General features: G+C 38.7%; 3 protein-coding genes across 6 annotated transcripts; 1 reads left to right on the top strand and 2 right to left on the bottom strand.

Moving 5' to 3' along the window:
- Window positions 1-8,046: 8,046 nt before the first annotated feature.
- On the top strand, window positions 8,047-10,437 carry LOC131022629 (clathrin light chain 2-like). Its single transcript, XM_057952136.1, has 3 exons — window positions 8,047-8,531; window positions 9,820-9,973; window positions 10,064-10,437. Exons 1-3 carry the CDS (start codon window positions 8,053-8,055, stop codon window positions 10,376-10,378), a joined length of 948 nt encoding a protein of 315 aa, XP_057808119.1. The 5' UTR covers window positions 8,047-8,052; the 3' UTR covers window positions 10,379-10,437.
- Window positions 10,438-10,441: 4 nt separating this feature from the next.
- LOC131022628 (cold-responsive protein kinase 1) lies at window positions 10,442-13,232 on the bottom strand. 3 transcript variants are annotated; one of them, XM_057952133.1, is made up of 6 exons: window positions 12,819-13,232; window positions 12,316-12,428; window positions 11,807-12,017; window positions 11,490-11,727; window positions 11,191-11,341; window positions 10,442-11,104 (listed from the first exon to the last, which is right to left on the bottom strand). In XM_057952133.1, the coding sequence occupies exons 1-6, from the start codon at window positions 12,883-12,885 to the stop codon at window positions 10,754-10,756; spliced, it is 1,131 nt and encodes a 376-aa protein (XP_057808116.1). In that variant the 5' UTR covers window positions 12,886-13,232; the 3' UTR covers window positions 10,442-10,753. The 3 variants fall into 3 exon arrangements, with proteins under 3 accessions (XP_057808116.1, XP_057808117.1, XP_057808118.1); XM_057952134.1 differs by lacking the exon at window positions 12,316-12,428 and having other exon boundaries at window positions 12,819-13,190; XM_057952135.1 differs by lacking the exon at window positions 12,819-13,232 and having other exon boundaries at window positions 11,807-12,030.
- Window positions 13,233-20,801: 7,569 nt separating this feature from the next.
- On the bottom strand, window positions 20,802-23,839 carry LOC131022631 (endochitinase A-like). Of its 2 annotated transcripts, none has more exons than XM_057952137.1 (6): window positions 23,553-23,839; window positions 22,930-23,086; window positions 22,635-22,752; window positions 22,459-22,543; window positions 21,415-22,356; window positions 20,802-21,287 (listed from the first exon to the last, which is right to left on the bottom strand). In XM_057952137.1, the coding sequence occupies exons 1-6, from the start codon at window positions 23,556-23,558 to the stop codon at window positions 21,096-21,098; spliced, it is 1,500 nt and encodes a 499-aa protein (XP_057808120.1). In that variant the 5' UTR covers window positions 23,559-23,839; the 3' UTR covers window positions 20,802-21,095. The 2 variants fall into 2 exon arrangements, with proteins under 2 accessions (XP_057808120.1, XP_057808121.1); XM_057952138.1 differs by having other exon boundaries at window positions 21,415-22,353; window positions 23,553-23,832.
- Window positions 23,840-72,089: the final 48,250 nt, after the last annotated feature.

Raw genomic sequence — 72,089 nt, forward strand, 5'->3', positions numbered from 1 at the left:
TTTGTGTACCAACTTTTTGAATGTCGATGTTGGTAATGCCTTGGTGAATAAGTCCGCCAGATTATCACTTGAGCGAATTTGTTGAACGTCGATATCGCCATCCTTTTTGAAGGTCGTGTGTGTAGAAGAGCTTGGGATAAATATGCTTTGTCCTGTCGCCTTTGATGTATCCTTCCTTGAGTTGTGCGATGCAAGCAGCATTGTCTTCATATAAAATAGTTGGTTTGGCCTTTGATGAAACTAACCCACACGACTCTTGGATATGACTCGTCACATTTCTCAACCATACACATTCTCGACTTGTTTCGTGGATTGCAATGATTTCAGAATGATTTGAGGATGTTGCAGTCAAGGTTTGCTTCACAGATTTCTTTGATATAGCAATTCCACCACATGTGAAAACGTATCTAGTTTGTGACTTAGCTTCATGTGGATCGGATAAAAATCCTGCATCCGAGTACCCCACTAGAGTATTATCAGAATTTTCTTGATAATATAATCCAAGGTCAATGGTACCTTTTAGATAACGTAGAATGTGCTTAACACCATTCCAATGTCTCAAGGTAGGTACAGAGCTAAATCTTGCTAGAAGATTAACAGAAAAAGCTATATCCGGTCTAGTATTATTAGCCAGATAAGTCAACGCTCCAATTGCACTTAGATATGGTACTTCAGGACCAAGTATCGTTTCACCCTCTTCGATTGGTCGAAATGGATCTTTCTTAGTATCAAGAGATCTAACGACCATTGGTGATGCATTATCCATATAGAAGCGTTTTAACACTTTTTCTGTATATGTGGATTGATGGATAAACGTTCATCCACGGATACGTTCCATTTGCAAACCAAGACAAAACTTTGTCTTTCCCAAATCTTTCATCTCAAATTCTTTCTTCAAATATTCAGCAGTTTTATTGAGCTCTTCAGGAGTCCCAATTAAATTTAAATCATCAACATAAACTGCTATGATTGCAAATCCACTTTCGATTTTCTTAATGAAAACACAAGGGCATATATCTTTATTCTTGTATCCTCTTGCAAAAGATGCTCGCTCAGTCTATTGTACCACATACGACTAGACTGTTTCAACCCATACAACGATTTTTGCAGTTTAATTGAATACATGCTTTTGGGTTTTGACTGCAATCCTTCAAGCATTTTTTTAAATCCTTCAGGAATTTTCATATATATGTCATTATCTAATGACCCATATAGATAGGCAGTTACTACATCCATAAGGCGCATATCAAGCCTTTGTGACACAGCCAGACTATCTGAAAGTAATAGAGTATATTTCGTCATAATCAATTCTTGGTTTTTGTGAGAAACCTTGTGCTATGAGTTTTGCTCTATATCTCATAACTTCATTTTTCTCGATTCTCTTTCTAATAAAGATCCACCTGTATTCAACATGGATTTTAGATTCCGGAGTTAGGGCTATATATTCAAATACTTTCCGGTTATCACAGGAATTTAATTCCCTTTCTATAGCTTCTTTTCACTTTGGCCAATCAAGTATCTATTTGTATTCTGTAACAGATTTTAGCTGAGGATCCTCATTTAAAACATGAAGAGCTATATGAAAGACAAATATATCATCAACAATGATATTTTCTCTCTCTAGTATCTGATGTTAATAATTTATTGAGATGTCATGATTTTCAGATACTTGTAATTCTTTAGGAATTATATCACTTTCATTGGTTGATTAGTCATTTTCGTCATTGTTTGGTTTCCATCTTGCCTCTTTCTTTTTCTAAGCATAGAATTTTTGGAACCAACTGGTCGACCATGTTTTTGACGAATTTTAGACTCATTTGCTGCCAAAGCTATATGTCCTTCAGGGACATCAATTTTAGTTGGAGTATTTGCAGCATGTATGTGAGATTATGTCACTTTTCTTGTATCTACAAAAGCATCGGGAATTTGATTTGCAATCTTTTGCAAATGAATGATCTTTTTAATTTCTTGTTCACATTGATTTGTTCTAGAATCAAAATGTGATGAGTTTTTCTCATTCCAAGAGATTTCTTTGTGCTTTTCTGGATGTAGATTTATTCCTCCTAATGTTGGAAATGTCATTTCATCAAAATGACAATCTGCAAAACGTGCAGTAAATAAATCACTTGTTAAAGGTTCTAGATACCTTATAATCGATGGTGAATCAAATCCAACATATATCCCAAGTCTTCGTTGGGGACCCATTTTTGTTCGTTGTGGGGGTGCAATTGGGACTTGAACCACGCAACCAAAAGTTCGTAAGTGAGAAACATCAGGTTCTCGGCCAAAGATAATTTGCATTGGGGAGTATTCATGATTGGCTGATGGCCTTAGTCGAACTAATGTTGCAGCATGTAATATGGCATGACCCCAAGCAGTAGTTGGGAGTTTTGATTTCATAAGTAATGGTCTAGCAATAATTTGAAGACGTTTAATAAACGATTCTGCTAAACAATTTTAAGTATGGACATGAGCTACTGGATGTTCAATCTCAATTCCAATAGCCATACAATAGTTATCAAATGCTTCAGATGTAAACTCACCAGCATTATCAAGACGAATTCTTTTAATTGAATTGTCTGGGAATTGAGCTCTTAATTTTATGTTTTGAGCAAGTAGTCTAGCAAATGCTGCATTTCTAGTAGAAATCAAGCATACATGTGACCATCTAGAAGAAGCATCAATCAATACCATGAAGTATCGAAAAGGTCCACAAGGTGGATGTATAGGTCCACAAATGTCTCCTTGAATTCTTTCTAAGAAAGATGGAGATTCAGAATTAACCTTCGTATATGAAGGTCTAATGACTAACTTGCCTTGCGCACAAACATCACATGAGAATTCATTTGTAGAAAGAATCTTTTGATTCTTTGTGTTGTGCCCATATGAATTATTGATTATTCGGCGTATCATAGTTGCTCCAAGATGTCCAAACCTATCATGCCAAAGCTTAAAGCTTTTTGTATCATTGAGCTTTACGTTCATGACATGGTTTGTCTCAATTGCTTTTATGAATGTGTAATACATTCCAGAAGGTAGTGTTGCTAATTTTTCTTTTGTCAGCTTATAGCCTGAAACAAAAGAATTTATGTAAAGATATTCATTGCTACCTTCTGCAATTGTCTCGATGTGGTATCCATTATTGCGGATATCCTTGAAACTTAGTAAGTTCCTTTTGGACTTACTAGAGTACAGGGCATTTTCAATATCTAATTTAGTATCATTTGACAAAATGATACAAGCTCTTCTGAAGCCTTCAATGATGTTTGATGCACCTGATATTGTGTTAACATTATCCTCAGCTAATGTCAACTTAAGGAAATACTTCTTCTTTTGAAGAATAATTTGTGTATTGACACTATCACCAAGACAAATATCATAAGATTCCATATGATGTTAGTGTATAGATGTTCATACCTTGTTAAAAACCTCTCCGCAAAAACCTTATAGGAAAAATTCGGTAGAGGAAAAGAGTACAAGACGTATATATTTACGCATATATTACACTAGTTGCCTCGTTAAAAACCCTAACTAAGAAAACCTCGTAGGAAAAAACTTAGTAAGGGAAAAAGAGTACAACCATTTGGCCTTTACGGCATTTGACCTTCACGGTCTAATTTTCGAGAGCATGTAATATATATTTCTCTTCAAGAGCATGTAATATTCTTCAGGAATATTACTTGTGCTACTTTAATAGCATCAATTTAAGATCTTGAATGTAATATTATTCAGGAACACTACTTGTGCTCAAGGTCCAATTTTCGAGAGCATGTAATATGAATTGCTCTTCAAAAGCATGTAATATTTTTTTTAGGAATATTACTTGTGTTACTTTAATAGCACCAAGATCTTGAATGTAATATTCTTCAAGAATACTACTTGTGCTATTTAAATAGCATCAATTAATTTTCAAGATCATTTTGAAAAAATAGATTGTATATATAATATATTTCAGAATATAACATGTCAAATATTCGAAATAAGAACATAAAAATCACTAAATTTGACATGAAAAATTAGTAATTCATATGTAAAAATAATTTAAGATCTCCATTGGTTATATAATATTCAATTCAATTGAAAATGAAGTCAATTAAAGTAGACGTATTTTATGAGTCACGTGTAATATAAATTGACATAAAATTACAAAAGCAATAGAATATATATTCAAGCAAATAATTTAATATATGTATTCACGTGTATAAGAATTGCAAATAAAAAACAATGTCAACTACATCATTTTTATTAGCCCATTACTAATTGACATAAATTAACATAAAATAAACCAAAGTATTAACGTGATGAAAAGCCAAAGCATTTATATAATTTAATTCATCTCAGAGGTCAACAATGATATATTATATCTCAAAAGCATTTAATATATGCAGCCTCAACAATATATGAGATTAATGTAATAAAAAACATTCGATCAATTAAAAGTTTTATTATCACTATAAGTAATATAAAAACTTTCAAATTGAAAATAAAATTAGGATCAGAATCAAACTGTGATATAATTAGATGCTTGTCAATTATGTCGGTTCTATTGATTAGGGTTCATTCATGGTAAAAAAAAATGGACAAAATAAATATCAGCACTCAATTAGATATTAATTACTTCAATTCACAACAAGCCATTCCAATCACAACATGACTGTAATAGCTATAGACATATACGATTCATGGAATGTAAGATTCTAAAAACCATACGAATTACAATTGGGTGCATGAAATCAATTAATCAAATAAAGCATATTCTCTCAAACTAGGTTTCTCGGTTATCAAGCCATTAAAATCCTAAAACTTCTTCAATAAAAAACATACATAATATGAGAATTTCGTGAAATCAAATAGAGATTTTCGTGAAATCAAATAGACATGAAGTTATTTAATTAACTACACTCTTATATGATTCACATAAAATTGACACATATTGATGACACAAAAATAAAATAGAATTACCTTTCTACAATCGAAGGGAGATGAGAGAACTAGAACTGGAGATGAGAGAACTAGAACTATCGTGTTGATAACGTGTTATAAACTAGAGAGAAATGAGATAATAGAGAAGAGAATATGTATTGAGCGTATTCAATATGAGAGCCAAAGGCCTCTATTTATACAAGTAGGAAGTTAGGATTTTAGGGAGATTTCTTGGTCAACACGTACATAAGATATATCTAGAAGATATATTTACAACAAGTGGTATATTATTCAACACATAATAATACCTTTTACTTATCTCTCATTATACCAAAGAATTGAGAATATGTTGCGTGAAAACTGCCCTTCTGATTTTGCTTATTTTGAGAATATAACTGCAACAACGAATTATGTGCTGAATAATATTATCTAGATACTAGTGCAGAACAAAAGGAGGGATTTGCTCTGAAAAAATATTAACTGAAAAGGCATGTTCAAACACATTTTGCCATAGTAAAAAACAAAGAAAAAAGAAATTTTTGAATAAAATTAAAATTGAATATAAATTGATCGGCAGAGGCAAAAATAACTCAACTGCATGCCTTGTTCTTCTGTTGCTGTGTCATCTCTACAGGAATCAAATGCACCAAAACCCCATTTTTTTATGGCTACTGATTTTAAGTTTTCAATCTTTAATCGCTTTCTCTCATGTAATCACAGAGAGGGGGAAAGGATTAAGTTAAACCATCCATCGCAGATGAAAAGGGCAAAAATGAAAGAGAATAAGTGAAATGCTATATGAATTTGTCGACAGCAAGATGTATGTATATTGTTAGGTAGTGTTGTACCAGCCAGATAAAATAGATAAAACAATGTTGTTTAAGTCACTGATTTAATTAATAGCTCTAATTTTTTCCTAATTTTTTGATTTGTTTCTTGTTTTACTCTCATTTGCGTGCAAACACTAAGAAGTCAATGTCTAATACTTTTCTTGTGGAGCCGTTGGAATTGCAGTAGAAAATCTTTGTCTTTTGAATGTGAATCTTGCTTTTTGTCTGGGAGAGAGGTGCAATTTATGGGAAAAATCATGCTCAATTGAAAGTTTATGTATTTTACACTAATTAATATTTGAAAGTCATGGGAAAAATGAGAATTCGTCCAAAGTTTGTGAATTTAGGCGTTATTTGTCATTTTTTTAGGGTTAAGTACTAGATTCCCCCCTATCGATGGCGTCCCTATTGCGTTTAGCCCCCTAACGTCAGGGGGGAGAGCTGCCCGCTACCTGAACGTGGCTTTTTGGCACCAATTTCCCCCCCCCCCCCCGCGTTTCAACGGACGTTAACGTCGACGTTAGAATTTTTTTTTCTTTTTTGATCCGGTGATTGAAGGATCGCCCCTCTCTTGCCCGCCACCGTCGCCGCGGAGACTTTCGCTGATCCCATCTCCGCCGTCAATTGAAATAATCTTCCTATCGCGTTAAGAATTGAAATTGTTGCTACTCTTCCTCGAGTACGTCGGGAAACACTGCCGCTGCCTCCCGTCGCCGCCGCGCATGGGTGCTAGATTATTAAGGTACACGGAGCAAGAGCCTTCAACAAGAAAGCCTGCTTCTCTGCCTTCGATTACATGCGAGTCATACACGCCGTCCGCAGCGGCGGCGGAGATTCAACCGGAGAAGGATACGGCGGAGGAGGAGAAATCGGAATCCCTAGAATTAAAAAAAAATGATTTTTTCTAACGGCGTTAACGTCCGTTAAAACGCGGGGAGGGGGGAATTAGTGCCAAAAAGCCACGTTCAGGTAGCGGGCAACTCTCCCCCCTGACGCTAGGGGGCTAAACGTGATAGGGACGCCATCGATAGGGGGAATATGGTACTTAAACATTTTCTTTATTCATTCTTCTTCCCCCATTTACCTACAACTTTACATTTTTTCTTTCAACGCGTTTTTGCCTGGCACCAGGCGAGGCGCCCAACATGCACCAGTGTGCGGCTCTCTCGACCCTTCGACTCGGTCCGACTCTCCATGACCAGTGTTGCGGATGCTCTTATAGCAAAATTTATATAATGTTCAACTACATCATTTAAAAATATTTATGTTTTAGTCACACAGACAATTCTGACTTTTGCCTTAATATTCATTCATAAAAAATATTTATTGTATGTAAAATTAGAAGAAGAAAAAAAAAATGAAAGAGGCATGATTTTAAGTTCATATACAAAATTAAATATGCGTGCAAATTCATACTCCCTCCATTCCTGAAATAAGTTCATATTTTTTCTTTTTGCGTCCCCAAATAAGTTCATTTTTCTTTCTTTCCATTTTTGAACAACTACCCCACCACTAATAATACTTTATTTATTCTTACTTTTCACTTTTTCATCACTCTCAATACTAATTATAACACTTTTTCACCTTTTCACCACTCACAATACTAATTATAACATATTTTTCTCCACTATCAATACACTTTACCATTTTTTCTTAAAATTCGTGCCGTCCCTAAAGAGAAACTTATTTTGGGGATGGAGGGAGTATATTTGCTATTACCATTTACCCCTTATAAAAAAAATAAAATCACAAATGAAAAACCTTTGACCAAAGAAGAAATAATAATGATAATAATGCTGGCTAAATGAGTCAATGTTGCTATCGAATATGGCCACTAATCTATTTTCAATAATTGTACAACATAGCTGTTTGATCAATTTATATTTTTCCATTAATCTCTTTATTTTTAAATTTGACTCGAATTAAACTCATGAAGCTCTTTTTATATAAAAAATTAAATACAATCTATAATTAGAAACTACGCATATATCTTAGGTCAACACTTGTAATTTTTAAATTTATTTATTTATTACTATTAATAACTTTTTATTATTTACGCATTATTATTATCTACGGATTATTATTATCTTTTTAAATTTATTTAGTATTATTTATTACTACGCATTATTATTATCTTTTTTGCGCAATGAGTGCTGACAAAAAAATCCTAGTTGTCACTTAAAAAATTACTAAGGCACTAATCTGACACGTCACCCGTGCATGGAATCCAACTTCCAGTTGGCACACGGCGCACAATACAAAACTCCCTATGCATCGAGTGCTAACGCGCGCATCTGACATGGCAAAGCACTATTGGCTACTCGCGAGCGCACAAGCGGAGCAGCGGCATGTACTACCTTTTCACCTGAGCCTGGTCGCATGCAATCGCCGCTCGATGCATACATGTATTGAATATCTCACTTTCTTTCAACGAAAACGAAGAGACGACCAATCCCAGTCGTCGGCGACATCGCTAGATAGAGAGATGTCATCAGAGTTTATTATCAGTGAAGACTCGGCGCGGCTCGGCTACGGCTCCCGGCTATCATCGCAGCGCTTTGACTCGTCGCGTTTCGACTCGTTTATTGACTACACTAATGAAGACCACCACGAAGGAGGCTTGGAGGAATACTTGGACACGTCGCCTCATGGCGGCGGCTATGTGGCGGCGCCGCCTCCAGCGGAGGTGGTGGTGTCTGAAGCCGGCGAGTTTGCCGCTAAAGGACCAACTCTGCCGCCTCCGGCGGAGAAGGGTTTCGCTCTCGGGGAGTGGAGAAGGTTAGTAAATCGATACACGCCTTAAAACGTATTCCATTCCTCCCCTATATTAATGCATGAAAATTTTTTATACGAGTTTTAATAAAAAGTTATTGATAGTATTCGTAAGAAAGAAAGAGTATCAAATTGAATTGTTAAGTATATTAAGAATATGTTCACTTTGGTTTTGTTTTATCATTAAGAAGATGCAAAAAGAAAAGATGGAAATATTTCATCATATTTTAGTGTTCGCACTCTTTTTATCTCATACTCCATCCGCTTTCCATATTTATGCATAATTTCTTTTTTGGTACGTCCCTCAAATTTATCCATATTTTATTTTTGGACACTAACATACAAATAATTTTTACAATTTTACCCTTTTAACTTATACTTTATTCTTAATATAATCAATAATCCCTCAATGTGGGACTGTTTCTCTATTATCAATACTTCAACCAACTTTTTATTAAAACTCGTGCCGTGGTTACCCATGCATATTTATATGGATGGAGGGAGTATTCTTTTCGATGGAAATTATAATATTATGAAGAGATATATATGAAAGAGAGAGAAGTAGAAATATAGACCAATGATATTTTATACTCCATATTTTGAGAGTAAAATTAAGAAATCATAAAAATATATAATATAAAAAAATATTATCACATCTGTAACTTGTGATAATATTATCAAAAAATATAATGAAAATGTGAAAAAATGGGGTATCCTGAAAATTTTCTTTCATGAGGAAAATTTTCTAATTAAGAAAACGTGTGAAAAGAGTTAATAAATGGAAAAAATATATGTATTTCACATTTTTCATCAAAAAGAAATAACCGTAATAGTAAATAAGTAGAGTAAAATTGTCAAAATTATGTGTAGAATATTGTTTAAAAATAAAAAACGCATATATTTGGCGGATATACTAAAAATACAATCAATGCATAATACTAGGTCTTACAATTCTTGAACTTTAATTTGTTATTTTGTTTGGATGCCATTATATTCTTCCAAATTACATCAACTTATCAACAGTAATTCAACAACATTATCATGTTTCACAACTCAAGTCAGCGTAGACAAAATTCCGTATTCATGTTAGTTTGAATTTTGAGGAATTTCGGTCCTTCGATATAATTCAAACAAAATTTTAAGTCCATGCACTATATGATTAATTTTAAAATTTATGCGCAACTTCATAATTATAAACTTCGTGTGTTTATAAGCCAATAACCCTAAAAAATACCAAACCTCACGCGCGCGCGTTTGTGGTACTGGTGCTTTTGATCTGCAAAATTGTTTTCAGACAAAACGCGATTCGGCTAGAGGAGAAGGAGAGGAAGGAGAAGGAGACGTTGAAGGCAATAATCGAGGAAGCCGATGAATACAAAGCAGAGTTCTACAGGAAATGGAAGATCAAGCGTGAGAATAGCAAAGCTCTCAGCAGGGAAAGGGAAAAGGTTCAAAATTTATACAGTTTTGCAGCTTAATTAGCTCAAGTTATGTCATGAGATAGGCTAATTAGTGTAACTTCAACTGTGGGGTTGCAGAAGTTTCTAGAAGGCAGAGAGAAGTTCCATGCAGAGGCAGACAAGAGTTTCTGGAAGGCCATTGCTGAGCTTATACCAAGAGAAGTTCCATTGATGGAAAACAAGGAAAAGAAACCTCCTACCATTGTTGTCATTCAAGGCCCCAAGGCAGGAAGGCCAACCGATCTCTCTCGTATGCGCCACCTCCTCGTGAAGCTCAAGCACGAGCCACCTGTGCACATGATCAAGCGGCCGCCTCAGCAACCTGAAAAAACCACCCCCGTTGCTCTTCCGAGCACGTCCCCGGAGCAAGGTGTGTTTGCTTTTGTAGAGTGAAGTTTGTTATGTAAATATCATATGTTGCAAGAAATAAAATGAACACAGATTTACTCACAGATCTAAAAGAATGAGTATCATTAGATAAAGATGATATATAATGAGAATAGGTATTTTCCTGAGAAATGAGAATAACGAATACGTCAATATATATATAGTGTTGAATAATTAAGCTGCTTGTAATGTATGAATAGTGTTTGAATAATTATTTGTGCACTATAAGCAACTTATTCAACTATATATACTGACTTATTCATATCAATTCTCATTCTCACGAAAGATAGCATTCTCACTTGATCATTTCTCTATCTATATATATATATATATATATATATACTAATACTAGAATTAATGTGAATTCATAAAACTATAGAGTCATCTAGGGATCACGTGTGTAGTATTATCATCTAAATGAGCTGAGCTCTTAAACTGAGAAACCGACTCCTTGCCTTTATCCGAGTGAGATGAGATAGCAAAGCTATCGCCTTCTGATTTACCCGAGCCATGAGGCCTAAACAGCCCGGGCTCCGTTAGTAGCTTCTCGTTGAGCACTACGTCCGTGGACAGCATCTTCACCACTTGTTTCATGTCTGGTCTCTGCTGAGAAGCTGCCTGGGTGCAGAACAACGCGACTTTCATGAAACGCGTTATTTGATCCTCTGCATAGTCGGCCAAATCCGGATCAACGACGTCTAGGAGCCTGCCTTCTTGGAACAGCTTCCAAGTCTGCACCATCGTTACAAATCAAAGATTGTTAGGACAGACAGTGAACACAAGCATGTCATCACCGCATACACGAAACACATCCCTACCCATTCGAGTAGCACGTAGAATTCCTCTCCGAAAGCAGCCTTACTACTACTCCTTCCACTTGCAATCTCGAGCACGAGCACCCCAAAGCTATACACGTCTGCCTTCTTCGTGAGCTGCCCCAGCAACGCATATTCTGGGGCGAGATATCCCCTGCATTAGACGATGAGAAACAAAGAAGAGTCGAAGGGTTATGTTAGGAAATAACACACATAGATATGGCTGGTGTTCAGTTCCTTCAGACTCCATACTCAGATTATTCAGACAAAAGATTTTAAGGTTGAGACTAATGTGCACTTACACTGTCCCTGCTACTCGAGTGCTAACGTGGGTGACATTATCAGGAAACAGCTTGGCCAGCCCAAAATCTCCGATTTTAGGGCAAAAATCCTCGTCAAGAAGCACATTGCTGGCCTTTATATCGCGGTGAACTATGCCCGGCTCCGCATCCTCGTGGAGGAACGCGAGCCCCTCAGCCGTGCCCAAACATATTGCAGCCCTCCTTGACCAGTCCAGCCCGACCCGTTTACTGGAAGAGCCTGAAACACAACGGCATCACACAATCTTTGTCGAGGCCTAGCCGTGTCGAGCCAATACTAGTTCTGTGGTTATTATTACCTAGCAAGGCGCTGTGGAGGCTGTTGTTCTCCATGTACTCGTAGACGAGTATTCTGTGGTCGCCCTCGACGCAGCAGCCGATCAGCTGTACGAGGTTAGGGTGTTGGATCTTCGATATCGTGCCGAGTTCTGTCAAGAACTCCTTTATCCCCTGCTTGGATCCAGCAGAGAGTGCCTTGATTGCAACTTGAGTTCCATCTCTCAAAACACCCTGCAAAATCATACTAGTAACTACAAATTATGCCTTCAAATACACAAACTTTCAATTATTTACATTTCCACACAGTTTTCAATTTTCAACGAATTAATGCCAACGTGACAAGTTGAAATGACACATAGTGGCGTAGACATTCAACTACATTGGCTAGTAAAGCCGTGTCGACATTTTAAGCACCCACCTCGGTATTAATTTAGGGGGAGTTGACGACTGTGTTAAAAGAAATGGATGAAATTTGGTGTAATTGTAAATGTAAGTGCAGTTTTTATGGTATCTGAAATGTAAAGCTCACTTTATAGACTACTCCGAAACCACCTCTGCCGATTCTGTTGGAAGGGTGAAACAGCCTCGTCGCTGAACGCAGAGTATGATACGAGAATAGCCTCACGTTGTTTGTAGGGATTTCTGACACAAAATTAATATAAGCATTCAAACAAAAGCTGCGTCGAATTGCAAATGTCAACGTTGACTTTCATGATTCAAATTTTTACATCAATTCTGGGCAGGAGCAAAACCTCAAATTTCAATAAATTTAATTGCCCTTTTTTCCCTCCATTTCCTACATTTTTTTATTCATCTAGATATTACTGCATAACAAAAGGTGAGATTCTTCTTTTGGAGGCATTCACCAGTTTTACTCTGAAAAAATATTATTAATATCCTCAACTGAAATTGAGAAGGCGTGTTCAAACACATTTTGCTATAGTAACAAACAAACACACAAAAAAAGGAAAAAATTGAATAACAAAAAATTAAATATAAATTGATCGCAGATGCAAAAGTAACTCTACATACCTTGTTCTTCTGTTGGTGTGTCATCTCTGCAGGAATCAAATGCACCAAAACAATCAGAAAGGCCCATTTTTCTTTATGGCTACTGAAATTCCAACCTTCAATCGCGTAATCACAGAGAGCGGAAAAGATTAAGCTAAAGCATCGCAGACGAAAAGGGTAAAAATTAAAGAGAAGAGGTGAGATGCTATCGTTAGGTGGTGTTATACCAAACAGAAAGAATTAAATAAACAAAATAGTGTTATCACGATTGCGTGTGGTTTAGGTGGATCATTAATAGCAGTATCTCCCACTGAGGCGGAGTTTGACAATGAAGAGAGAGAGAGAGGGAAAAGCGAAATGAAGGTGGTGTTCCCGCGGCAATTGTACTCTCAGGAGCCGTGAACGTAAATATGTGCAGTTTCATTTATACTAAAAGTTCACGCTGACGACACTGCCCCACGCATGATGCTAGAAGAGATCCTCTGTCCCACTATTTAGCGTTTATCACATGTACTACTTTTAATTTCTTATAATTTTTAATTATATTTTTTTTAATTTTAATTTATTATGCTTTAATATAATAAAAAGATAATTAACAAGGGTTCACTCATCCAATTAGAATTTATAATTATTTGAATTAATAATTGATTATTTAGGTCCATTAATTTAAAATTAGGGTATATAATTTTTTTAAATTTAAATTTTTAGTGATAAATATTAATTAGAGTTAATAATATAATAATATTTTTTATTTTTATAAAAAATAATTATAAATTAAATAAATTAAGAGTGATACACGGTGGTACACACTAAATAGTGGAATATAGGATCCCATCCGCATGCCCACAGCCACCAATGTTGTTCAATAATAAAGTGGGACAATCAAGATTGGTCTTAGTGAGATAAAGAAGCGTTTCTCAATTCATAAATATTTTATTTTCAATAATAAAGTTGGAGGTTCGGAAGTAAAATGAGAAGTTATTACTATAAAAATATACTGTCTCGCTCCTAAGAAATAGTCATAAATTGAGATGATACAAGTTTTAATAAAAGTTAGGGCTGTATACGAATTGAGCCGAGCCGAATACCTTTAGGCTCGGGGCTCGGTTCGCAAAAATTTGGCTGGGCTCGAATTCAAGCTTTAAAATGAGCTCGACTATATAATATCAAGCTCGAGTTTGGTTCGAATTCGGTTCGTTATTCGTTTATTTCGAGTTCGAGCTTGGCTCGATTTTGGAGCTCGATTTCATTCTCGGAGCAGAGACACACACACATAGCATAATTTTTGAATCAAACACAAATAAGATTGGGGACTGACGCGATATGGTGTTGTGTGAGTCGGGGTCGAGGGTGAATGAAGGAGGAAGGCCAACGGTGTCTTCATTGCTATTGTTCGGCTTAGGTAGGGACTGACGCGCGCGACCGAGGTGGAGCTGTTGTGAGCAACGGCGGTGGCTTCTTCAAATTGACCGCTCGGCCGAGAGAGAGGAAGGCGGCTGTGTTGTTGTTGTCACAACGGCGGCGCTGCTTTTGTTGTTGCCGAGAGAGATGGAAGCGGCGGCTCCTTTGGTTATGACGAGATTTTGAAATTTTAGGGCTGGTAGTGGTCGACTGGAATTGGAAAGCCTGGAATGCTTACTGCTTAGATAATTAGATTAGAGTTAGATTTTCAAATAATGGTAATTTTGAGATTTATTAGTAGAAAATTTGAAGCTCGAGTTTATTAATTTTGAAATTCTTTTCAAACCGATGAAGAGCTTGTGACCTGGTTGATCACTATTTTATTAACAATGAAAACTACAGCTAATACATCGCAATTATAGTAATAAATAGTAACCGATTGTCGTATCCTCAGGGATTGATAAACGAAATAACTCTAAGTAATCACAATTCAGATTTTCACAATATCCAAACAACAAAATAAAGATTGATGAATTGAAATTTAAAATAACATAAAACAAATAATAACGAGGATAAATCAAATAATAAACAACTCTGACCCTAGGGATGTACTATCGTTAATTAAACACATGCATTCAATCTATTGATTCAATTACCAATTTAATCCAGCTCTGATAAAAGATCACAGTATTATTCACAAGCTTCTCTAACGAACACCTACGAACGTAGATTAATAAATCCCTTATCACATTCAAGACTCAAAGGAATAAATTAACTCCCAACAGCACACAAAGAATAGTTTCCTATAGCTTCACCTGTCGCATTCAAGACTCAAGGCAAACACTATATCATGCATTATTCGATCCAAGTTCTAAAAACTAGAAAACAATGAAAAATAAAAGTTACTCCTTACGTCCCATTATTCATGGCATGTATTATTGACTGATTGTTATAACTAAAAGAAAAAACCACTTATTCCAAATAATTAAAAGTTCCAATAGTCAAGTCCTATTGAAATTAACCTAACCTAATTAATCTGAATTAGAGACGCCGTATTCAAGATATATAAGTAGAAGTGGAATTTCAAAGTCTCATGGTATGCCACTCATAAATTTTGTTTAACAAAAAAATTTACTACCACATAATTTTATGCCTCGTTCCTATCTGAAACAGTATAAATACCCATTATACAAACAACAGAACATTATTATGTCAACTAAGACGTGAAGAAAATGACAATGGTTGACTCTTTGTGAAAATGAAATCCAAATGCACCGAATCTTGTACATGGATACATAATAAATCCTATTATTTTTATAATCGTGGAAATTAAATAAACATGAATTGTTGAGGATTCATGAAATTTAGAGTTATTATTATTATTATTATTATTATTATTATTATTATTATTATTATTATTATTATTATTATTATTATTATTATTATTACTATGTGAGTTTCAATATGCCGCTACTTTTTACATTTAGGGCATGCTTGTTTGGCACGGATTCTGTCCTGGGAAAGTAATCTGATGCCAAAATATTAAATTCCTATGTTTGGTTATATTTTTGTCAGACAGGGAAAGTAATCAAAATCCTGAAAACAAAGAAAGTAATGCAACTTTCCAGGATTCTTATTCCTATCTTTTCTTAGGTATTCTTTTTCCTCATTCCCAGGATTCTCAATATTATTTGTATTATTTTATAAAATTCAAATTATTATTATTATTATTATTATTATTATTATTATTATTATTATTATTTCATTCATGAATTATTTTAAGAAAATCATAATTTAATTCTTAGAATTATGAATCATATTTATTATTATTATTATTATTATTATTATTATTATTATTATTATTATTATTATTATTAGTTCATAATTTATTTTAAGCAAATTATAATTTAATTCTTAGAACTATGAATCATACTTTATCATGAAAATCTTAATTTAATTTTTTAAAACTATAAATCATACTTTATGTTGTACATTATTATTATTATTATTATTATTATTATTATTATTATTATTATTATTATTATTATTATTATTATTATTATTATTATTATTATTATTATTATTATTATGTAAGAAAAAAATTGAATTTAATTTTAGAATTATAAATCATATAATTAACCTTAATAATGTACTTTGTTGTTACTATAAAATTAATTAGAGAAATTTATTATGGAGATTAAATTATAATTTAATTCTTATATATATTGATTAATTATATTTATTTAATGATACAAATTCAGAATCTTAACAATTAGTTTTGGTATTTCCGAACACTGGATAATGAATCTATTAGGATTCATTTTCCACGGAATCATTTTCCTGGGAATAACAATCCAAATTCACATTACTTTCCTGACAAACAAACATGCCCTTAGGGCATATTTGTTTGTCAGGAAAGTAATGTGAATTGAGATTGTTATTTTTAGGAAAATAATTCCATGGAAAATGAATTCTAATAGATTCATTATCCAGTGTTTGGAAATACCAAAACTAATTGTTAAGATTATGGATTTGTATCATTAAATAAATACAATAAATCAATATATATATATATAAGAATTAAATTATAATTTAATCTTCATAATAAATTTCTCTAATTAATTTTATAGTAACAACAAAGTACATTATTAAGGTTAATTATATGATTTATAATTCTAAAATTAAATTCAATTTTTTTTCTTACATAATAATAATAATAATAATAATAATAATAATAATAATAAAGTATGATTTATAGTTTTTAAAAATTAAATTAAGATTTTCATAATAAAGTATGATTCATAGTTCTAAGAATTAAATTATGATTTGCTTAAAATAAATTATGAACTAATTAATCAATAATAATAATAATAATAATAATAATAATAATAATAATAATAATAATAATAATAATAATAATAATAAGTATGATTCATAATTCTAAGATTAAATTCATAATGCTAAGAATAAGTATGGAGATTAAATTATAATTTAATTCTTATATATATATATATATAAATAATAATAGAGGGGGGGCAGTGGGGGCACTGGGCCCCACTGAAAATTTTAAAAACATTAGGGGTATTTTAGTAATTTTATATTTAATATTAAATAAATACAAAATATTAGTATTATTTTTAGTAATAATTCCAATTTCTCTCTACTCAATCGTATATGAGATATGTTATCGAATGATTGTCTAATATCTTACATCAGAAATGATGAATTTGTAAATATGTACTAATGAAACGATTATGTAGCGATTTCAAAACATGAAAATTAAATAGAAGAGAAATTTTATGATGGTAGAATATTTATTTTTATTTTTGTAATATTATGGTGCAACTAATGTAGCATTATGATTTTATTGAAATTGCTAATATTCGGAGTCTTTTATAATATTATGATTATTATTTTCTTCGTCTCAGCTAAGTTGATCAACTTATTTTCGACAGAAAATTTAAGAACTTAGTATTTTAAGTGTCTTTGGTAATAAAGTGAAATAAGTGATTAATTTTATTTTTTTGCTTATATATATTTATTCCATATAAGAAAATTGATCATCTTAATTGAGACGGTAAAAAAAAATATTTACGAAGTTAGTTGGAACCAAGAGAGTATTTGGCCCCCCCTGACTGAAAAGTCTGGCTACGTCACTGGTTGTGCATATAACATATAGAGTTGGATCTAAATTGTATTATTATTTTCTAATAAATAATCTGAGCATTCCGTCAAAATAGATACTAGGAAATGGTTTGAATAGAAATAAATAGGACCTTCTATGCCATGTTAATTAGTTATGACCAAGACTGTTTGCAGTTTCAAGTTTCAACGTTTATTCATTCAGCTTATGTTTACTACTTCAACTTTGAAAAATTTATGTTCATAAATCATAAAGCTGTTAATAAAGGGTGTTTATGACCAAGACTGTTTGCAGTGAAATTCTTTTATGTGATTTGAAAAAAAAAATGCAAAATTTCTTAAAAGTTATCTACTCCCTATATAACCCCCTTATGCTGGAGAGGTTAAAAACATGAAAGCAAAAATGTTTTGGCAAAGAAATTCAACGAAGCAAGTTAAAATATTGAACTTTTGAGAGAGCTGGCTAATTAAAAAAGTATATTATTATTATCTCATCACAAAACTGTAGTATTATTGACTTGGTGGCAAACAAAGACAAGGACGAAAGAACAAAATCAACGAATCTAGATTTACACAAATAAACATCATGTCTAGAGGAAATGCCACCATATGGACAAAAGGATTAATTAATTAATTGAAATGTAATCTACCACAAATAAACAAAACTCTGAGAACATTTCAAACAAACCTTGCACATTTTGAAATTAAATAATGCCTCCTTTTTTAATTTTCAAAGAGGAGGCGTCAATTTATTGAATAGAATCTTCTTTCAATATTTCCCTATTTAACTTAGACACAGTCAACAAAGAATAAAGCCATGTCACCCACCTTATGATTTAACTTTCGCTTGTGATAAAAAAAGGGGATAAATTTAGAGGCATTTGCAAAAATGCCCTTTTCTTATAAACACTTGTAAAAATGCCCTTTTTCATAAGTGAAAAAGGGCATTTTTACAAGTGTTTATAAGAAAAGGGCATTTTTGCCTATTAACACATAAATTTACCTCCATAATTTAACTCAAGTCAAATAATGAAAGAGTGCACTCAAACCACAAAAATGAAGATTCATACTACATGGGCTCCTTTCCCATGCATGATAACGCCCTAATACATTAATTGTTTCAAAAATCAAAATCTTTTATAAATTAATGACCTGCTGTTTACTAAGAGCATTCGCATCGTGTAATATCCACATCGCTTACACGATGCGGCCTACTCGTGTAGAGCCGCCATCATGTAAGCCAATGCAACCTCTCCTTACACGAGGGCTACACGTTCTAACGTGTTGCCCGATAGCCTATTCAATTCAGGCGCGTGTTTAACACGAGCCATTAAAAAAAAATCGAATTTTGAATTTTGAAGGCAGCTTTGACTGCCTCGGTTTGCGTGTCTTTTTTTTACTGTTCGATTTTTTTTTTTCTTTTTTTTTCTTCTCTTTATATCATTTTTTTTCCCTTCTTCTTCTTCCTCACTTTCTTCACTCAACAATTCTTCTCTTTCACTCTTCCAATCTACATCTTTCAATATTTCCTTCTTTTCTCTTCCGACAATGGCGGAATCCGACCACGATTCTTCGTCTGATTCATCCGACGGTGTAGCTCACGCGATCATGGAGGAAATAGAGTTACAGAAACAATTGCTTGCTCACATCTACACCCAACCGGCACTGGAGCCGGGACGTATTAAACGTCCCCGGTCTTACGTCCACCGTGATCGTGAGAATGCCCATCTACGTCTTATGCAAGACTACTTCAACGACAATCCGACGTACGAACCTACATTTTTCCGACGGCGTTTTCGAATGCAGAAGGAGCTGTTCTTGCGCATCGTCGAGGCTGTTCAAGGTGAAGATACTTACTTCCAGATGAACACTGATGCAATAGGTCGGGACTCTGTCTCCCATTTGTAGAAATGCACGCCGGCTATCCGTCAATTAGCCGCCAGCGTCAGTGCGGATACTTTTGATGAGTATCTCAAAGTTGCCGACTCGACCGGGCGTCTATGCCTCAAGAAGTTCTGCAAGGCTGTCATCCGGGCTTTCAGAGCCCATTATCTGCGTTGTCCAACGCCGGAGGACATCACACGCCTTACTCAGATGCACGAGGCGCGACACGGATTTCTCGGGATGCTCGGGAGTCTTGATTGTATGCATTGGGAGTGGAAGAATTGCCCTAAGGCGTGGCACGGGGCATATACACGCGGTGATCAAGGGGAGCCAACCTTGATCTTGGAGGCCGTTGCATCCCACGATATGTGGATTTGGCATGCCTTCTTCGGTGTCGCTGGTTCATACAACGACATCAACGTTCTCAACCAGTCGTCTCTTTTCGCCGACGCAGTAATCCGCGTAATTGGTACCTGGAGCACCTTAGGGACATCATGTTGTGTTGCATCATTCTTCACAACATGATTGTGGAGCACGAAGGTGAAGGAGCAACCAATTGGAGTGATGGCGACACGGGACATGGGGCGTCTAGCAGTGACTCGACGGAGAGTGGTCGAGCAACCCCAGTTTTCTTCGAGGAATATGTGCAAAGAGATACTATTCTCCGAGATAGGCAGTTGCACGCCACGCTCCAATATGATTTGATGGAGCATGTTTGGGCACGTTTCGGACCTCTAGGGCCGGAATAGTTATTTTTAGGATTTGTTTTTATTTAATTAAGTTTTATGTAATTTTTAGGATTTCAAAATTAATGCAATTTAAATTTGAATTAAATTGTGTGATTTAAATTTATGCAATTAAACTTAAATTAAAAATGGAAAAATCAAAACTAAAAAAATCATGTAGGCTATCATGTAACCCCAATGCAGCATCTTTATACAATGTGGCCCCCCCTCATCAAGTAAGCTATCATGTAGGCTATCATGTAACCCCAATGTGGATGCTCTAATAATATCTTTTTGATTCTGTAGCACACCCTTCTTTTACTATATTTACCAAATATGATATTGATATTAGTAAATTAATAGATATCTCAATCAAAGATATCACACATTATTCCATACCACGTAGCAAACGAGCCATATATGCATTTGGCTGCAACATAATCAGGAGATATTCTTTTCATTCTACATAATTACAGACAGTTTTAATTAATAATGAACAAAGTAGTTTTTAACATTAGTATTGCTAAGGATCATCACGAAAACATGTCCGAATGCAATATTATCACACCATAACAACCACCTTCTTCACATCTCGCTCTCTCAACATGCATTTTTTTGGTTGATGATGAAAATCCAGCCTCTCCTATCAAGAAAAATAGGAGCTAACGCCATTGCTCGACTTGGAACTGTCGCTGCACGATGTGACCGGAGACTCCGAGACCCCAAAAGAGCTGCTTTGAGAAGAACTGGATTGATTGCCATTGGAAAAATAGGACAGAACAGCAGAAGTTGCAACTGGTCTTAAGCTGCCAGCAGAGTTAACGCTTCGTCTGATGTCCTGCACGAGAGGAAAACTAGTAGTTGTAAGCAAATGCAAGAATCATAAACCTAGTATGCATCAAACTAACAAGAAATGATTCAGAAAAATAGAAAAACAGTTGCATTTTGGTGAAAGAATGCCTTACCATGTGCCTTATAGCCATGTCTAGTGATTTCTTAGAGAGTGATCTCCCAAAACCCGAGTTCTCATGGGAAGATCTCTTAGGATTCTCGACAGAGATGAGTTCATCTTGTTTAGGCGGAGCTAGTTTCCTCGAGTTCACCACTCTTTCCACCATTTTCGTCCCCATCAAAACAGGATTAACATCATCACCGCCACCTCCACCAGCGCGGCTGCTGTATCCTCGACTTCTTGATAGTGTCGTGCTCCCATTTTTATAAGCATTGCCAACTGTAGCCCGTGTTTTGGTAGGGGAGCATGACTTTTGCCTCGGTTTCCCTTTGGAAGGAGACGAGATGGCACTAGGCCTCCCTCTTGATGCAGATGCAGGCCTTTTAGGCATGGATGTTTTCACACTTTGTGGGGCATCATGAGACACGGAGAGCATCTCCGAGGGATTTGATAGCCTAGACGAGGAACCACAGCCTCCACGTGTTGGTACCACCGGGTTCTTTGTGGCTACTATGGAGCTTTTTTTCCCCCTTGAAGAGGCTCCATCCGAAGGAGACTTGCTAGATGTGGTTGATGGTGTTGCTGGCTTGCGCGTGGGTGCAGCAGAGCATGATCTAGCAGCTGTAGTGGAAGCACGAGACGTGGATGCAGGCCTCGAGCTAGCTGCAGGCGTGGTAGCTCTAGAGGTTGGAGTAGAAGACCTCGGTGCAGCTCTTGAAGGAGTCGAGGTTCTCACTTGAGAAGCCACAGGTTTAGCAGAAGCTGCTGCTGCTGCTGCTGCAGGTTTTGAAGCAGCACGAGATGTGGGTGTGGAGGCACGAGGCTTCAATTTTGCAGGCAATGCTGGCCGTCTATTAGGCGTTGCTGCTCGAGATGATGGCTTTCTGCCACCAGATGATAGAGGCCTTCTATTTGCAGAAGCTGAAGAGCCTAAATTGTTTGATTTTGGTAGCTGCTGCAGAAAACAGTGAACAAATTTGAGCCTAAAATTGAAAAAACCTTCACAAATATCCAAGATTTTACAAGCTGTTCCAACAAATTGAAATGCACAACTTGCCTCAGAATTCAGAGAAATGCATTCACCACTAGATGCATCAGCCTGATTTGCTGCTAAGTCCTGAGCATCTTGCTGCGCGAGAAGCCTGAGACACGATCTTACATCAGACGATAACAACTCAAGACGAGATCAACCACGACACTATCTATATATGTGGTGGACATGGGAAACTATACCATTCATGGTCATTCTTGCCAGTCTCTAAATTGAGCAAGCTGTCATCAGCCAAACTCTGAAATGCCTCTTCTCCCAATCCATTTAACAACAAGAAGCTATCGGGCATTGGCTCCGCGCCTAAAATGAGACGAAACCACGGACCATGAATGCAAACTCAAGCACCATAAGACACACAAATCTAGTCACAGTTTAGAGTGAAAATGCCAAGAAAATGTCTGAGAAGATCAAACATAGGCATAATAGGAAACAAAAGCAAAAATCTCAAATAAAACATAGGTAGGAAAGAAAGAGTACTTGTTGAGCCATCAAACTCCTCAAAATTGTCAATATGAGCAAGGACAATTCTCTCCTTCTCACCATTCTTCATTCCCAAAAAAATAGCTAGATCTTCATCAACTTCCCTCACCACCATCCCTAGATCTCTGTTATGTGGCCTAAATTGTACGGATGTCTGAATTCACCAAAGAAATATGTAAAAATTTGCAGGAGAAACATCCCCAAAAATCTAACATTTAGTGGCCTAATTCACAACTTCATATATACAAATGCAGACAGATAAAATCCTTAATTTTTTCCTTAGAAAACATATGCATCTGCACTAATCAAGAACCGTCTGAAACAAAAATCCAAATCACCCACAAGCTAAAATCTCTTAGCATATAAATAAATAAATCAATAATAAGAAATTGAAATTTTTGAAAAAAATGGAGATTTCCAGCTGACTATTTCGAGAAATACAACAACAACTGAACCAATCAAAGCTAAACTAAAGAAAGATTCAATCTTTATCATTGGCAGCCACCTCAGATGCTCCAAATGACACACACACTAACACCACAGAGATAAAGACAGAGAAATATATGGAAAAAACAAACATGGGCATGTACAAAAATGGACATACATGGTGAAGAACTTACTGCCATTGTTGCTTGCTGATGTAAAATCAGACAGGTGTGTTGAGCTGCAGAGAGAGAGAAACTGAAGGAGAAGATTGTTATTGAAGTTGCAGGTGTGTGGTGTCACTTTTTAAATTAGTACAAGAATTAATGTTCTGTTTTTTTTTTTTTTTTGAGGAGTTGTTGTCTGAGAGGAAACAGAAATGCAGAAATGGTTGTTCATAAATCGGAGGGGTCGTTTGCTTGATACCTTTGACAGCTTAATATTTTAAGAAACACAACTCAAACGAGGATTTGAAATCGTATGATCTGTAAACTGTTCATTTATTTGTTTTTAAATATAGTAGTAATAGTGATTACTGATTGGTTTAAGAGAGAGAAAGTACCAAGACACAATATTTTTATTTTTCAAATATTTAATGAGGGCCTTTTTGCTTTTGCAGTTTTACAGCATTCAAAATCATTGCTATTTTGATTAGGGGGTGGTGGTGGGTTCAACTTTAACACCAAGATACATCTTTTATTTTTATCCATGAGCTTTATATATACTCCCCGCGAAGGTGGTGCATTTCTTCTGAACATGAGATTTAAAGGGCTACTGTATAGGAATTTAAATGTATTTTTAATTTTATCCTTAATTGAGTATGTAATAATTAGTGATTTTAAATTAAATTTAAATCAAAATTTTAATTTTTTATACTTATATATATTTTTTTCTATTTTATTTATGAAATTAATCTTTTTATACTTTTTCAATTTTTTAATTAGTTTATATTTGTAATTAATGACTTAAAAAAATATATTGAAAATCAATTAAAAAAATACCCCCCCGAATCGTCTTTCTCCCCTTCTTCCCCCCACCCCTTCCCAATCCCTAGCGTCGCCCCCACCGTCAGCTACGCTGCCGCCGCGCCGGTGGCACCACCCTCAGCATCATCGTTTCTCATCGGCTCACTGATCGTGGCAAGAAAGACGAGCTGCCGCCGCCGCTGAAGGATAGGCTCTAGCCCCCAATCTCCATTTGCAAACTCCGCCACCGTTGAAGCCCCCTCAATGACGCCGTCCACCCCGAATCAAAGCCTTGGAAGTTGCCTCATTCCGCCTACCCCATGGCCAAACCCTAGATCTCTCAAATCGAGTGTCATGGACGTCGCAGAAACCACAACGAGTGCCATGGCCAAACCCTAGATCTCTCAAATCGACGCAGAAACCAGGCCCTAAATCGAAACACTAGCACGACGGGGGAAGGCGCCGTCAACTCGCGGCTCCAGCACGGCGGGGGAAGGCGCCTGGGGGTAAGGGCGGTGACTGCCACGGTGGCGGGCTGCTTTCGTTCTTTCATCCCAATGGAAGAGAGAGTGTTCTAGGAGAGACAGGGAAGATAGAAGAGAGAGATAGAGTGTGTGTTTAATTAACTTAATTAAGAAAAAATAAGGGTGCATTTAGTTTTGTTAATTAAGTTATTAAATTTCCTAATTTTTGCTAAAAAATGAAATGCACCATTTTCGTTGGGACAACTCAAAAAGAAATACGCACCACTTTCGTTGGGACGGAGGGAGTACTGAATTAAAATTAGATAAGTATTTTCTTAATTGTTAGATAGATATGTGTTTTTTGTTTTGGATTAATTAGAATAGAGTCCTTGACGAAAGCAGGTCTATTTGATGTTTTTTTAGAATGGTTATATTTTATAGGGTTAATTATGCCAAAACTTATGAATTATACTTCAATTTTCAAACTTTTCATGAACTTTTTTTTTTTTGTTTATCAACAATTCCTTGAATTTAAGAGGCTGAACAATTTTTCCATGCTTTTTAAAAATCCCAAAATTCATAGCTGACATGGCATTTTTAAGAGACCTGAAATATGACATGGCATTGCCGGACGAGAACCAAAACGACGTTGTTAAGTTTGGGGGGATAAAATGACGTCGTTTTGAGCCCAAACCTCTCTCTCTCTCTCTCTCAGTTGGGGATCGAGCCCACCGAAAAAACCTCTCCCTCTTTCTCTCTCTCCGAGCCCAACCATGCCTTCCAAATTCCCAGCCTCCAAGACATCAAGGTGGCAGAGCTATTCCTTGGTGAAGGGCTCGAGGATTTGGGAGGAAACCCTAATTTCTCAATCCATGGAAAAAACCCCACTGTTCGATCTGGGAGGCGATGAATCTGTGGGGGTGGTTGGTGGCGGCGGATCTGATGATGGTGGTGGGGGGAGGGCGGTGGAGAGAGAGGGGTCTTGATACGGTGGAACTTGCGGGGTGGTTGGGAAAGAGGAAGGCGGCGAATCTGGTGATGATGGTGGGTAAAACGACGACGGTGAAGCTCTTGGGAGGCAGCGGCTGTGGAGGGTCTGCGGGGGTGGTTGGGGGAAGAGGAAGGCAGCGGATCTGGTGATTGTGGTGGGTAAAACGAGGACGGCAAAGCTCCTTGGAGGCGGCAAATAGAGAGGTGTGGTGGTGGGGAAGAGAGGCGGCAGTGGACGATGTAGCGGAGGTCGGCGGCGCGAGGACAGCGACGGTGGAGGAGCAGCTATATGTGGTGGCGGCTATAATAGCTGGAGGGAGCCATGGCTGCCGGTGATCCTCTGGTGAGGAAGAGAATGATTTTTTGTTTTTTTTTTCAAGAGTCAAATTTTCAGTCCAAGTAGGTGCCATGTCAGGTCGGTATTACCACGTAGGCGGTAGGTCAGCTCGGAGCTTCACCGGAGAAAAAGTATGGAAAAATTGTTCAACCCCTTAAATTTAGAGAATTGCTGATTTAAAAAAAAAGTTCATGAAAAGTTTGAAAATTAGAGTATAGTTTATGAGTTTTGGCGTAATTAACCCCTATTTTATACTGACTTATTTGTAGGGGTGAACATCGAGTCCAACTCGAACCGATCGGTTAGGACTGAATATCCGGAAAAAAAAGAACGAATTGAATCGAACTGAAAATTAATTGATAATCGAACTTGGATCGGATCGAAATCGATCATTGCATTCAATTCGATTTAGGTCTGATCCGCTAGAATTTTCTGATTGTAATTTTCCCTATTTTACACCAAATTCTTCAATTGATGTCCGTTAATTAATAACCTCATTCAATCCCTAACATCAATCATTCTCTAACCATTTTTTCTTTTTTCGTAAACGGTATATAAGATGCATGCTATTTCCTTTGTGTATTTGCACAAGTGGAATTCAGATCTAAAAAATTTGCACGAATTATTCGCATTTAATGAAGTAATTTCAATCAGCACATGAGTGTCAGAATCTGATGAACTGCATATATATAATATACTACTCCCTCCATCCCAATTCAATACGTCATGTTTCCTTTTTTGGGCGTCCTAATTCATGATAGCATAGCACTCATGTTTCCATAGTTTTTAACGTTCATATGATCTTAATTTTATAGAAAATTGAGTGTTGGATGATTGTTTTGTGCTTATATTGCTTTATCTTGTGAAACATGATTCTTGCTCGAACTTTGAAGGAATTTAAAGGATTATTGAGTTCGAATTTGGAAAAATGGTCTGAAATAGAAGTTGTAGTTCGTCTCAAGATGAGTTCGTGAACATAAACGGATCTAAAATCAGAGTTTGAATAAGAAAGATATGACTGAAATAAGAAAGTCGCGTGTAGTAGTGACGACCACCCGACGGTGAGCGCTGGGTGAATAAGGTTTTTTGCACCAACGCCGGTGACCCAGCCGGCGACCGCCGAAAATTCGGCGATGGCGGCGACCGCCGGGAAGGTCGCCGGAAAGTGCCTGTTTTTAGCCTAGAACGCGGCGGCCGCCGCGGGACCGGAATTTTGATATTTTGTGCGTTTTCTGTGTTATTTTCGAGTTCAAACTCTGTATTTTACCCTGACACTATATATAGGTCTTCTTTTTACCTATGGAGGGTTCCCAACTTTATTTCTGAGTTCTTTAGCTTTTATTTTTCGTTGTTTTCTAGTTTTTAGAGCTTGGATCGGATTTTTGCAAGGATTGAAGATTCAAGATTGTTCATCAGTTTTATTCAGAGTTTTATTTAATTTAATTTTTACAATTGCTGTTTTTTTTTGTGCTTTTGATTTATTTTGCTATGTCTGCCTAGTTCCTTTATCTGAACCTAGGGTTTGTATATAGTTGATTGAATATGTATTTTTGATTTATTGATATCAATTTGCCCTCAAGCTTGTGATTCATGATTCCTGGTGCTTATTATCTTGTGAATTATCTGATCAATAGTTTACATGTCTAGCTGTTCAGTTTGAGTCTTGAATGCGATAATTGTTTAGCCGATTCAGGAATGCATGATATAGTGTTAGCCTTGAGTCTTGAATGCGACAGGTGAAACTATAGGAAACCATTCTTTGTGTGCCATTTGGAGTTAATTTATTCATTGGAGTCTTGAATGCGAAAAGGGGTTAATTAATGTACGTTCATAGGTATTCGTTAGAGAAGCTTATGAATAGTGTTGTGATCTTTCATCAGGGCTAGATTAAATTGGTAATTGAATCAATAGGTTGAATACATGTGTTTGATTAACAACAGTACATTCCCTAGGGTCAGAGCCTTTTATATATTTGAGTTATCTATTTGATTTTTATTTGATTTTGTTTGCAATTTTGTTTGGTTAAATCTTCTTCATATATCGATTGCCCGAATATTATTAGAGTTTACTTATGATTACTTAGAGTGATTCGTTATAATAGTCCATGTGGATACGATACTCTGCTTGCTGTTTTCGTGCTACAACTACACTGTTTAGTTGCAGTTTTTGTTGGTATAAAAATAGTGATCAATTCAATAGGCCACTTCTTCAAATAGAAAGTCAATACATACAAAATATTCTCACATAACTCATTATTTACACCAAATGTCATTGTACCTCACACATAATTACATTTTTCTTATTTCTCTCTCCTAGTTTTTCGACAATTATATCCTCAATAAAAGTTACTTTCTCTCTCCTATTTTATTATAAATTATTCGTTTCTTAACATCTGTGCCCAAGCCTAGTGGTCTATTGAATTGGGACGAAAGGAGTATGTATTTGTACCTATTTTGAACAAATAAATTATGGGGCAGCACGACGTGCTGCTGGACGCCAATGGGCAGTGGTGATAGGAGTGCTTGCGTCGCGTGCGGCTCCGAAGAAGAAGGCCGAAAGTAAGAAGGTCGAAGGGGCGTTCGATGCAGCGACGCCGACCGATGGACCGAGAGAGGCGGTTCGGCGCAGTGCTGGGGCGGCGACTTTGAACAAAGGAGGGATTTTAGACTTAGGTTATTTTAGAGAATAAAAGTTACTCCCTCCGTCCTACTATAAGTGGCTTGTATTCTATTTTGGGACGTCTCACTATAAATGGCTTGTTTCCACAAATGAAAAAATTTAACCCTTAAAAAAATTTAGGCGTTACCACTTTTAACCAATTTACATTTTCTCCTTAATTCTCGTGCCAAAACGTTTTGAGCCACTATAAATGGGACAGAGAGAGTACTTAATTATTATAAAAGTACAAAACAAATACTATATATTTTACAGGTACGGGTTGGTTTGGGTTCAATGGGTTCGAGTAGATTTAGACCCATACTGATCCGTGAAAAAATCAGTCCCTGTATGCCTTATGGGTTGGTTTGGTCTGGACCGAACCCATCGGTCTTGGTCGGTGTAACGGGTCCAATCTGAGTTTGCTCACCCTTACTTATTTGAAATGTAAGATTATTTATTAGGGTAAATATTCGATTTTGTCTCATCGTATTAGCATTTTAACAAAAATGTCTCAACCTAAAAATAAGTGCATACAAGTACCCATCGTTTCAGGGTTTAGTCATTTTTGTCCCAAAAAAAAATTCCGGCACCGGAATGCTGACGTGGAATGCCGAAATTCCACATCACAATTCTTACGTGGCAAACTTTGTTGATGTGACATTTATTTTTTATTTAATTTTTTTGTTTTGTCCCGTCGTATTATAATTTTAACAAAAATGTCCCAACGTATTATAGTTTTAACAAAAATCTCTGTTAGGTCCGGAGGGTCTCGAATAGGTGTATGGGAGGGGGGGAATACACCTATGTCTATTTTTCTTTCCTCAAGCTGAGGGATCTCAAGATAGAGATCAAAGCGAAACTTTACACGCAAACTATGACACATGTTAACTGAAAGGAGTTTTGACCAAACAGGGTTGACGACTGATACTGAAAACTCTTCATTAAGGAGTTATCAGTTAAGTTAGTGGAACAACACAAGTAAGAATGTAAAACTGAAAGCTGTAAATAATACAGAGACTTTTACGTGGTTCGGAAAAACCCTTTCCTACATCCACGGTCGGTTGATCAGACCAACAATCCACTCCGCAAGTGCTTAACAGGTGCACTGCAAACCAAACCGTGTGCTTGCCGGGTGCACACAACCGTACCACTGAAGAAATCACTTCTTCAGTATCCACACTTCACTCGTGTCGGATTTCTCTCGCTTAGCACAACCCGCGCTAAGACTTCTCAGAGTCAGAGTACCTTCCTGAACTCCGAATCACTCAAACACTCTACTCTTTCTTCTTGAAAGGAGGTTTGAACGGTTGCCAACTGTACTTCAAAGAACAAGTTCTTTGGAGCAAGTTTGACCTTGGCTTCTGGGTAAACAGAGGTTTGCCTAAGGTCTAAGAGAATGTATGTAATCAGCAGTGACTGATTTTGGCTTGGAATTCTCTTCTTCGATTCAAGCTTTGGGGAGGTTAAGCTTTAGGCTGAGTAGCGATTTTGGTAGAGCTTCAGCTTATGTAGTTGAATCGGTGAAGATTGAAGTTGATCCTCGAGCGCTATTTATTGGAGAGGTCTTGAATAGATTCGTTGGCGGAGAACGTCTTCAAGATTTCTTCCGTTGGAGAGCATTTCGAATTTGGGCTGCGGCTTCAATCTTCGAGGTTCCTTGTTTGGTGGAAACGGCTCTCTTGAAGGACATGAGATGTGACGTCTCTGATAAAGTAGCCACCAAATAGGAATGACCTCTGCAGAGATAAGGAGATCCTGAGATCTCTGCATTTAATGCGGCTGTACTTTTGTGAGTACGTGGCTTCCTTTGAACGTTGGAAGTTCAGTCTGAGGAAGATGGTTTAACTGATACTTGACTTTAGTATCAGTTTGCTGAGTCCACGGAGCACGCATTAAGTAATCAGTTCCGAACTGATTATTCAACTGATACTTCAGTTGGTATCTTCAGTCTTCAGTCTTCAGTCCTTCGTCCTTCAGTCTTCAGTCTTCATAACTGCAAGCTAAACTAGAAACGAACTCTAACACTTGAGTTCAAAACTGTTCTAGTCTATTACAATTAAGATATATAGATTTTGGTATCATCAAAACAAGGATTAGGATATTCCATTAGGTTCCCAACAATTTCCCCCTTTTTAATGATGCCAAAACCATACAACAGTTCTAGACAAACAAAAAGACTGAACTCACAGCACAAGTTCTAAAACTGGGGTGAATACAATTCCCCCTTAACAATAGGACCTAATAACTTGTACTTAGAGTTAAGAACGAAATAGTTCTAAAACATAACAAAGAAAATAGACATAAAAACATAATCAGAGTCTGGACAAAGAGTCATTGTCTTCAGATTGAGATCAAAAAGAAGTTCTTTTCATTAAAGAAAGACTGATAAGCCATCAGTCGAGATACAATTAGAAGCGGAAAAGAACAACATAGCTGAAGAAAAGACAACCAAAAGACTCAAGGTCTCTGACCATACAAATTGAAGACTACATTCCTGATTTCATCTGCGGCGGCTGGATGGGTGTCTGGATTCACATTCCAGATCTTGTAGATGGCTTTGATCTCCGCCTTGATTTTGTCTCTGTTGACTCCATTCTTAATCCTTGGTGGAGCCACCATCTTCTTCATGGGGTCAGGAATGCCGGTTCTGAGTTTTCTTTGAGCCTCTTGCATTCTCAAGACCAACGCTCGTTTAGGCTGCTGCACCAGGAAGTATTTCCAGGCTTCATTCCGGAAATCTCTGTCTCCTTTAATGTTGGCGAAGACCATCCACTTGGTGTAGCATTCCTTCAATCTTTCCCACCAGTCGTTCAAGTCAGACAGTATCCATTTGTCCTAATGCTCAAACTTATCCATGTACGATACCATTATACCTTCGCTGATGTAGTGCTGGAGCTTTTGTCCTTCCAGAAGACTGCGTAAGAAATCAAGTTTCTTGTCTTCAACCAGATGAAGAGCCTTCTTGGCCTTCGGCTCTGATTCCTTTGAGGAGCTTTCTTCTCTGGGCCTCTTCCTGTTGAATTCCTCTGAGGTAGAGGGAGGAGCTTGAACAGAGGACTTGGCAAACTTTGAGATAAGGACTTCAGCCTCGGCAAAGTCCTTTTTCAAGGATGCAGGAAGGTCAAAACTCAACTCTCGTTCGCGCTTCTTCATATCCTCTTTCCCCTTTTTGGCATCATTAGGAGGGAGTCGGCTTTTGAGTTCTTGAAGTTCGTCAAACATCTTCTGAAGAAGGGCAGAGTCAGGGAACTCTCGGGGACGTTGAAGTTGTTGTTCAACTGCTGCAAGGCGACCCAGAACAGGGCGCATCTCTTCTTCCACAAGCATCTTGGCGTCAGCTGAAAGCATGAAATCCTTCAGAAATTCAAGCCGCAGTTTGTCGAATTGAGTATGGAACTCCTGAAGTTGCAGCTTTCTCTTGATCTCTGTTTCAAGCAAAAAGGTATGTAAGTCATTATGATCCTTCTTGATTTTGGGAAGGCCTTTGGTCGGATCAATCATCTCCTTCTTGAAATTGATAAGATCAATTTCATCATTCTTCAAGTCAATCTTAAGCTGATTGATCAAAACGGCATGATGAATCATGTCATCAGTTGCCTGTTTTTGAACTTCTATGAGCTTCTTCACAAACTTGGCTCCGTAGATATTCTGGCGATCGACTTCATGCTGGAGTGACTCGATTTCATGTTGCTGGTTGGATATGTGCTCGAGCAGGACATCAACTGGATCTGCTGTACCTTCAGGAATCAGAAACTGAGTCTTGAGTGGTCTTCTGCTGTTCCAGACAGTGAGGAGCTCATCAGTTTCTTCATCAGAATCAAATAGAACAGGTCCAGTTGGTCGAGGAAGTTCGACGTGTTCTATTGGCGTTTTCGAGTCGACAGGAGGAGCCTTCGCTTGCTGATCGGCAAAGGGAGCTCTTGAGGTGGATGCCTCGGCGTTGCTCGGAGGAGCAGAGTATTGAGCTTCTTCTTCAGCAGGCAGTTGCGTACTCATCCGCTCTTGATTGATGTTGAGGCCTTCGAAAGAAGATGGTTGAGAAGTCTCTGTGATGTCCTCTACTTGTCCTTCAGGGGACGATGGATCAGCATTGCCAGCTGATTTCATTTCTGCTGCAGGCGATGAGCAGAGAGGTGCATCTACGTCAATGACTCCAGCTTGGTTATCTTCAACTGAGGTTGGCAGAATGGTTGAAGGCTCAGAATTCAACTGACTGATTGAATCATTCATCAGTTGTTCTGAAGAAGCTAAGTCAGCCGCAGATTCTGCTTGAGGAGCAGTCTCACATGCAGATGCTTCTTGGGGATTCTGGCGATGTGGCGATGTACTGAGTAGATCAGTTGCAGGTTCAGATAAAGTAGGTTCTCCAGACACTTTAGAAGTGCCAGCATCGTCATTGAATGGAGTTAGATGTCTGGAATGGCTGAAGGAATCCAGATAATCCATGGCGAATCTATCAAATCCATAGATTACATCCCAAACTCTTGTGATTTGAAAAAGGCTGATCAAAGACGCCTCTTCCATTTCAAACGAGTCTTCGGCTGCTGTGTTTTGAAGACTGTTGACCTGTGGGCAAGACGCCGTCTTCAGGAAAGTGTAAGTGAGAAGTCTATGAAGGTTTTGATAGACTTCTAAAGATGTATCGAAATCACCAAAGAGACGTCGGAGATGATTTGTTGCATCTCGTTGACCTTCGAACTACAGTTCAACGACTGCGTGGGTTTTCTCTGACAAACCAGTAGGATCCGATTCAGGGATCATCTCCAATACAGCTTTGCCTTTGGATTTAGGAGAGATAGGCTTTCTGGAGGCAAAAGTTGGATTTGGTTTGGAGATTTTCTTGGATGTCTTTTGGGGGAGGGTGGAACGAGATCGACGGGGCACATTTGTGTGGACAAAGGGATTTAGAGAAGGTGATCCAGGGACATCTGATTCAGATGACTGAGGGGAGGAGATAAGGATTACCTTTGATTTAAGAGAGGGTTTGGGTCCTTCTTTTGCAACTTTGAAAAGTCGCAGACTGTCCGTGAATTTAATCATCTCCGGCCAGTACAAACTGCGGTGATGTCGCGTTTCATAGATGATGATCTGGGACGCCCTGTTCCCTTGTCGAACCATAGTTGCTGGTCTTGTGTTGTGCGCTTCGTTGTAGAGAAGTTTCAGATAAGCTTCTTCCCAATTGATGTCTTCATCCTTCAGAAGGGCTGCCATTACATTCTTCTGCGGTTGTGAAGCTTTGTCAGGGGTTCCTGTTGCCCCTATCCAGCATTTCTGGATGATCTTGCCTAGCATCGTGAATTCAGGTTGGAGGTGAGAAAGAGTGACAGTGCTTTCCGTTGATTCAGTCTTCTCCTTCAAAGCGGATTTAAGAATCTTGTTGGCTTCTTCATCAGTAAAGCTTGAAAATGGAATTCCACTGTTCGGTAGCTCGAACAGTTTTCTGACGATTTCAGAGACGTTGAGAGTCTCCTTCTGTTCTGTGGTGAAGTCTGGTGTGTTGAACACTTTGATTTCGGAGATAAGTTCTCCGAAACTGTTGAACTTGAGATTCTCATAGAATTCTCTGACTGCGTCGTCGAGAAGATATTTAGCTTCAATGGTGACGAACTTTGTCCATTGGTGTTGATTGAGAATTTTAGAGACTTTGGCGTATTCTGGCTTCTTTCTGAATGAATCCTTGTCCACGGATTGTTCATATCTTATCTCTTTATTGATTGGGACTTCCTCCTTGTTGTCGTTCTTCTTTGTGTTGGTTCTCGCCATTTCTGATGCGTGATCTGAAAAGAATAGAAGTTTGCACAGAGCAATCTCACAGTAGGATGCTGTGAATTCAGGAGTTAGAAGAATGCAACAGATATGGTGAAAGTGATGAAGTAGAGAATGAAGAACGTGAGTAGTGGAGACGTGAGTAGTGGAGACAGTGTACAGAATGTGATGCAGTGTGATCGTGGATAATGGACTGATACTAGGGCAACTGAAAAGACATGGGCGGTTTGAATTCTGCGCGCTAAGTTGTTTTTAATGAAATTTGACGTCCGTAATTAATGTCCGTCAGAGGAATACCTTAAAATAAGATATTTAAACAGATAAGGAATATTTGATACAATCTCTTGCCGAAAATAGGCGGCGTACAGTGCATGCAATGATTTGAAAAGATAAGTCCAAAAAGAGGTATTCAGAATTTTAAAATTCCAAAAGCTAAAGCATAGTCGCCAGTCAATCATTATGACATCCAAATCCTATTTTCTTTATCAGTCAAGGTAAAAGCCAATTAATGCAAGTTCCCAACAATCAGTTAGGAAAACAGTCAATAACTGATAACACTCAAACAGAGTTCCCCCTAAATTTGATAATCCAATATCAATAAATCAGTAAGGCTCAGGGAACAGAATTGAATAAAAACCAGAGTAATGCATATAAGAAACCATCAACAGTTGTAAGAAGCAGGGAAATACAAGGCAGTTTGAGATTGACAAAACTATCTAGGAACACCATTTACAGATTTGAATTTTAAATCAGATGACATTCCTTGACCTTCCTTTGTCTTTAGTTGATGCAGAGCTTCTTGCTTTGTCTCTTCGGAGGACTTTCAGTTGGTCCTTCAACTTGCGTCTCTTTTCCCTTCCTGTCTTCTTCTTGTTTGTCTTTGTGAAGAGACTCAGGAGCAGTGCTGGACTTGGTCTGGATTTCCAGTTGCTGTTGAAGATGCACGACTGTGGATTCAAGAAAAACCATTTTGACTTTGAGCTCATAAGTTGCTTCTTCTTGAATGATCAGTCTCTCGTAAAACATTTGTATTTCTTCATCAGTGAGAGGTTTTGCTGATCTTTGATCTTCACCAACAGAGTCTTCATTTCTTATGTTGGAAGGAGCAGTCTGACGCGGTGGAGACTCATGATGGTCTTCAGTACCCTCAGCATCATCTTCTTTGAGAAGACCTTTGGAAATCAGGTACTGTTTGAAGTTGGGTGCCCAGTCATGGATTGCATCCCAGAGATTAGTGACTTTGAATTTCTCAAAGACACTGCTTTCTAGAGTATCCATTTCCTCATTTGTGAGAACTTTGTCAATCTCCTGAAATTGAGACTTGGGCATCGTCTTGACAAAGATGAAGAAGAAGTAATTGACGAGGTCCTGGAACTCTTCAGGATTCTGGGTTGCCATGAGTGCGGGAAATGTGATTGTGACACAATGTTGAGCCAGCAGTGTCACGTAGTTTCTGAGAAGAGCGATTGGAGTTACAGAGGATGAGGATGCAGCATTGATATCAGCAGTCTCTGCAAGCTTCAGTTTCTTGTTGAACCCTTCAAGACAATATTGAAAGAATCCTTTGAGAGGAGGTAAAGCAGGCTCTTCTGTATCAGCTCTTCCGTAACCAGCTGCTTGTGTCTCCTTTGGCTGTCGTTCTCCTTCATGTTGTGGAGGAACAGTGGAAGGCCGTTGTTGAGACGTTTCAGTGCTCGGAATCTGCACTTCCTCTGTAGTTTTTTGTGCAGCTTCTTCAGGATCCTCATTGTGAGACTTTTGAGGAATGTCGAGCAAGATCTTGACTGGAGATGAGGTACTGTCAAGACTCCTTTTGATTGAGCCTCGAGTCTTGTAGTGTGCCTCAGCAGTGGAGAAAAGAGTTTCACTCATCAGACAAGTGGTCCCTTTGGTTGAGCTCTTCTGTCCTTCAAAAAGGTGGATGGTGGAAGACACTTGTGTTTTTCCAGAAACATCGAAATCCTTCTAAGCTGTGAAGGATCAGTGAATACACTCTTGTTCCTTGACGAAGATGCTTGGAGGAATGGGATTCCTTCTTTTCTTCAGCAAGAATTTTAAAGATAGGCCTTCTCCCAGTTGAATGGGCCTTTCTGAAGCAGGGCAATCAACACCAGTTTGTGTGGTCTCGAGAGATGACCAGGAGATCCAAGAATCCCAAACCAGCATCTCTTGATCATTTTGGCGATTGGTCTGAGATGAGGATGTAATCTTGACATGCTCAAGACATTTGTGATGTTGCAGTCGGCAGGTGCATCACTCATCAGTGTATCTCTCATGAGATTTGTGGCTTCATCATCAGTAAAGAATGGTGTTGGTCCATTAGTTGGGAGATTGAACAAATCTCTTGCCACACGTGAGATGTTGATTGAGATCTTCGTGGATTCTGAGAAGTTTTCATCAGTGAAGACAGTGATTTTTGTTGTGAGATCACCAGTTGACTCATTAGTCTTGATATTGTCGTAGAATTCTCTGATGGTCATTTGTCGAGAAGGAACTCTGGTGAGCATTGAAGGAACTTCGTCCATCCATGGCGTTTCAAGATTTCATCAATCTTGTCGAACTCAGCGAGATTTTGAAATGTCTCAGAGGTTACAATGGATTCGTAACACACTGCTTGTTGAGATGTGGATTTCGCCATGTGGATTTTTGAAAGAAGAAGATTTCTGCAAAAATCTGTAACTTGGTTCTTACAGAGATTGAACTATGGATTTTCACTGTTAACCTTGAAGAGAACACACTCGAAGATTTTTGCACAAGAGATTTCTCTGAGATTGAGTAAATCTTTTTCAGAATATGAAATGATTTTTGAAGAGAATGTGAAAGATCGTGCACAAGGCGGTTTAAAAAAAACTTTTGAAATCCGTGCAAATGGAGACGTGGCACGTGGATCAATCCGCTTGTTAGTAAAAAGAGTGGGATCGTGTGAACGTGTGTCACCCATATTTGAACGAAATTTCTACGTGTCATTTAAAAAAAAAGGAAAATAATTCTAATGACACATCAGCCTAAAAGCAAATTTCAGTCGAAGTAAATAAGGAAATTCAGTCATGTAGACAAATCAATTTGTTGAGAGAAGCTTACACAATGACTAGCACTAGATTAGTCGTTGACCGTTGTGGAAGTTCCCCCTGGAATGTATGACTGGTTCTCCATCAGTTACGAGTCTGCCGGTTATTTCTGTACGTTCTTTTCTCATTTCATCATCCTTCTGAAACGAAGTGTTTCTTCATGAATCACTTCTTCAAATACTTCTGACGTCCATTTGAATTCTGTCTCTGTTTCCTCAAGACGTGGTAGAAGTTCTTGTTTATGAGACTGAAGCAGTTTCAGTCTGTTGATCAGTTTGCGCTCTTGAACATCTCTTTTATCAGCTTCGTCTTCATCTGAAATGTAGTAGCGCATGATGATCCTTCGAGCATCTCGCACATGATCGATCTCTCTGATGATCTGTCTGTGCTCCCTAAGGAGATTTTCAAATCTCGTTCTTAGGTGTTGATACTCTTGTAGAGTTTGATCGTATCTGCTCATTCCTTCTGACTATGAGTGGATTGGATCCTAATTTTCTTCTGGAAAGATGAATCTGTCGTCGTGGTCAGAATCCAATGTCCCAATCTCAAGTTCGTTGACTCCTCGAAAGTATGTATGGACATAATCGCTGGAGGAGTCTCTCTTGATCCTGTTCATTGGAAGAAAAAGGAAAAGCACGCAGGAAACAAGAAAAGAACACGGAGCAGGCAATCTCAAGAAGAATCTTGAGAGAAGATTTCGATCAAAGACAAGTTACCCTCAATAGGATCTAGTTCAGTTAGAACCTAATCAGAATCAGAGTGTTCTTGCGAACAACCTGCTCTGATACCAATTGTTAGGTCCGGAGGGTCTCGAATAGGTGTATGGGGGGGATACACCTATGGGCTATTTTTCTTTCCTCAAACTGAGGGATCTCAAGATAGAGATCAAAGTGAAACTTTACACGCAAACTATGACACATGTTAACTGAAAGGAGTTTTGACCAAACAGGGTTGACGACTGATACTGAAAACTCTTCATTAAGGAGTTATCAGTTAAGTTAGTGGAACTTAACTGATGCACGTAAGGGCTTCAATCGAGTTTGCTAAAACAGAGATGATAACACTCTTCCTGACTATCAGAAGATAGATCAGTCAAACTGATATCATACGCAGCGGAAATAAACTTAGTTTCGTAATAGCCTCGGTTGAGCACGTTGTTAGTCTTAGGTTTCTCTTTGCAGTTATTCAGTATTCAGTTTATCAATTGAAACAACACAAGTAAGAATGTAAACCTGAAAGCTGTAAATAACACAGAGACTTTTACGTGGTTCGGAAAAACCCTTTCCTACATCCACGGTCGGTTGATCAGACCAACAATCCACTCCGCAAGTGCTTAACAGGTGCACTGCAAACCAAACCGTGTGTTTGTCGGGTGCACACAAACGTACCACTGAAGAAACCACTTCTTCAGTACCCACACTTCACTCGTGTCGGATTTCTCTCGCTTAGCACAACCCGCGCTAAGACTTCTCAGAGTCAGAGTACCTTCCTGAACTCCGAATCACTCAAACACTCTACTCTTTCTTCTTGAAAGGAGGTTTGAACGGTTGCCAACTGTACTTCAAAGAACAAGTTCTTTGGAGCAAGTTTGACCTTGGCTTCTGGGTAAACAGAGGTTTGCCTAAGGTCTAAGAGAATGTATGTAATCAGCAGTGACTGATTTTGGCTTTGAAATTCTCTTCTTCGATTCAAGCTTTGGGGAGGTTAAGCTTTAGGCTGAGTAGCGATTTTGGCAGAGCTTCAGCTTATGTTGTTGAATCGGTGAAGATTGAAGTTGATCCTCGAGCGCTATTTATTGGAGAGGTCTTGAATAGATCCGTTGGCGGAAAACGTCTTCAAGATTTCTTCCGTTGGAGAGCATTTCGAATTTGGGCTGAGGCTTCAATCTTCGAGGTTCCTTGTTTGGTGGAAACGGCTCTCTTGAAGGACAGGAGATGTGACGTCTCTGATAAAGTAGCCACCAAATAGGAATGACCTCTGCAGAGATAAGGAGATCCTGAGATCTCTGTATTTAATGCGGCTGTACTTTTGTGAGTACGTGGCTTCCTTTGAACGTTGGAAGTTCAGTCCGAGGAAGAAGGTTTAACTGATACTTGACTTTAGTATTAGTTTGCTGAGTCCACGGAGCACGCATTTAGTAATCAGTTCCGAACTGATTCTTCAACTGATACTTCAGTTGGTATCTTCAGTCTTCAGTCCTTCGTCCTTCAGTCTTCAGTCTTCAGAACCGCAAGCTAAACTAGAAACGAACTCTAACACTTGAGTTCAAAACTGTTCTAGTCTATTACAATTAAGACCTATAAATTTTGGTATCATCAAAACAAGGATTATGATATTCCACAAGGTTCCCAACAATGTCCCATCGTATTCAATTTCCTCATCTCAATTTAGAAAATCTGATATTTTTCTTGTTTATCATTTAGTGACAAACATACAACTTGAGATGCAATTGTTTCAAAAAATTTCATCAAAACATTTCAAGTGTCTAAACATAATTACATCAAAATGGCTAAAATTGAGTCTGACAATACTCCCTTCTTCCTTTATATTGAAATTGTCTAATTGATGCCAAAACACAAAACACAATAAGAGTTTAAGGTGGCGTGGGGTTTTCAACTCGACTCTCTTGCATTCCGCGTGTGCTCCCTTCTCTGTCCTTCATTTAAATTTCTCTAATGAAGCCTCTACTATGTTGTACTCGCTTACATATACATGCTTTTTAGGATCCTGGTACACGCCGTGTACATTTTGTTAGTGGATATGATGCGGCCACAGCAGCTGTAAGACCTCCAAATAACATGAATGACAGAGAAGGGAGCACACGGGAATGCAAGAGAGTCAAGTTGAAAACCTCACACCACCTTAAACTCTTATTTTGTTTTGTGTTTTGACATCAATTAGACTATTTCAATATAAAGGAAGAATGAAATATTGTCAGGCTCAAGTTTAGCCATTTTGATGTAATTATGTTTAGGCAATTGAAATGTTTTGATGGAAATTTTTGAAACAATTGCATATCAAGTTGTATGTTTGTCACTAAATGATAAATAAGAAAAATAACAGGTTTTCTAAATTGAGATGAGGAAATTGAATACAATGGGACATTTTTGTTAAAACTATAATACGTTGGGACATTTTTGTTAAAACTATAATACGATGGGACAAAACAAAAAAATTAAATTAAAAAATAAATGCCACATCAACAAAAGTTTGCCACGTAAGAATTGTGATGTGGAATTCCGGCATTCCACGTCAGCACTCTGGTGTTGGAATTTGTTTCTGGGACAAAAATGACTAAACTATGAAACGATGGATACTTGTATGAACTTATCCTTAGATTGTGACATTTTTGTTAAAACACTATTACGATAGGACAAAATCGAATATTTACCCTATTTATTACTCCCTTCGTCTATGATATTATTTTTAATTTGTGAACGTTACGTGTTTTAAGAAAATGGTTAATAATTGTTGATAATAGTGAATATTTGTGAGTGAAGTTTAGGTCTCACTATTATTATAAGTGGAGGGTGTGGATCTTATAGTTATAAATGAAAATGATATTGTAAACGTATTTAAATAACAAAATTAATTAAGATAGACGGAGGAAGTATTAATTTTAACCACCCCTACAAACTAATTCGAAGTTTGGAATATTAAACTCACGTAAGTTGAAATAAATTACTAGTTTCACCGACCATCTTATCCAGAGTTTTCAATAATTTTTTTATTATTTGAACGACAAATTCTTCAATAATATAAATGTTGAATCAATCATACCTAATTTATTCGAATTCCATGTGCTATGATAACTCCCCGATATAGTATATCAGACTTTCACTTTCGACAACTCATTAATATTGCATGATTTATTGCATGTAAATATTTGAACAATGATATGAAATCTTCTGAAAAGTGAGGTGAAGGGGTGGGTCGAAATCCAATATATATATATTTTTTAATACTTACTCCGTTTCACAAAATACAAACATTTTATTATACTGAGTCATCTGATAAAAATATAAATATTTTTATTTTCATATACTCTCATCACAATCCTTTTAATTTTTATCTCTACTTTTCATGAAATGGAGCTATTTTTCCACTCACATTATACTTTTTGTATAATATTTTTTTAAAACTTGTGTCACTTATAAATGTTTATATTTGTGTGAGTCGGATGGAGTAAAATTTTATAATTTATTTTAGTTTACTTCTCAAAAATTCGGTTTATTATTTAAAGTTTTATCTACTACCAAATTAAAAAAGAAAAGAAAAGAAAGATTACCTAAAAATTTAAAAAATAAAGAGAAAATCCTTAATTTCACTTAAACGCTGACAACATTTTTCTCCTTTCTTTCAACTCATCTATTTATTACTCCCTCCGTCCACGAAATGAGTACTCATATTTCCTTTTTCGTCCGTCCACGAAATGAGTACCCATTTCCCTTTTTGGCAAGTGTACCCCACACATCTCTTTAATTAATACACTCAAAAAGTGGGACCCTTAAACTATTTACACTACACTCCATACATTTCTTAAAACCTGTGCCGTCCACAAATGGGTACTCATTTCGTGGACGGAGGGAGTATATGAAAACACAGTTTGTGGCAAAATTGTAATTAAAGAATCAATCAATGGGTATTTATAAAACTCAACAAATCCATATCTCATATATTTTCTCGCTCCTCTCGCCTCTCTTTTATCATACGTATTCTTCAATTTTCTACTCTCTCTCTCTCTCTCATATTCTCTTTTTCATATTTTGATGATTTTTTAAAAAAATCAAATTTTATTTATAAAAAATATTCTATATATATATCTTAAATTAAAGATGAATGCAAGATCTTTGATTTGGTATCAAATAATTATTCAACTCTTTTATTAGTATTCTAATAAACTCTAATAATATAATTTATTTTCCTACTTATCAATTGAAGCTTTTCTAATAAGATGACATAGGTAATGAGCTAACTTAGAAAAAATTAATTTTATGCATGATTAGCTTATGTTTTAAAACTATATATTGTGATGTGAAAACTCTTTTTTTATTGTTTCTTCGTTTCTTTTAATTTGAATGATGTGTTTATTCTATAATTTTAAGGAAGAAAATAAAGTTTTCCATCAAATAGATGGAAAATTAAAAATGATACTTTTCAAAATTATAAAATAAAATTAAGGATCTTTCCTGAGTAATTGATGTAGATTATTTTATTTTTTAAGAAAAAATAATTTACATTTACTTATATTCTAACTATATTTGATACTATTTATTTTTTATTTATTTGATACATCATTTAATTTATTTATTTTTGATAAATTAACATGATTGAATAAAGAAATTTAAAGGCCGCGTCACAGGGGCTCGAACCCAAGACCTTCGATTTTAGACATTAACCCCTAATCGCTTAACCGATACACACGCTACATCGTTTAATTTTGATGCAAAACTATGTTCGCCGTGCATCGCATGGGCGAATGTACTAGTTTTCTTTTCTATTATTACTCTTGCGGATATAAATGTCTAGATTGTTCTGATGACGTGTCAATCGTGTAAATAAACAATATTTTTGATTGAGTAAATATCACGAAAACCCCTAAAGTATACTCGCTTTATTAAAAATATCCTGAAATTTTTAAAATGTTCTCTAAACCCTCAAACTATCAGGTTTTTATCAAATATATCCCGCATCTATTTTTTGGTCACCAAAAACGTGATGTGGCTCGCCGGATGCCACAATACAATTTATATTCTATTTTTTAAATGCAATGACAAAAACGACGTCGTTTCGTACCATATTATTTAAAAAGATCAATTATGAAATTTAAAAGTCACTCCTATCGTGGTTGAAATTCACTCTAATAACCTAGAATTATGGATAAACATGATAGAATATGGTACGAAACGAAGTCATTTAAAAAAAATAGAATATAAATTACATTGTGGCATCCGACGAGCCACATCACGTTTCTAGTAACCGAAAAATAGATACGGGATATATTTGATAAAAACCTAATAGTTTGAGGGTTTAGAGAACATTTCGAAAGTTTCAGAGTATTTTTGATAAAGTGGTTTTCATTTTTTTTTTTTGATCAGAAAAAGCAAAATTAAATAACTGGAAAGGTACAAGAAGTACCAAGAGTTCAATACAGACAGCAACCAGACAGAGAGAACAAGCCAAACAACCAGGAAAACACAAAGGCAGGAGCCACCAACACGACACGAACCATCAACTCAAGATCCCTTCAAGCGAGAGCCAGGATTGGAGATCCAAAACAGGCGCCTCCAACTTAAAAATCATTTTCCAACTCCAAAGCTTCATCTTGATCTCCAAAACTAATTTATCTTTGTTCCACACACCTTGCTTAAAGATACAGTTATTTCTCTCTTTCCAAAAAAGTGGTTTTCATGATATTTACATTTTTTTTGTTTAATAGGAAATAATAAATGTCCCTACCTAACTAACTTAGGGGGTGTATTGATTTGAGATTCTGTTAGATTTCCTTGGACTTTAAAAAGTTCATGAATTTTCGTGGGTTTAGACCACTCCCAACGGTGACTCTCATGGAGAGTCACCCGAATACGACAACAACTTGAATTTATTAAAATAAATAGAAAGTCACCGAATTTTGGTGACCGAGTACCTCTGTCGCCCCAAGTCATGCCTTTCTCCTTTTTGTCTTGAAGTGCCATGCGTCAACATTTAATTGGTGGGTTAAATTTTATTTAGATAAATTTTTATAATAATTTTTTTTATTAAAAATATATTAATATTTATTATTTTCAGCTCTATAAATAGAACCTAATTTATGTATTGTACTTTGATTTATTTAATTTCAGTTATGTGTTTAATTCTTGTAATTTTCATTTGTGATTGAGTTAAGTATCAATTATAATATATGACAATGTTTAATTATAATATGATTACAAATTCAAAAAAATATATTTATTTTATTTTGTTAAATATAATAAATAAATATTTAATTTTAAGTTATATTTTATTTTAGATATTAAATAATTAAAAATTATATTTTATTTTAGATATTAAATAATTAAAAATAAAGTAAAAAGAAAAATATGTAGGTTGGGTTGGTGTCACCATTGGGAGTAAAAATTATAGTGGGTTGTGTATGTGGATGAGAGAGAAATGAATATTTTATTAAAAATTTGAGTAATGTTGGGTTGGATGAGTGACACGACTGTGGGAAGTCTTTGGAAATTCATAGACTATATGCAGAGTTTGGCTGACTTTTTTTTTATTATTATTATTGATTTTCATAGACTTGATAGGAATTAGGAAGGTAGCAACCCAACGTCGGCTGGAGCCCAACTACCGCTGGAACTGGAGCAACCCAGCGCCGGCCGCTGGAACAAATATATAGTTGCTACTGCAAATTAATTTTTATTTAAAAAAGAAAAAAAACAAAGTCTGACTCTCTTCAATCCAAATAAGAGACTCAATTAAAGCAATTAAGCCACAAATATGTTCCATTCTCTTGTAGCATCCAACTGTTATTTTTATTTTCCTATAGAAATTAAGCGCTACAGCTAATAAGAAAAATTTGGGGCACTACACCCAATCCGGATTGCACAATAACGGTAGTCACAGAAGAGAGGTGAAAGAATCCACATAAATCTCGTGTGATGAGATGAGATTTCTCTATTTGTATTTTTAAAGGATAATCCATCAAAATATATAGAACTTTAAAATCAACCGACTTTTGGATACCTAAGAATTTTTTAAGACATTTTAAAATCTATATTGAATACCTCGAGATTTTTAAAGACTTTTAAAAGTTTGGATTGAATATCACCAGACTTTTAAAGTCAACAAAATTCCTACAAACTCTACAACCAATACCCCTTAGTTAGTATTAATATACCTTACTATTTAAATAAATAAATAAAATTTAACGTTCCAACATTTTTTTTTTAAACTCAGTTTAACAATGAAATCGATAGCTAGGCCTTGTCTATAATATTATTAAATTATAATTTTACTAGAAAAAAAAAGAAAAAAATCTATAAATCCTTGAAAATACAATGACGCTTAAAAGGATCTACTTTTACTCTCATACTCGTAAAAAAGAAGGGATAGAAAAGGAAGAAAAAAACGAATAAAGTTTTGCATTAATCTTGAAAAAGGTCTAATTTCAAAAATGAGAAAAACAAAAGAAAAGGTTAGTAGTGAAAGACACATTCTAAAACCAAGCACATGTTATACAGTCTTTATTAAAGATCACGGGGAAATAGTGACTACAATTTAGAAATAATTAAAATGAAAAAAGAAATCAATTTTTATATCAAAAGTGGGTTTCAAACATGAACATGGGCTGTTTGATTCCTGGGAATCCACAAAAACATATCATGTGAGGCCCCACAGTAAAATGGGCATTATCTCAGATCACGTTTTGTTTGGGCCCATAATGTGGGCCTCCATGATATTGAGAGTTTTTAATTTTTATTATTTGTGGGTCCATTTATATTTCCTATAAAATATGCACTTTTATAGTTTTTCGTTTTGAGTTTTAACTTTTAAGTATGCACTTTTATAGTTAACTTTTTTAGTTTGAGATAGGGTTTAATAATTGGGTCCAAATAATGTCGGGTTAATTTAGTTTTGAAACAAAACGGATAAACGCTATTTGGTTACAATATCTATAAAGTCACATTCGAATTTTCGGATAATCTTTTTCCGCGGATTATTGGGTGCGACCGTCGCACAGGCGTTCGACGGGTCGACCCGGCTCTAAACCCGCCCTCCTGATCCGGAACCCTAACCCACGTGAATTTGACCCATGCTCCTAATTATATTACATTTGCTTATAATAATTGTTACTTTTAATAAACACAATATATACATTTGCTTATTAAAAGTAAATACTCCTATTAGGGTTTAGTGTTCAGGCTTAGGGTTTAGTTTACAGGGTTTATGGTTTAATTTATGGAATTTAGGGTTTAGAAAATATAATACTTTATATTAAATGAAGGTAAATACCTATAATTTATGCTTATTAAAAGTAATAATTATTATAAAAAAAATGTAATAATTTAGGATTCAGGATTTCGAGTCTGGGCACGGGTCGGGTCGGGCGCGGGTCGGGGCGGACCCGTCGCACTGGAGTGCGACCGCCGCATGCAAGACCGGCCCATCTTTTTCGTCCAAAAATGTTGCCTAGATGGAGTTAGAAATGAGGATAGGAAAAAAAGATAGTACTCACTTCGTCCTATTTTAAATATCTCACTTTCCATAATGGGATGTATGTTCCATTACAAATGTTTCATTCCATTTTTGACAATATATTCTTTCTCTATACTTAATCTTTAAATAATTTCCATCAATCAACTTTTTGTACTTTCTACACATTTCTTAATCTTCATGTCCAAAAGTAATTGAATATTTGTAATGGGATGGAAGGAATATAAGTTATGTCCATTGATGAAAATATGTTACGGAAGAAGTATAATTGGAATAAACGCTGCATGTCACCTCACAAGTCAATTTTGGCTTTGACTATAAATTTGCTTAAAGTTACTCTTTCCGTCTACTTCACCTGATCTAATTTCTTTTTCAGGCTATCTCATCTAACTTGATTTTTTTGAAGAATATTACAATAAATGTGTCCACACTTTACACTATATCTCGCTCTCCTTAATAACTGTATCAAAAAGAATTAGACCAATTAAGGTGAGACAGAGAAAGTAATATATATGGCTCGAACAAAAGAGATCCCGAAAATTTGCATTTTATCTTCTTAAAAGTAACCAAAGGTCTAACATCTCAAAAAGAAACTATTGGAATAAAAAGAAATCAAACACAAAATTATTTAACTGTCAACATTCATGTGTTCGAAACGAATTTATTTTATTTATACATAATTAGAGTTAGAAGGGCTTAGATTTTTTTTTTTTTATGAAGAATAAAAATGAAAAGAACACATAAATTTATGTGGAAACTCAAAACTAGAGAAAACTACGAGCAAATGAGAGAATTTCACTGTGTCAAAGAAAGGGTACAAGATGAACAACAATTAACCCTAATCCAAAATTCAATCCAATGACTCCGACCAAAAAAAATCAATGTTTCATCGCGAGCTTCTTGATTCAATTTGAAATTTACTAAAATACCACAATTTTTTCTTTAAAACAATTAAATGGGGCCCAATGACAATAAATGCAGTCTGTTGGTAAGACGATTATTCTTCAATCAATAGGTCGGGGGTTCGAGTCACCCTATGAGCTAGAGTGTGAGTTAATTTTTTTCTTTCTTTGGTTGTAACAATTTTTTTTAAAAAAAATTGAATGGGGCCCAATGCCTCCACTTATTATGGCGTTGTTATTGTGTGAACTATATTTTTTGCAAGAAGGTGAAAATAATGTATTTTTTTTTTATAAAATTAATGAATTTACTGTTAAATTTAATGTATAAAAAAATTATACCTTCAGAATTTAAACTCAAGTGTTGTATTCATCTATCAAGATGATGCATTTATCATAGATCTTCACAATCGAAGTATTAATAACAATTCTCTATTTTTATTTTATATAAGGATTCTCATTTAAACCTTCTCCCGGTAGTAATTCACAAGTCAAACGCACGAAACTTTTTTGAGGAAATATGGATGAAGATAGTTTGAGGGCACGTGATGTGATGTTCTTCACCTATTATTAAAGTTGTAAAATCGTGCAATCCATTTATAATTGTAAGTTAATTGTTACTCCCCCGTCCCACTCTAATAGACTCATTTTTCTTTTTGAGACGTCCCACTCCAATAGGCTCGTTTTCCATTTTAACTAAAGAAAATATATTTAATTGGTGTGAACCACACCACTTTACTCTTAAAAAGTAAGTTTCTTAATTTTCGTGCCGAAAAGAAATGAGCCTATTGGGCTGGGACAGAGGGAGTATAACCTAAATAATACATCGTACACAATAACTGATTCGCTTGCAAGATCTGATTGGACCAATACACTAAGCATTCACATGGTAGATGCAATTAGTTGGTGGATTATGTATTTAAAAAAAAATTGAGATGCTAAAAAAGTTATTCGCTCGGTTCCACCTTCATACTAAACTTTACTTTTTCACGCATATTAAGAAAATATAATTAATATTATTTAGAAAATAAAAATTTATGTAATAATTCAATTTTATCCTTATTTAGGACTATATTAATTGAAAGACAATAATTGTAAATTGTGAATTTTTATAAACTTTTTTTTTGAAATGAAATTTTATAAACTTTAAATAAGATTATTTTAGTAAAAAAATAATGCAAATTTAATTTATAAAGTAGATTATATATTGAATCCTGTGACATTCCAAAAAGGAATAATAGATTATGAAGGTGGGACATTTTTCTCAATTTTGTTGTTGGAGCTGCATTCATGAGCGATGGGTATAATAAAATGGATTTTAAACTCATGTGATGCCCAATAGAAATTAATGGCCCTCTTAGCTAAAATGGATTTTACAAGAATATTTAAACTATTACTCAAAACGAATTTCTTTGATTTACTTATTAATTTGAAAGTCAATATATGATTAGATTAATTTGTTACACGATACATTTTTTTAAAGCGAAAGTCTCAATGCAAAACTTTTAAGAAATTATTCTAGTTACCAAGTATGGGGTTTAAATTATTTTTCGTAGAATTTAGTTCAAGTTAGACTAAAGATTTAAATAATTGGGCAGAGTTCACTCTGGACCTTATTTTCTAGAAGCCCTGCCCAATTTATAACCTTTAGAATTTTATCAGATATTTTCTTAACAAAGCTCATATATTTCTTTTCTTATTTCTAGGGGAAGTGAAATTGATACAAACTCTAAATTAAACTTGCATGAAGGGGATTCTTCCACGTCTGCCAATTTCCCCTATAAATTCCAGTCATTCTCATCCCCTTTCATTTATGATCCGGTTAAGTAAGGTGTTTTAACATTCACACACAAAACTGCTCAATTCTTCTGCAAAAGAGCCAAAATATATAGCTCTTTGAAGGTCTAACCTTTCACTCAAATTAGAATTTTACAATCTTGCTTCCTGTTACTTGAATAACAAAAGCTCTTAATCACAATACATTTGTTTGCCCCAACTTCAATCCCTCGACTTGTATTATAGCAAAAATGTTATCTAGTCTTGCACTCGAAATAAATATGATATTCACATGCCATGATTTTTGCTTGATTCCATGATTTACTTTGTTCCATTATTCGAGTACACACACGCCAAACATGAAATCATTTTTGCTTATGTGAGCTTCTATTTTAAATCAAACTACAAACGAGTATTTGAAACAAGATTACAAATGAAATAGAAAATAAATGAGAAAATGATGATCAGTGATTTTTTTTCAACTTTCACCCGCCCATTTTGCAAGGGAGGTGAAGGCAGCGGCGACGGTATTGATCGCCGCCGTTGTTCAAGGGAAAGGGAGGACGGTGACGGCGGTGGATGTTATCGCCGTATGTGAGTGGGCGGCAATTCTCGCCGTGAAAGGAGGGTGAAGCGGCGGCAGCCCGTTGGCTGTTGACTGTTGTCGTGTGACATAAAATGGAAGGGATTTCAGACTTAGGGCTAAGATTGAGGGAGAAGGGTTTCTGAAATATGGGGGTTTGAGTGAAGAGGTGGAATGGAAGGCGTGAAGAAGGCGGTCAACGAAGTCGTCCGGCTAAAGAAATGGTGGTGGCAGCGGCGCTGCATGTGCAGCCTGGCCGTGCGCCGCGAGAAGGGATGAGAGGGAGAATCGAGCGAGATGGAGAGCGAAGGGAAATGAGATGTTGTGACGACCATCAGTGGCCTTCGCCAGAGTGGAGACGACAGAGAGTGAGAGAGAATGCGTTGAGAGAGAGCGGTGCTTACCGAGAGAGATAAATGTTTTCATTTCTTAAAAATTCATGTTTACTTCCTCCTTTAATTCCCATTATTCATGGTCTATTTTACTTTTTGGATTGTCCCAATATTCATGTACCATGGTCTGTTTCTAATTTTGGACATAATTGGAGTTCAATTAATATCCACACTAATCAACTTATAAAAACCTAAAAATCTAATCTAACCCCAAATCTCAAAACACCTCTCTCTCTCTCTCTCTCTCTCTCTCTCTCTCTCTCTCTCTCTCTCTCTCTCTCGCCGCCTCCACCCTTCCGCCTCCTTCGCTCCACCTCCGGTCTTTGGCCTCCACCCTCGCCGCTTCCACCCACCGCCATTGGTTCACCTGCCTCTCTTCTCTCGTTGCCCGCCACTAGTTCGCTCGCCTCCGCTCTGCCCTTTCCTCCACTGGTTCACACATCTCCACCCCCCTTTCATCCACTGGTTTGCCCACCTCCAAAAATTAGGGCTCGTTACCTCTAATTTGATTGAATGAGCCTTCTAGAAATTAGGGCTCGCTGCTTCGATGCTCTAAATCTGAGCCTTCCAAAAATTATGGCTCATTGCTTGAGAGAGCAGGGGGCAAGGGGGTGAGAGAGAGAGAGTAGGACGGAGAGGGGGTCTGATAAAAACCTAAAAATCTAATCTAACCCCAAATCTCAAAACACCTCTCTCTCTCTCTCTCTCGCCGCCTCCACCCTTCCGCCTCCTTCGCTCCACCTCCGCGCTCCCGCCTCCGGTCTCTGGCCTCCACCCTCGCCGCTTCCACCCACCGCCATTGGTTCGCCTGCCTCTCTTCCCTCGTTGCCCGCCACTAGTTCGCCCGCCTCCGCTCTGCCCTTTCCTCCACTGGTTCGCACACCTCCACCCTCCCCTTTCATCCACTGGTTCGCCCACCTCCAAAAATTAGGGCTCGTTACCTCTAATTTCATTGAATGAACCTTCTAGAAATTAGGGCTCGCTGCTTCGATGCTCTAAATCTGAGCCTTCCAAAAATTAGGGCTCATTGCTTGAGAGAGCAGGGGGCAAATGGGTGAGAGAGAGAGAGAGAGAGTAGGACAGAGAGGGGTTTCTGATAAACATGCATTTTTACCTCTTGGTATGTCATTTTTTATGTTTAGTTATGAGGATTTTGTGTGTTTAATGGTTTATTTGAGCTTATATTGGTTTATGGTCAAGAACTTGTCAATTCCTTGTTGTTTGAACGAATTTTCAGAAATAATGAAGCATAATTTGGAAGAATTGGCTGAAATACAAGTTGTAGTTCGTCTCGGTAGGAGTTCGTGAGCGCAAACGGATCATAAATCGGAGTTCGGACGAGAGGGCTGGGCGCGCGGCCGCGCCTCGGGCCGCTTGACAGCTCAGTTTTTGTGCATTTTTTAAATTATTTCAGCTATTTTTCGATCCTACACGATTTTGACCTATATTTTGAGATATATGACATTTAAATACTCCCTAGAAACATAGTGAAAATAACTTTTATCATATTCTACTTTTCCTGAGAGCTGAGAGAGACAGATGGAGAAGACTTCTGTCATGAACCTAATTAATTTAGGGGGGAAAGAAGTAGAAGAGGCGGGACGGGAAATAGAGGGAGTCGCCGGAAACGGCGGTGAAGGTGGCTGGGGACTTGGTACGACGGTGAAGGAGGCTGGGAATTTGGGGAAGGAGGACGAAAGCTTAATTGTTGGTGGGAATGGAGCTGAGCGCAAGATACGTCTGGGCAAGGAGGTTGATGGCCCAAAAGCCAAAAGTGGCTGAGGAGGCCCACGGCCCAGAAAGAGTTTTGGGAAGCACTTGGTTTCCTTGGTGCTATCCTTTTATCTTTTATTATAGTTGGTGTATTTGTTTTGTTTAACCTTTTAATATTGGGCCCACTTTCTTTAGTTTGGGGAGCATATATATTGTACGTGCATGGGATGAAGAACCCTAAGAAATGAATTATCTCCTATCTCCTATCTTACCTCTCTCCTCTTATCTTCTTTAATTTCTATCAACGCAATCTCTTTTGTATTGAAAAATCCCAGAAAAATTACAAGTAATAGTACAGTCTATTACATTGGTATATCAGAGCCTAGCATCTGTTGCTTTCATAAGCAAAGATCCTAGTGGAAATGGCAAATGGCACACGCGTTAAGGAGCTGCAGGATTCGCATAAGAAATTGGAGCAGCAGCTGATTGTGGAATCCAAAAGCAGATCTGCATTAGAAAATCAAATCAATGAGCAATTCAAGGTTCTGGATCAGAAAATTGACACAAAATATGATCAGTTAGCAAAATCCATGGGGGAGCTTAAATCGCTCATGATGGGGTTTAACAACAACAAGGAACATATGGGATCATCTCTTTTGGGACCATCCCCTTTCACATCCAGGAAAGAAGGTAGCTCGAATTCTAGACCTACTCCTTTCACTCCTGGGTTTAAGTCAGATTACTCTCAACAATCGGGTCCAAATTCTGGATATCATAATCATAGAGTTGATTTTCCTAAATTTGATAGCACTAACCCAAGAGCTTGGATTATTAAATGCAATACCTATTTCAAACTTTCTGCTGCTATGAGTGATGAAAACATGGTGCAGTTAGCTGTGCACAATTTTGAGGGTAAGGCACTGAGTTGGTTACAAAATATTGGCTGTGAAAATCTTTTTAATGTTGGTTGGCAGCAGTTCATGGAGGAAATAGCTCTTAAATTTGATGATTTGAATGAAGGAAAAATGGTTATGGAATTCAAAAATCTCAAACAATCAGGAAGCTATGATGAGTATGTGGAGAAGTTTGAAGAACTTAGGGCCTGTTTGTTACTCAGCAATAACATGAATTACTCTGAGAAATATTTTGTGGCAAGTTTCATCAGTGGCCTTTCTGAGGAGATGCAGGGATTTATGTTATTATTTAAGCCTAAGACATTACATGAGGCTGTTGAGACAGGAAAGCAGCAGTTACTTACCTTAGAGGCCCTGTCTAAGAGGGTTAAGCCACCCTTCAAACCCTTCTCAGGTCAGAGTAACAACTATAAAAGGCCTGATGCTACCCTGCTACATAATTCAAATAATCCCAGCAATACCAAGACCTCTATCAAACTTCTGACTAGTGCTGAAATGGTTGCCAGAAGAGAGAAGGGATTGTGTTACAATTGTGATGAGAAATATGTGTTTGGTCATAAATGCAAGCACAGGGTTTTCTATATGACTATGGATGATGAGCAAGAGCTGGCTCATCTCCAACAGACAGATGGGGAAGTGGAGTTAACTTATAAGGATGATGGGCAGCTGGATGAGGTCCACATGATAATGGAGTCACTGCTGGGTCATCATAACTCTACTACAATGAGGGTCATAGGTAAGTTTGAAGGAAGAGAACTGAGGATCCTCTTAGACACTGGAAGCACCCTCAGCTTCTTAAGGGAAGGTGTAGCAGAGGAGTTAAATGTTCCTCTTGAGAAAGCTAAACCAATCTTGGTCAAGGGTGCTACTGGACATAAATTGATAAGTCAGTGGAGGGCTCATGACTTTACTTGGACAATCCAAGGCCATAAGTTCACTTTCTCACCCAGAATATTGAAGAATGAGGGGTATGACATGATTTTAGGGGCTGACTGGCTGAAATATTCCACCCCTATTAGCTTGGACTATGAGAATATGACTTTTACTGTCTATACTGGGGGGGAAAAAGGTCAAGCTGAGAGCAATTACTGACCAAACACAATGTAACACCCCACATTTTTTTCTCCTTATTAAATATTTTGAGTTTTAAGAGCACTGAGAGCACTGAGATATAAAAATAAGTTTATACTAATTAAGATGAGATGAAGTTATGATGATAAATAGAGATATTGAGCATTAGAGTTACACTTTTGACAAGATGAGATTTCTAATAGGTTGAGCTATTATATTTTCGATAATGAGATTAGAGAATGAAATACTTTGAGGAAATAAGGATGTACAGAGATGATGGTTGAACGATGATGAAGTTAAAAATGTCTTTTCTTACGATACTGTGTAGCCGAGCTCTGGCCTAGGAGTTCTGCTCTAGTCTAGGAGTATTGCTTTGGCTTGCGAGCTCTGCTTTGGATGCGGGCTCTGCTATGCCAGAGGCGAAGTCTTTTCTCTGCCTTGCCAGAGGGGAGCTCATTCCTCTGGTCTGCCAGAGGGGAGCTCATTCCTCTGCCCTGCCAGAGGGGATCTCTTTCCTCTGCCTTGCCAGAGGGGAGCTCATTCCTCTGCTCTGCTAGAGGGGAGCTCATTCCTCTGCCCTGCCAGAGGGGAGCTTATTCCTCTGCCCTGCCAGAGGAGAAGCGATTCCGCTGCACTGGCGAGCGATTCCGCTGCACTGGCGAGCGATTACGCTGCACTGACGCCGATTCCTCTGCTCGACAGAGAAATCACGATTCCTCTGACATGCCAGAGAAATCACGATTCCTCTGACGTGACAGAGAGATCACCTTTCCGCTGTAATGGCGAACTTTCCTCTGCACTGACAATCGTTTCTCGGCTTTGCCAGAGAATTCATCTCTCGGCTTTGCTAGAGAATTCATCTCTCGGCTCTACTAGAGAATTCGTTTCTCGGCTTTGCCAGAGAATTTATTTCTCCGCTATGCCAGAGAATTCGTTCCTCTGCTAGGGTGCAGAATTGACGTAAGAGAGAGAGAGAGAAGTCAAAGCAAGTGGATAAACATAGTTATCAGATAAGATATTTTAAGCAAGTGGATAATTAAGCATGTGTTAATTATCCAAAACTTGATGGCTAAGTAAATAGGGTTATATATATAACACCTTTCTCTTTCATCCCCCATAACAGACGTCCCTTTCCTATCTCTTTTCTCTCTCTTCTCTCTCTTCTCTCTTGACTGACTTTACCTAACACCATAGATGAGCTAGTAAAAAGCTTCGTAAGCTACTTGTATCCCATAACCACCGTTTCAATCAAGCTGAAAACACTCGTAGATCCATAGAACGAAAGCTGGACGAAGGTTTGAGCTAGGAGTCAAGAAGGTGGAATTTTACTGTTCTCTATACAGATCATAAGAGTAAGCTTCTAAACACATGAATCTACTTATATCTAAGCTTTATGAGCATGTAAATGAAGGATTAAAGCATGAAAACAACTCCTAATTCAAGTTGGTAATTTTCGAAGATTACTAGGGTTGGAAGTCTTCTAAAATTTTGTCGTCTTCTAACTTTAAGATGGAGAGTATATGCATGCTAATAAGATGTTAATTTTGGTCTTTGAATGAAAAGCATGATTTGATTTTGAGATATGGTATATAAAGGTGTTAGGTTGTGAGATGTTGGAAAGTTGAAGATCATGAAGAAAGTGAGGAGTTGAGTATGTAAATAAGTCTATGAGATTGTAATTATGATATTTGATGGATTAAAATGATGATTAAAAATGATTGATAACGATTATGATGAATTGGTTTGACAAGAAAATAGAGTATGCTTGGTTATAAGTTTAGGATGGACTAGTTGATGAGTTAATTGGCTAGCTTGTAAGCTACTGACTTGATTGTTTTCGATGGGGTTTTTGATACCCAAAAATCTTGAAAATTTTATGGTAAGTATATATAAGTATTAGGAACGTTCATGTAAAATTTGAGGTCATTTGAACATTGTTTGATAACCTTTTAAATTTTGAGTCTCCAACTGCAACTTTCTACCGAAGGTGTGGATGAAACAGATACTAGAGTCACTTTTCCAGTAGCTTCTCGTGCGTTTATGGTTTCCAAATTTTTATATGAACAAGATGAACATGTTAGCTAGCTACCCATAAAAGTTTAAGTCTGTTTGACAAGATCTACTATTTTTCTAAAATCAAAACTTTCAGTTGCACGAAACTGTCGAATATGGTAGACAGTAGGAAAATGGTCATATCTCTTAAATCACATAGAATTTGACAACCTACTTTTTTTTAAAATGAAACTAGACTTTAAGAGGTCTCAAATAATATAAGTCCCAAACCCAGAATTGTTAGAGGCAGGTACAAGGATGAAATAGAAAAAAATGTGAAAGAATTGTTAGAGGCAGGGACAATTCAGTACAGCAGGAGCCCCTTTGCATCTCCAGCTATTCTAGTTAAAAAGAAGGATGGCTCGTGGCGCATGTGCATAGATTACAGGTATCTAAACTCCCTCACAGTCAAGCACGACTATCCAATTCCCTTAATTGATGAACTACTGGATGAGCTACATGGTGCATGTTATTTTTCAAAACTGGATTTGAGGTCAGGGTACTTCCAAATACTTATGAAAGAAGAAGACAGGTATCTAACTGCTTTCAGAACTCACCATGGGCACTTTGAGTTCTTGGTGATGCCCTTTGGGCTGTGCAATGCTCCTGCTACCTTTCAATCTTTGATGAATCAGGTCTTCCAACAATATCTGAGGAACAGTGTGTTAGTATTTTTTGATGATATCTTGGTTTATAGTAAAAGCTGGAATGATCATTTGGTCCATTTGAGAGCAGTATTAGAGGTTTTGAGAACTAACACCCTTTTTGCTAAAATGAGTAAATGTCAGTTTGGAGTGCAAAACATTGAGTATTTGGGGCATATCATTTCAAGGGAAAGAGTGGCTACTGACCCTCAAAAGGTATCTTGTATGAAGGAATGGCCTACACCTAAGAATGTTAAGCAGCTGAGAGGTTTCTTGGGGTTGACAGGTTATTATAGGAAGTTTGTCAGGAATTATGGGCTGATCAGCCGACCCCTCACTGAGTTATTAAAGAAAGACAATTTCAGATGGGGTGAAGAGGCCAATAAAGCTTTTGAAGAACTTAAAATTGCTATAGTGTCTGCTCCAGTTTTGGCATTACCTGATTTTACCCAACCTTTCATTCTAGAGACTGATGCTAGTGGAATTGGAGTGGGGGCTGTATTAATGCAGGGCAATAAACCTATAGCATTTCTGAGTAAAGCCTTCTGTCCTAAGAATCAGTCCTTATCAGTTTATGAAAGAGAGTTCTTGGCAGTTATTATAGCAGTGCAAAGGTGGAGATCTTACTTACAGGGGCATAAGTTCTTCATTAGAACTGATCAACAGGCTCTGAAGCATCTTTTAGACCAGAAAATTATGAATCCTGTACAGCAGAAGTGGATAACCAAGCTGTTAGGGTTGGATTATGAAATTCAGTACAAAAAGGGGGTTGAAAACAAGGTAGCTGATGCCCTATCTAGATACCCTCCAGTTAATGAAGAATGTCAGTCCCTTACTACAGTCACACCATTATGGATGCAAAAGGTGAAACGTAGCTATAATGGTGATGCTTATTTCTCCCAGGTGCTACTTTCTAAGCCTATTGACCCAGCTTCTTATGCTGAGTATACTGTGGTTTCAGGAATTATACAATACAAGGGAAGAGTGGTTGTGGGTTCTGGTGATGGTTTGAGGCGGACTATTCTGGCAGAGGTACACAACACACCGTTTGGGGGACATTCTGGAGTCTGGGGTACTTATGTCAGACTCAAGTCCTTTTTCTTTTGGCCGCACATGAAAAAAGATGTGGAAGAGCTGGTGCAACAGTGTGATATTTGTCAAAGGAACAAGTCTGAGCATGTTCCCTACCCTGGGTTATTACAGCCACTCCCTATACCAGACAAATATTGGACCCATATTACTATGGACTTTATCGAGGGTCTTCCTAAGTCTTTGGGTAAGGATGTTATCATGGTGGTAATTGACAGGCTCAGCAAATATGCACATTTTCTGGCCTTATCTCATCCTTTTACTGCTCAGACCGTGGCCAAGCTATTCTTGGATAATGTCTATAAACTCCATGGGCCTCCTGTCAGTATTGTCTCTAATAGAGACAAGGTTTTCACCAGCCAATTTTGGAGGGAGCTTTTTAAAGCAATGGGAACTAAATTGGAGATGACCACTGCGTATCATCCACAGTCAGATGGTCAATCGGAGTGGGTTAATTAGTGTTTGGAAGGTTACTTACGGTGTATGGCTGGAGCTACTCCTAAACAGTGGGTAAAATGGCTATCCTTAGCCGAATATTGGTACAACACTAGCTACCACAGTGGCTTGAAATGCTCACCCTATTAGGCTCTCTATGGAATTCCACCACCACACACTGGTCTAAAGGCGTACCTGAGTTCTCCTAATCAAGAAGTGAAAGAATGGGTCCAACAACGGCAGGACATGGTCAATGTATTAAAAAAAAAATCTGATCTTGGCCCAGGAAAGAATGGCTTTTTATGCTAATAATCACAGAAGTGAGAGAAGTTTTGATGTTGGCGATTTTGTTTACCTTAAGCTGCAACCGTATAGGCAGAACTTCGTAATGCTCCGAAAGAACTTGAAGCTCGCCGCTAAATATTCTGGGCCCTACAGAGTTCAAGAGAAAATTGGTGAGGTCGCTTACAGACTCCAGCTGCCGGATTCCTTAAAAATCCACCCAGTCTTTCACGTTTCATTGCTTAAAAAATGCTTGGGTAAACACATCATACCTTCTACTGAGCTTCCAGAAGTTGATGTGGATGGCCATTTCAAGGTGGTGCCTTTCTTTATTCTTGACTATCGCTCTCTTGTTCGTGACGGGAAGGAGATCCGTCAGGGCCTTGTGCAGTGGACGGCGGATAGTGCCGAGACAGTAGAGTGGATAGATCTGAAGACTCTTCGCCGGAAATTTGATGTTGTCGATCCTTGCGGTCAAGGATCTAAAAAACAGGGGAGTATTGTCATGAACCTAATTAATTTAGGGGGGAAAGAAGTAGAAGAGGCGGGACGGGAAATAGAGGGAGTCGTCGGAAACGGCGGTGAAGGTGGCTGGGGACTTGGTACGGCGGTGAAGGAGGCTGGGAATTTGGGGAAGGAGGACGAAAGCTTAATTGTTGGTGGGAATGGAGCTGAGCGCAAGATACGTCTGGACAAGGAGGTTGATGGCCCAAAAGCCAAAAGTGGCTGAGGAGGCCCACGGCCCAGAAAGAGTTTTGGGAAGCACTTGGTTTCCTTGGTGACGAAGCCGTCGTTTGAGCTTCGCGCAAATAAAATATCTTGTGCCCACAACTAGACTGGCTAGTGGTAAGTCCAGAGTCGAATCCACAGGGAACTGAGCAGTAACTCCTCCCGCAAGGGTGTCACTAAAAGGGTTTTGTATCCTGCAGTGTTCTGACCAAAACGTGGTTATGGGCAGAACGAGGTTTCCAACCTAAACTGAAATACAAAGGTAGATAAATCAAATAACAAAACAATTCTGACTTGGGTTTGAATCACTAAACATGAACTGGACACTCGATCATTGGTGCAAAGATTAGTCACTATACTCGCATACCAGTGGTTATAGGCATAAGAATTGTTGCGTCCCTATTGTCACTTGTCACGCACGCAAAAACCCCTTGCCCAATCTATCCTTTCAGTTTATGATCCCTTAGAAGGGTCAGCTAATGGAAATCAACTACCCCGGGCAACATCCACGCTCTCTGAAATGGCCTATCACTAGTTGTGCTTTGCCCAGAATGCTTTAAGAACTAGATAGACCCACTTGACTCTTACGCCGATATTTCACAGCAGTCACGGCTCCAACACTTGTAGTACTATTTTGGAGGTCGATGGCGTTTCGCCCTTATGCCCAAAGTATTACTTGTGACCAAAACTTCCTAGTTAACTAGTGATCAATTAATTAACCAAGTTGTTTCAACCTTTTTGGAATCAAACCTAGTGTATCGGAAATATGCTCATACAGTTGTTATGCCCAAATTAGACCTCTCGAGTTAAGTGTTCATGCTTAGATCATCTTGCCCAAATCAGAATATAAAACTTAGCCGAACATAAAGTAAATAACACAAGCAAAAGATATAAAGGAAAACATAACTGAAATTGAAATTGCTTAAAGGGAAATATAAGTACCTACGGCCAAAAGTGCCGTGCAAAACATATAACAAAAAGTACTGGATTATGCCCACAGCCCGGGCTAGCTTCAACTTCACAAATACTGCACAACAGGATGGTTCTCCAGCACCCTTGGCTTTAGAAGCTCTTCGGGTATTTATAGGAGTGATTAGGGCAACCTAAGGCCCAGCCCATGATGTTGCGGCCGGATCCATGCAAGCATGGAGATGCTTATCCCTTTTTAGACCTAATCTTCATGAAGATATGTTTTCTTTTGGATAAGGCGGTGGTTTGGCCTCATCGATCTCTTTTGGATAGCTGCCGCCTTCGGCCCATATCGAACTCCCACTTGCAGTCCTCCCTCGCCCGCCTGTTGTGCCTCCGTCTTCCTCTCCTGTCTTCCTTCTCTTGCCTGCCAGCTCTCGTGCGGTACTTATGGGCATAAGGGATGGTTTTGCCTCCAAATCCCCTTTGCTTCCGGCGCATACCTCTTTCACGAAAGGTGACAGCACTTTCGATCCCTGGAGCACCTCTTGCCCACAAGCTGGTCCTGCCACTGAACTACGCCCTCCCAGGCGACCAAACAACACAAACAAAAGGAAAAAGACTCGATCTAGACCTAAAACAAACACAAAAACAGAGCACAAACCTGGGCTCATCACACGCACACACTTTAAACACGATTGTCCTCAAGCGTGCATGCATGATTTTGCCCAAGTACAGACACGGACGAAACAGACACACAAAACAGAGGAAAAACGAATACAAACAGCATGCTATACTTTCTCAATCCAACAGCAAAATGAAGATTAAGAGAAACAACCAGTAGTATGTTCAAACAAACAAAAATGCCATCAGTTGAGTCAAGATCGGATTATGGGCATAAGGATGTTCCTCCCCTTTCACTCTTTCTCTCAAGTGTTTGGGCTCGTGTTTACACTCTGGACATCTTGATTGGGTTCTGACCATAAGCTTGCTATCTTCTATTGTCTTCCCCTTTAGTCAAAGCCCTAGGTGCATCTCATTAGGTCTTTCATTGGTTGTAATGTGGCTTAAGGCATAAGGTGGGAATTTTTGGTACGAGGCTAAGGTCATTCTGAACTTCGTTCTGGGCATATGACTTCCCAGATTTAAAACCCTTGCCTATTCTTGCGGGCCTAAGCACATTCTTCACTTTATTCTTTTTTTTTTCTTTTTCTTTTTCTCTCCCTTTTTTTTATTTTCTTTCTGGACTTTTTCTTTACTTTGGGATTAGATATCCCATTTGCAATTTTTTGCACTAGTCCTGCCCATAGGATCCACTACACTATCTTCCCTTCTTTTGCCCTTAAGTTCAGTTTGATCGGGACGACTCAAATCTAGGCAAATTTATAAGTGAATTCAAATGAATTATTAAGCTCAAAAGGGCTCACAAGTGATAGATGTAGGGTTGGTCAGTTTGGCTCATTTGGGCTAAACAAAGAATTGCCTAATTCATTTAACACACCTAGACTATGTACACAGGGTTCGACTAAGAATCAAGGCAAGTTCTAGCATTACCCTAGTCAAGATGTCAATTTTCACACAAGAAAGGAAAAGCTGTTATGGGCATAAGGCAACATATTTCAAAGCTCAAAACCTCACATGGTATGCCCAAAATCCCCATCCATCGTCCTCAACTACATACGGCACAAAGCTTGTAGACTCCTACTTACAAAATTGAACTCTTAAATCATCGAAACTGGAATAACCTCGATTGTACAGCATGCTTGACACAAAACTTTTAAAACATTAAAAAGATACTGGGTCTTCCCTCCCACTCACACACTTTGCCTTAAGGCAAAGGGTGCGAGAACAAGGATTACCCAGTACAACAACAACAAACGCCTTGGCCCCCCCCATACACACACTTTGCTTTGGGCAAAGTGGGTGTGTGGAGGGGGTCAAGGAAAACAACAAACACAAACAAAACAAACGAGACAAGCAAATAAAAGAAAACACAGAAAATGGCCATTGCTTTGGGCGCCTGCACCAAGTGTGTTGCCTTTTGGGCAAAACACCCGTGCAGGCAGAAGGTTACCCTTCCTGCGGCTTTGGCCAGACAACTCGACAAACAAACAGAACAAACACACAAAGACATAACAAAATAAAATAAAACAAAAAAAAAACTAACAACCTAGGGAGGGTGAAAATCAAGGGGCAGGTGCAGGTGGGTACCTGAACCCTTGGTGCTTGAAGAAGGCCAAAAGGGCCTTTTGGGTTGCTGCCAGTGCAACCTGGATCTCCACGATCATGGACTCAATTCTGTCCAGCTGACTTCCCTCTTCCTCTGACTCTGACTCTGACTCCTCCACCTCCTCTTTTCCTTTGCCCACAGCAGGGCTTTGGCCTTCGGCCGCTGAAACTTCCCTCTCGTCTGGGTTGGTAAATTTGGGCACACCACTGTCCATCCTGACGTCCTTCATGCGGATCAGAGCTTCGATGTTCAGCTTCTCTACCTCAATCTTGGTGTTCCCCTCCTCGATCTCAATCTCGTTCACCTGGGCAAATGCGGTGGTGAACTGGATGCAGGAGAGCCTCTGATTAGGCTTGCTGATGATGGAGTCGATATGCTCGATCAGAAAAGCTCCAAAGTTGAGCTTCACCCCGCTATGCATTGCCCAAATGATGTAGAGATCCTTTTTGGACATAGCATTCCCGCTGTCAATTTTGCCAAAGAGGGAGTACGAGAGGATGCGGTGGCAAACCCTTAGGGCTGAGTCGCGAATCCTATGCCCTTTGACCTTTTGGGTCCTGAACTGTCCTCCATCGCCGATCTCTGCCCACATGATATCCCACTCCTGTGCAGTGAAGGTGGGAATTCCTCTCTTTGCGTCCCTGTACTCCTTCTTCTGCAGGTCCTTCAGCTTCACCTCCCAGATTGAGGTTGAGCTCATTCACGGACATATCCCTGGTTTCTCCCTTCATGGAGAAGCTCATGCCCAGAGGCCCGCAGGTTGGGTTGATGTCCACTTGCATCGAGTCAAACACTTCCCTGACCACCTCCTCATATGCGTGCCCCTGCCACTTTAGAAATGCCTTCCAGCCAATGTTTTCGAAGTATTCCTTCAATTTATCCACTATGCCCAAAGGCTCCAGTGCGTCCATATCCGGGATCTTGGGCACAGCGATTCCTTTTGCTGTCTTCTTCCTGCTCCTCGGTGCTGATGTCGGCTCTCCCTTGATCATTCGGATCGGGGTCGGGGCCATCACTTTCCTCATTCTTTTCGCCGGAGTTTCCTCTTACTCTTCGCCGGACTCCCCCTGCTCCTCCTGCATCACTGAACCCGAGAGTTAATTTCTCTCATTGGATGATCCTTCGGCCGGCGTGGCCGATTTCTCGACCGCCGGCTTCTTCCTCTTTGGAGCGGTGGGGGTCTGCTTCTTTTTAAATGGCTCTTCCTCGCCTTTCTTCGCCACTTCCGGTGTGGCCTTGCCTTTTCCTTCGGCTGCATGCTGGTCGCCGATGCCAAGTGTGGGGACGTCTATCTCCGCCGTGAGTTGTTCGATGACATTTTCATCCACCGATGAGGGGCTCTCGGCTTGCGGCAGGGTTTTGGATGAAGGGGTTGGTGTGGTTTCCATCGGGAGTGGTTTCCGACGTGGAGTTTTCTTCAAAGTTTTGGATTTCGACGGTGTGGGGCTTTCTCCGGTGAGATCGATCTATGTGCCTTGGGGTATGCCTCGGAGTTTATTTTTGGGTCTGGTGGAGACTATGGTGGTTGGGTGGTGGTTTTGTATGCTAAGGGCCGAGAAAGGGGGGTGGTGATTATGGGAAGTTGGATGGTTAGGGTAGTGACATCGTGAGTAGAGGTTTTAGGGTTTTGGGGGTGTAGGGCTGACAACTGTCACTTGATGTGACGTGCGTCAGGCGGTTTCAGCCGCATTTTGCCCGAGAGCCCCTTTCTGCCTTGGAATCAACACTCCTCCATTCGACTGCTTGTGCCCATAACTATTTTCCCTATATCTGCAAAGCAAATTCAAATTCCCGCGAAGGCGGGAAACTCAAACTCACCCACTGCTGTGGACATAACCTAGTTCCTAGGCAAACAAAAAGAAAACGAAGCAAACTAAAAGAAATAAACGAAACGAAAATACCAGGTTACCTCCTGGCCAGTGCCCTATTTATCGTCCCGAGCATGACGTGATACCTTTCGATCAACCCAGGGTGTTTGTGGCTGGGTCGAGATCCAGTTCTTCCCCAGCGTTGGGTTTATGCCCATAATAGGCTTTCAACCTTTGTCCATTCACCTTGAATACTCCTCCAGACTTTGGATTCTTGATCTCGACGGCCCCATTCGGGAATTGGGTTTGCACTTCAAATGGGTCGGTCCATTTGGTACTCAGCTTGCCTTGTGCAAATTTGAACCGTGTTTGGTACAGGAGAACCTTTTGCCCAAAGTTGAATTGCTTGTTTGTGATCAAGGCATCGTGGCTTTTCTTCATCCTTTACTTGTAGAGAACAGCATTGTCGTATGCCTCTCTTCTGTTTTCTTCGAGCTCCTGGATCTCTAGTTTCCTTGCTTGCCCTGCCTTATCCCAGTCATAATTCACTTTGTTCACTGCTCAGAAGGCCTTGTGCTCCAACTCCACCGGTAAATGGCACCTCTTGCCATACACCATTCGATATGGTGACATCCCGAATGGAGTTTTGTATGCAGTGCGATATGCCCACAAGACATCTTCCAACTTAAGACTCCAGTCCTTCCCTGTAGGGCCAACGGTCTTTCGCAAAATCGTTTTGATGATGCGATTTGAGAGTTCGGCCTGTCCATTGGCTTGTGGGTGGTAGGCTGTTGAGACCCGATGTTGGACACCATATTTTTTGAACAGGTTCTCGACCAAAAAATTGCAGAAGTGAGATCCTTGGTCGCTGATGATTGCTCTAGGCACACCAAACCTGCAAAAAATGTTAGTCTTCAAAAAATTCACCACTACCTTTGAGTCATTTGTTGGAGATGCTTTTGCCTCCACCCACTTGGAGACATAATCTACCAAAAGTAGGATGTACAAGTTTCCTCTCGAACTGGGAAGGGGTCCCATGAAGTCCATCCCCCAAATGTCAAATATCTCCACAGGCATAATAGGCATCATGGGCATTTCATTCCTCCTGGTTATGTTCCCTTCTCGTTGGCATTGTGGGCAGTTCTTGCAGATCGTGTAGCTGTCCTTAAAAATTGTCGGCCAATAAAATCCACATTCCAAAACTTTGGCTGCAGTCCTCTTATGCCCAAAATGTCCCCCACACTCCTTTGAATGACAGAATTGTAGGATGATTCCTTGCTCTTCTTGTGGGATACATCTCCGTAACACTTGGTCCCCGCATTGTTTCCACATATACGGTTCGTCCCAAATGTATTCCCTGCTATCCTTGGCCAACTTCTTCTTCTGGGCATAAGTGTATCCAGGTGGCACATATCCAGGACATAGGTAATTGCATAAGTCTGCATACCATGGGTATTCCCTTCTTCCTTGGGCATAGAACAGCTGTTCATCCGGGAACATCTCTTTGATTGGTTCCCCCTCTTCCTTCCTTACGATCCTGCTTAGATGATCGGCCACTTGGTTCTGTGCTCCAGCCTTGTCCTTTATTTCTACATCGAATTCTTGTAGAAGTAGGACCCATCGGATCAACCTGGGCTTGGACTCCTTTTTGGCCAAAAGGTACTTCAGGGCCGCATGATCGGTGTAGACTGTGGTCTTCCCCCCAAGTAGGTAAGACTTGAATTTTTCAAAAGCGAACACCACTGCCAACATCTCCTTCTCAGTTGTGGAATAATTGATTTGGGCTCCATTCAGTGTCTTTGAGGCATAGTAGATGACGTGACTTTCCTTTCCCCGTTTTTGCCCAAGAACTGCCCCTATGGCATATCCACTGGCGTCGCACATCACCTCAAAAGGCATCCCCCAGTCAGGGGGTTGTATTATGGGTGCGGAGATCAGATTGTTCTTCAAAATTTGGAAAGCCTCCTTGCAATCCTCATCAAAATTCCACTCCACTTCATTCTATAGCAATCTTGTCATGGGTTGGGCGATTTTTGCAAAGTCCTTGACAAACCTCCTGTAGAAGCCAGCGTGCCCAAGGAATCCTCGTAACTGCTTGATGTTCGTTGGGTAAGGTAGCTTGGCTATGATTTCAATCTTTGCTTTGTCCACTTCTATTCCTCTGCCTGAGATCACATGTCCGAGTATAATCCCTTCTTTGACCATAAAGTGACACTTCTCATAATTCAACACCAAGCTCTTGTCAACGCATCTTTTGAGTACCTTCTCTAGATTGGCTAGGCATGAGTCGAAGGTTTGCCCATAGACCGTGAAATCATCCATGAATACTTCGATGCAGTTCTCAAGGAGGTTCGAGAATATGCTCATCATGCATCTTTGGAATGTGCTCGGGGCGTTGCATAGCCCAAATGGCATCCTTCGATAGGCAAACGTTCCGAAAGGACAAGTGAAGGTCGTTTTGCCCTGGTCCTCCTCTGCAACCCAAATCTGCATATACCCCGAGTATCCATCCAGAAAGCAAAAATATTGATTTCTCGCAAGTCTTTCCAGCATCTCATCGATGAAAGGCAAAGGGAAGTGATCCTTCCTTGTCTTCTGGTTGAGTTTGCGGTAATCAATACACACCCTCCAGCAGGTTTGTAATCTTGTAGCAATCAATTCCCGAAATTCATTTTCCACCACTTGTATGCCCGACTTCTTAGGCACAACGTGTACTGGGCTTACCCATCTGCTATCGGACACGGGGTATATTATGCCCAAGTCCAATAGTTTGAGTATCTCTTTCATCACAACTTCCTTCATGGCTGGATTTAGCTTCCTCTGGGGGTCCCGGACTGGAACTGCGTCTTTTTCCAGTAATATGCGGTGCATGCATACTGTAGGGCTTATGCCCTTAATATCGGCCAGGGTCCATCCAATTGCTTCCTTGTACTTCCCTAACGTCTCCTTGACTTTGTTCTCGTCCTCGAGTGTCAACTCAGAGTTGATGATCACGGGCAAAGTGTCATTGTCGCCTAGAAAGATATACTTGAGATGTTTGGGCAAAGATTTCAGCTCGAGCTTGGGTGCCCTTTGAGTCGAGGGCACAAGTCGGTCTTCCTCCTTCAGGGTAGGGATTTTCAGAGCCTCAGTGTGGTTGACCCCTTCGCTCCATGCATTTAGTATCTTCATCGCCTCTTGCAATGATTCCTCTGGCAAGTCCTCATCGGTTATGCCATTCTGGATTATTGCATCGTATGGCTCCTTGAATGCTGTTCTGGGAAAAACCTCCTCAACAACCTTCTCGATCATGTCAACACTTTTCATCATCTCTGTATCAGCTGGATGCTTCATGGCATTGTATATGTCGAAGGTCATTGTTTCCCCTTCGAATTGACATGTTAGCTTGCCCGTATCACAATCAATGCGAGTCCTGGCAGTTTTTAGAAATGGTCTGCCCAAAAGCATAACCGGATCCCGTGCTTTTGACTTCCCCATGTCGAGAATGTAGAAATCCGCTGGAAAGATCAGTTCCTCCACTTTGACCAAAACGTCTTCCAGTATTCCCTCTGGGTAGACATTTGACCGGTCTGCCAATTGGATTACTACTCGGGTAGGCTTCAGTGGTCCTATCTCCAGGTCCTGGTACATGGATAAGGGCATAACGTTGATGGATGCTCCTAAATCGAGCATTGCCTTCTCCACCTTCATGGTTCCTATTACACATGGGATGTAGAACATGCCAGGATCCCCACATTTTATGGGCATATCCCTTTGTAAGACCGCGGATATGGACTCCCCCACTTGAAATTTTGCATCATCAGTGTATTTGACCTTCCGAGTGCAGAGTTCCTTGAGAAATTTCATGCATCTGGGCATAGAACGTAGCGCGACCAAAAGGGGCATATTGACCTCCACCTTTTTGAAGATTTTCACCAGTTCGGTTAGTTCTTCCTTCTCTTGTTCCTTGGCCATTCTGCCTGGGAAAGGGATTATGGGCTCAGTCTGGCTTGATTTCTCTTTTCCCTTCCCTGTTGACTTTCGCTTGGCCTCTCTTTCTTGGGAAATTTCTTCCTCATCCGTCGATCCCATTCCGACTTCCTCATTGATCTCTGGCTCTTCTTGGCTTTTCTTTTTGACAGCCTCGGGTAACTCCTTTCCTTCTCTGAGTGTCATAGCATTCACCTTCTTCACCTCCACTTGGGAAGGGAGTTCCCCCTGTTTGCTTTCAAGTCTGGCGACTGCTTGGGCAAGATGTGATAGTTGAGAGTTCACATTCTGCATTCCTCCTCGCGTCTTCATTATGAACTTCTCGGTCTCTTGCTGGAATTTCACTTGTTGTTGGGCCATTTGATGCACAAGCTCTGATAGGGAGGATCCTTTTGCCTGTTGAGGTTGTTGCGAGTATTGTGGTGGATTACTCGTCTGCCCTTGGTTTGGCCCCAAAAAGTTATTATTGCCGTACCTAAGGTTCTCATGTTGTCTCCACCCTTGATTGTTAAACTGTTTCCTATAAGGCTCAAAGGGTTTCTGGTGTTGCCCACCATTGTTTCCTCCTGGCTGTTGCCCAATAGTATTAAGCTCTTTCTCTTCGAAAAGTTGCGGACATTCATCGGTTGCATGCGAATTTGCCATGCAAAGTTGGCATGTTTTCACAGGCTTCATGATGTTAGGAGTCCCTTGGTTGGATGTTCCTTGGTTCGTCATGAATTTCTCGAACATGTTGCACAGTTTATCCAACTTGTCGTCTTGGGCAGAAGGGGTTTGCACCGGGGTAGTTCTGACTATAGTCCCTTCCTCATCTCTCGATTCCTCAACCATATCGGCTATGAGTTTGAAAGCCTCCGCTGCGGACTTGTTTAGGATCGATCCTCCACATGCAGCGTGTAACCATTGCCTATCTTGCCTTCGGAGTCCTCCCACGAAATACCGAATAAGGTCATGATCCGGTATTTGGTGTTGTGGGCATTTGGCCAACATCTGCTTGAATCTTCCCCAGTACTCATAGAGAATTTCTCCCGATCCCATCTTTATGTTGCTTATTCGAGTCCTCAAATTCTGGATTCGGGCAGCTGGGAAGTATTTTTCCAAAAACTTGCTCTGCAACTCCTGCCAGGTCCGAATGCTTCCTTCGGGCAAATCATACAACCACTCTCTCGCTCATTCTAATAGAGAGAACGGAAAAGTGAGGAGTCGGAAGTACTCGCCAAGGGCTTGACTAGCGGTGCGCACTGTTCCACATGCCATCTCAAAGTCTTGGAGATGCATTTGAGGGTCCTCTCCGGGCATATCACTGTACTTGGGCAAAATTTGGATGAGAGTATGCTTTAGCTCCCAATTTCCAGTGATTTCCGGTAGTACTATGGCTGATGGCCGGAGGTTCAAGTTGTTCGGAAACATCATATCTCGGAGGGTCTTGTTCGCGTTTTCATTCTGTGGTTCCGAAATTTCTGCCATCTCTCTCTCTGCTTCTAACTGCCTCTCTCTTGCCCGTGCTTCTTGTTCTGCCCTGCGTCTGTTGCTGTTGTTCAGTCGGACAAGTCGCTCAATCTCCGCGTTGAACAAAAGATCTTCGTTACCTGCACTCCTGGTACGACGAAGCAACATACATCAAGGCAAAACTCACACTAAAATTACAAAAGAAATTACTAGCGCTCTCAGTTCCCCGGCAACGGCGCCAATTTGACGAAGCCGTCGTTTGAGCTTCGCGCAAATAAAATATCTTGTGCCCACAACTAGACTAGCTAGTGGTAAGTCCAGAGTCGAATCCACAGGGAACTGAGCAGTAACTCCTCCTGCAAGGGTGTCACTAAAAGGGTTTTGTATCCTGCAGTGTTCTGACCAAAACGTGGTTATGGGCAGAACGGGGTTTCCAACCTAAACTGAAATACAAAGGTAGATAAATCAAATAACAAAACAATTCTGACTTGGGTTTGAATCACTAAACATGAACTGGACACTCGATCATTGGTGCAAAGATTAGTCACTATACTCGCATACCAGTGGTTATAGGCATAAGAATTGTTGCGTCCCTATTGTCACTTGTCACGCACGCAAAAACCCCTTGCCCAATCTATCCTTTCAGTTTATGATCCCTTAGAAGGGTCAGCTAATGGAAATCAACTACCCCGGGCAACATCCACGCTCTCTGCAATGGCCTATCGCTAGTTGTGCTTTGCCCAGAATGCTTTAAGAACTAGATAGACACACTTGACTCTTACGCCGATATTTCACAGCAGTCACGGCTCCAACACTCGTTGTACTATTTTGGAGGTCGATGGCGTTTCGCCCTTATGCCCAAAGTATTACTTGTGACCAAAACTTCCTAGTTAACTAGTGATCAATTAATTAACCAAGTTGTTTCAACCTTTTTGGAATCAAACCTAGTGTATCGGGAATATGCTCATACAGTTGTTATGCCCAAATTAGACCTCTCGAGTTAAGTGTTCATGCTTAGATCATCTTGCCCAAATCAGAATATAAAACTTAGCCGAACATAAAGTAAATAACACAAGCAAAAGATATAAAGGAAAACATAACTGAAATTGAAATTGCTTAAAGGGAAATATAAGTACCTACGGCCAAAAGTGTCGTGCAAAACATATAACGAAAAGTACTGGATTATGCCCACAGCCCGGGCTAGCTTCAACTTCACAAATACTGCACAACAGGACAGTTCTCCAGCACCCTTGGCTTTAGAAGCTCTTCGGATATTTATAGCAGTGATTAGGGCAACTTAAGGCCCAGCCCATGATGTTGCGGTCGGATCCATGCAAGCATGGAGATGCTTATCCCTTTTCAGACCTAATCTTCATGAAGATATGTTTCCTTTTGGATAAGGCGGTGGTTTGGCCTCATCGGTCTCTTTTGGATAGCTGCCGCCTTCGGCCCATATCGAACTCCCACTTGCAGTCCTCCCTCGCCCGCCTGTTGTGCCTCCGTCTTCCTCCCCTGTCTTCCTTCTCTTGCCTGCCAGCTCTCGTGCGGTACTTATGGGCATAAGGGATGGTTTTGCCTCCAAATCCCCTTTGCTTCCGGCGCATACCTCTTTCACGAAAGATGACAGCACTTTCGACCCCTGGAGCACCTCTTGCCCACAAGCTGGTCCTGCCACTGAACTACGCCCTCCCAGGCGACCATACAACACAAACAAAAGAAAAAAAAGACTCGATCTAGACCTAAAACAAACACATAAACAGAGCACAAACCTGGGCTCATCACTTGGTGCTATCCTTTTATCTTTTATTATAGTTAGTGTATTTGTTTTGTTTAGCCTTTTAATATTGGGCCCACTTTCTTTAGTTTGGGGAGCATATATATTGTACGTGCATGAGATGAAGAACCCTAAGAAATGAATTATCTCCTATCTCCTATCTTACCTCTCTCCTCTTATCTTCTTTAATTTCTATCAACGCAATCTCTTTTGTATTGAAAAATCCCAGAAAAATTACAAGTAATAGTACAGTCTATTACAACTTCAAGAGCAAGAACTGAAGATTCACATTTTTGCCCTATAGTTTATTTGTGAATGTTTATTTTTATTCTTGATTTTCCATTGCTAGTTCACATATATGCCTATGTGTGGCTAGTAATATTTTATCCTCAGGTTTAGGAAGTGAACATATTTGGATTCTTGACAGTTTTGATTCAATTAATCAGATTTATTTATCCTTTTTATGCTCTTGTGCCTGTTGTTTGCTTAATTGTTTGATCACCAATTTAGCATAATCTTGGATTTTAATTTGATATCGGGAGATGATAATTATTACGTGAACGGAGA

Source organism: Salvia miltiorrhiza, chromosome 4 (genome assembly GCF_028751815.1).
Source record: "Salvia miltiorrhiza cultivar Shanhuang (shh) chromosome 4, IMPLAD_Smil_shh, whole genome shotgun sequence".
Lineage (NCBI taxonomy): Eukaryota > Viridiplantae > Streptophyta > Magnoliopsida > Lamiales > Lamiaceae > Salvia > Salvia miltiorrhiza.

Coding starts and splice junctions, on each gene's coding strand:
- LOC131022629 (XM_057952136.1), top strand. CDS start 8,053: ATGGCAAAGCACTATTGGCTACTCGCGAGCGCACAAGCGGAGCAGCGG. Junction 8,532..9,819: donor GCTCTCGGGGAGTGGAGAAG/GTTAGTAAATCG, acceptor AATTGTTTTCAG/ACAAAACGCGATTCGGCTAG. Junction 9,974..10,063: donor TCAGCAGGGAAAGGGAAAAG/GTTCAAAATTTA, acceptor GTGGGGTTGCAG/AAGTTTCTAGAAGGCAGAGA.
- LOC131022631 (XM_057952137.1), bottom strand. Junction 22,753..22,929: donor GGAGTTTGATGGCTCAACAA/GTACTCTTTCTT, acceptor GTCTCATTTTAG/GCGCGGAGCCAATGCCCGAT. Junction 22,544..22,634: donor GGCAAGAATGACCATGAATG/GTATAGTTTCCC, acceptor ATCGTGTCTCAG/GCTTCTCGCGCAGCAAGATG.
- LOC131022628 (XM_057952133.1), bottom strand. CDS start 12,885: ATGGGCCTTTCTGATTGTTTTGGTGCATTTGATTCCTGCAGAGATGAC. Junction 12,429..12,818: donor CACACCAACAGAAGAACAAG/GTATGTAGAGTT, acceptor ATTTTGTGTCAG/AAATCCCTACAAACAACGTG. Junction 11,105..11,190: donor TCTACGTGCTACTCGAATGG/GTAGGGATGTGT, acceptor ACGATGGTGCAG/ACTTGGAAGCTGTTCCAAGA.